This window comes from Manis pentadactyla, chromosome 2 (genome assembly GCF_030020395.1).
Source record: "Manis pentadactyla isolate mManPen7 chromosome 2, mManPen7.hap1, whole genome shotgun sequence".
Lineage (NCBI taxonomy): Eukaryota > Metazoa > Chordata > Mammalia > Pholidota > Manidae > Manis > Manis pentadactyla.
The window spans coordinates 84,707,973-84,780,061 of NC_080020.1; the positions used below are offsets into that span (position 1 = coordinate 84,707,973).

Genomic DNA, 72,089 nt, shown 5'->3' on the forward strand with positions numbered 1-72,089 from the left:
GTACGTATTTGCATCCAGTAAAAAAAAATCCTGGAGATCTCATACACAGTATAGTGATTATAGACAACAAAGCTGTGTTATAAACATTAAACTTACTAAGAGACTAGTTCTTTATTGCTCCCAATACTAGAAGAAATTATAATTATGTGGCACAATAAAGGCGTTAGCTAATGCTACAATGTTGATCATATTGCAATATGAAGGTATCAAATCAATATGGTATACACCTTAAACATACACAATGTTGTATGTCAAATATATCCCAATTAAAAATAAATAAATAAAATGCTTATTTAATGTTTTTGCAATCAGGAGGCACCTTATAATCAATGATTAATAGAGGCAAAAAGTTTTCAAATGAATGGTGTCCTATAATCGATAGCAACCTTGAACAGAGTACATACTAAGTTTCTCCAAATCCTTTAGCTACCCAAGAAGCAAAAATTTTAATTAGTTTCTAAGGTCAATTTCATGGCATTTAATTCTTTCAGTGCTTAAGTTCTTCTTTAGTAGTAAAGAAAAATGTTGGAAGTTGTGTTTTCTCAGGCCATGGCAGAATTTAGTGAACCATTATCTCCACAACTCAAGTCCTGCCCTGCCAGTTTTTCAAGTCCATTCATTATATGACTTTTACTATAAATAGTAAGAGTCTACTATACTCTGTAAATAATATCTATAATTTTTACTGTAAAATTTACTCTTTAAAAATGTTATCTATATATCATATCATATAATATATATTTATTATTTATGATAATATTTATATTTTATACATATATTAACTGTGAAATTTCTATCAAAATCTAGAGTCACTCATTCTATCTTTTTCTTGAAAGATTGAAGAAATTTAACATGTACTCCCTAGCCACCAAATACCACCTCCATTTTTCATACTATGTCAAGATTTTCATACTTGCTGTCAAGATTTTGAGATTTATGTTCTGAAAAACAAATTATTTAAAGTAAATGGTTAATTATATTTGTCAACATATTTTATGTTTTTGGTCTTAGCATATGAGTGGAAACACGCTTAGTCTTTTTGCCTGAAAATCGTTAGTTTTATGCTGTTGTAAATGATAGTTTATTTGGGTATAGAATTGTTGGTTGATAGTTGTTTTCCTTTAAGGCTGTGAACAGATTACTGTGCTGTCCTCTGTCATCCATTGCACATGAGAGTTAGTCTAATTGTCACTTCTTTGCAGACCATCTGTCTTTTCTCTCTGGTATCGTTTAAAATTTTCTTTTATCCTCAATGTTCAATAGTGTCACTATAAAATATTTCTTGGTTAGATTCATTATTAAGTATTCTATTGGGCATTTGGTGTAAACTTTTGTGCAAGTAAAAGGGCGCATGGGACGCATATCATTTTCTCCATTCTTAAAAGTTCTCAGATGGTATCTTTTTGACTGTTGATTCACAAATATTTTACTCTATTCTGTTCTTGAAATCCTATTAGACATATGTTAGAGGCTCTCAGTCCATGTTTCTCAATGGCTATTTCCATCCCCCTTAATTCTTTATGTTGCATTCTGGGTAAATTCCTCCACATCACATTCCAAGTCACTCATTTTCTCTATTGTTATATCCAAGATGGAATTAATCCTACCTATTGAACTTTTAATTAAAGTGCTATGCTTTTCATTAGCAGGATTTGCAATCTGTTGCTTTTCATATCCACCTGTTCTTGTTATTTGATTTGTCTTACAATCATTCTACTGATCATTTTAATGGATATCCTTTATTTTTCTCCTTGAAGATTCAAAAATCCTTATTTTAAATGAACTTTCAGATTCTGCTATTATATTCACATTTAATTTGGAATGAAAGTCTCCAAAATATTGGTTTTGTTGGTTCCCTTTCTTAGTGTTAGTTTTCCTTAAGTGTTTTATAATTTTAATTTTTGTGGTTCCAGAGTGGTATCACACACACTTTCTCTCTTTTTCTCTCATTCTTCCTTTCTCTCCCTGCTTACACCTCCCTGTCTAACAGTATTGCTGCTGCTTAGAGCTTAAGGCTTCAGGCCAGGTCACACCCTGCTGTTGTGCTGGTGGCTCTGGACTCTTATCTAATGATGATATTGGGACACTGCAGATTCAGTCATTGAACCAGCTAGCAGTTTGGTCCAATTCCTGATCATAAGGTCTTGCCTGCTTATTCCTGCTTTTTTAGATTCATATTCATCTAAGCCCTAATCTTGGGAGCAGCTGCAGCCTTTTTTAAGGCAGGAATTCCCTACTCCATTCAGGTTCAAGCAATGGGGCTGGACCTAGGCTTCTACCGTCTAAGGCACCTTGGCTACCACGTTCTGTGGAGGAGTTATCCTGCCATTCTTTGCTTGCCTCCATAGCCTACCAAGCTCATAGCTTTAGTAACTTACTGTGCTATGTTTCTGTTCAATTTCTAGTGCACAGATGTTTACTTCTTCTTTATGTATGTGTGTGCACATGCTTTACTTTCTTCCCATCTTAGTATCTTTTAAATTTATTCTTAAAACATGTTATCTATAATTGCTAAGTGTTTGGGTGGATGGAGTGACTTCAGTGTGTACAATGCCATTTGGATCCTAAGACTCTGACTGTGGGCATGAGAATAGCAGCAGTTCCCTTGAAACCATCTTGGGACATCTACCATTACTGCTACTGCTAGATTGATGTTGCCCTTTGTTTCCCATATAACATGCATTACTCTCCTTATATGGCTCAGTGCCTAGCAAAGCCCATTCAATATAGATGAATTCTCTCTTAAATGACTTTATTAAGCCCATCAATGATTCACTTAGCAAGCACTTTTGTAATACATTTGTAGTATCCTCTAAAGAAATAGATCTGGAGGATAGCCAGACTAATTTAGTAGGGAACATGGTTTAAAAATGAGTTAATCATTCTCAAAAGCACACAGGATAGCTGTAGAAATATATTAATATGTGCCTCCCTTTCCACAGATTAAATTAAGATCCTTTGCAGATAATGAAATAAACAGAAAATTCTTATGATTAAGAATCCCAACCAAGCTTTCAATGAGCTTATTTGCTTTAGCATGGAGACAGGAGTCATGATAAGCTGCTGAATTACATCAGTGAGGAGCCAGAGGTGAGACTGAATTTGTTTCTAGAATCCCCTTAGCAGTGCAATATGTAAATCATGCAGCATCAGAGACACATGAATTATCTAAGAGTATCTTAGGGATTCCCAGAGAAACTTCTATTTCCTTCATTAAAAATGGCTTAGTAAAGCAGTCCAAAAAATAATTCTTGGCAGGTCACTATATTTAAATGAGTTGTTTGGAACTAATCCACATTTTTTTGCAGCATTCCACTTGGTGGTTAGGACCCCTTTTCAGCTTATGAGGGCCCATTTAACCTGTAGCTGTGGAAGAGGACAAATAAACAATTCAGTTTGGTATGATAAGAGCTATGATAAAAATATGCAGGTGAGTGGCCCCTAACATAGACTGTGGGGGTCAGAGGAGACTTCCTAGAGGAGGTAATGCCAGAGCTAAGCTTACAGGGAAAAGCAGGAGTATCAGGCAGAATGGGGTGGTGGTGGTAGTAGGTAGGGTGGGATATAGTATTTCAACTATGAAGAAAAGTGGGGTCATGACATAACAACTGTTACTTTTCAGATGACCAGAATCTGCACCTCGTACTGATTTCTCTTGGCAGATTTCATCCCCCCATACCTCTCCCACACTGTACTATTGGCAGGAGGGAATATACAGGTCCCTTCCCCTTATTGGAGAGTTGACTCTGATCTTATCTGACCTCAGTTCAACCATGGCACCAAGCTAAGCCATATCATTCAGATGCTTTCTACTAGGACTTTGTCTTTGATCCAAGGCCGGACAGAAGACTTGGAGGTAGATTGTTGCAAAGTGACATGTGTACAGGGTTGTTTCCATTAGAAAACTTGTGACTTTCTATTTCCTCCTGAGCATCCGTGGTTCCTATCTCTTCCCAAGCCCCAACCCCTGTATCCTCTCAGTAGGTTCCCTTTTGTTTGAACTGAGGAAATGACTCCACTTCAGGGGACAGCAAGGAGTTCAGCTTGGGCGGGTGGGCACAGTATATGCAGGATGGTAGGGGGTGGTAGTTGACAGGCCAGAGATGGATAGATCAGAAAGTGTCCTACGTGATATACAGAGTCATTTCAACTTTATTCTCTGGGAAGCCACTGAGTGATTTTAAGCATGTGGAGCTTCACATTATTTTATGGCAGCTCCATGGTGAATTATTTGGAAGTGGGTGGGTGAAGGGACACAACTGGAAGCAGGGAGAGAGCATTTGTAGAAGATTGCAGTAATATAAGCAAGAAGGGATGATGGCTTGAGTCTCTGGGACCTGGACAATTCAGATGTGGGAGGTAAGTGGGTGAGGTGCATCCTTACTGTGAGGCGTGGGGACTCAGTGGATAGTGGAGTGTATTAGTCAGGGTTCTTCAGAGAAACACAATCAGTAGAAGATTTATTATGAGGAATTGGCTCACAGATTATAGAGGCTGAGAAGTCCCATGGTCTGTCATCTGCAAGCTGGAGACCTGGGAAAGCTGGTGGTGCAATGTAGTCCAAGCCTGAAGTCCTGAGAACTGGGGAGCCAGCAGTATGCATCCCAGTCCTAGGGCTCGAGAAAAGGAGATGAGATGTCCCAGCTCAGTCACTGAGGCAGGAAAAAAAGAAGGCAAATTCCTCCTTCCTCTGTCTTTTGTTCTATTTAGGCCCTCAGTGGATTGGCTGATGCTCACTATGTTCATCTGTTTGGGCTGCTACAACACGGTACCACAGACTGGGGGGCTCATGACAACACAAATGCATTTCTTGCAGTTCCAGAGATTGGAAGTCTGAGGTCAGGGTGCTGGCATGGTACTGGCATGGTTCGGATCTGTTGAAGGCTTTCTTCTGGCTTTCATATTGCTGACTTTTTACTGTGTCCTCACATGGTGCAAAGGGTGAAGGATCTCCATGGGGTCTTTTATAAAGCTACTAATCCCATTCTTGAGGGCTCTGCCCTCGTGACCTAGTCACCTCCCAAAGTTCTCCCTCCTAACCCATTGCCTTGGGTATCAGGATTTCTAGGGGGACACAACATTCAGACCACAGCACCCACACACATTGGGAAGGCAGTCTACTGAGTCCACAGAGTCAGACACTAATTTCATCTGGAAACACCCTCACAGACACACCCAGAAATGATGTTTAATCTGGGCATCCTTTGGTTAGTGAAGTTGAAATTAACCATCACAGTGGAGCCATCCCAGAGATAAAGAGTCTAGGAGGTGGGAGGGGTAGGTGTGTGGTAGTTAGAGAGCTCAACTCTGGTTTTAAGTGCTAACTTTGGGCTGGAGAATTCTCTCCTGTTGTAGCAGCAAGGAGGAAAACTCCCAGTTACCAACCGCTGTGACCTGGTCTAGGTTGGGGATTCTAGCTGGGAAGGTTGGGTGGAGGTCTGACAGGTAGTCATGGAGCGTCATGGAGAGAGAGGTATGTCATCTGCAAGCTGGAGAAAAGGAGATGAGATGTCCCAGCTCAGTCCCTGGAGAGTTCCAGGGAGATCAGGTGTAAGAAGCCAGTCTCCTACCAAGATCACTGCAGTTTCCTAGGCTCCCTCTTCTATACCCTTCTGGTGGACCTCAAGGTTGGCTCTCTGGTTTCCATTGCCAGCCTACATCTGTTGTCACCTAGGGTTTCTATCAATGACTTTCTGAGAGCTTCCTGTAATGGGAGAGAATGGTTTGGCTTTAGAATTGGCCTGGAACCTACAAAAAATGGATTTGGCTTCCTTGGGTACAGAAGAAATAGGGCAGGGAAGGAGAATTTAGGACATCCTGTTGGTAGTGGAGTGATGGTGCCAGGTTGGTCTTAGGGAACCAGGCTTTGTGCCCATATCTGTATACCTTTATGGAGCTCATACCCTGAGATTTCTTTACACTCTGATAAAATTGTTTTTGTGTCACAAATTTCTGAGTTTTGTAGAAAATGGAATTCCTGAAGCAAAGAGATTACAGTTCCAAGGGCTCAGTCTGTTGAAAAAAAAGAACTCTCCTTTTCTTCTTCTTTATTTCCTTGGAACTAGAAAGAAGTTATTATCTTTATAACCAAAAAACTCAGGGGGACTAATCTCTGAAGTTAACCATGTAAAGCTTTAATCCCAGGAAATTTTTTCATGTCAATTTTGGCTTATGGGTCTAGGAGGAACAGAGGGTGGTTATAGACAGGAAAGGGTAGATCTCAGAGATAATTTTAAAGGAGGGCAATGTGGTTTTCAATGTGGGCTGTGTTTTCTCCAACCTTATTCTTCTTCTGGCTCCCCATCACACAGTTAATAACATATGTGTCACTTTGAATGATATTTGTTCATCATTTGTACCTTTACCTAGATCAAGAGTTTCTATGACCTCAATTTCGTTCATTTTTCTATGTTCAGAGACTGCATTCAGTAAAAGCTCTATCAGTCTTTATAAACTAGATGTGAATTATCTTCAGAAACTCTATTCACGATTTCTCCCCCCGACCCCTGTCCTTTCAGGAGGGCTTTTACCCATCCAGACATACTGATGAAGGAAGGGAAGGAGGGCTTACTCAAGACTCTAGTACATCTAATATTCTGTATTTCTTACCTGCCCCTGATGCCTCCCTGCAAAAAAGAATCTATTATTCAGGAAAGCTTCTGAAACTCATTGAGGATTTAATAGCTGATAATGGGGCACTTGCTTATTAAAACAAATCCTTTTACTGATAATATTGGGCTCTAACTTGATTTTTTCCTTTTCTGGTTCTCCCTGAATTCTCTTTCTTGTAATCATCTCTGCATTCCTTCCCAGTCATTAAGTCCTCAAAAGATTGAGTAATTCCCAGCCCCTCTGGTTATTAGTAAACTCTACTTTAGGAGTTACTTAGAGAGAGAAGCCATATATCTCTCATGTTCTGTATCTACATGAACAAATCCAAGAAGATGGCAAATTCTCTAAAGAAATTCCACTTTTAAATAAAAGAAAGCATTTCATCTTACAAGGGACAAAGGGGAGAAGCCAGGAAGGAAGGAAGGAATCAAGGAATCTAGGCCCCGCCCCCACCTACCCCCCCACCCCCACACGATGTGTGGCTGTATTTTTGTTGTCTTAGAGTCAATAATGTGTACTGTCCCTTGATGTTCACTGAGGGTTTTTTGGTACACGTACTGTTTTCCTTTCTGTTTTCTCGTCAGATACTTAGTAAAATTCTTTTGGAAAATGCAGCATGTGCTGGCTGAATTTAAAGAGGAAGAAAGAAAGGGAGTTCTGTGTACATTGGGAAAACAAGACTCAGAGTGAGAGTCGGCTCTGGGCAATGATTCCTAATTAGAAGGAGGAGCCAGACTCCTTTAAGAATCTCATGAAAACTATGGACCTTTCTTAGAAGAAGGTACATATGCACCACGTTTTACATTTGGTGTCAGGGAGTTCGAAGGTTCTGTAGATCCCAGGGGAAGAATCCCAGCCTCCAAAATCTCCATCATAAGATAAGTTGGTCATGGGGATGGAAGTACAGCATAGAGAATATAGTCGATAGTTCTGTAACATCTTTCTATATCGACAGTAACTATACTAGTTGAGGTGATGACTTAATCATGTATGTAGCTATTGAGCCACTGTGTTGTATACTTGAAACCAATATAATAATTGTATATCAACTATACATCAATTAAAAAAGAAAACCCTAGACATGGAAAAAAAAAAAAGAAAAACAACCAAACATAATCCTTGCCTCTGCAGGGGCTGCAAACTGTGGGAGAAAAGCCTCTGGTGATTGGTGTCCTCATTCCATCCAACCTGAATCAATTCCTCTGTGAGCTCTTTTCTTTTTTTTGTCCCCTGGATTATTTTTTTTCAAGATCACTATGATTAATAGCTTACATTTATTGAATATTTGTTAGCACACAATCTCACTTAATCCTGTCAGCAACCTCAGGAGGTAACTGAATTATTTTCATTTTTTAGATGAGGAATCTGAAGATTTAATCAGGTTTAGCAACCAGCCCTATGCAATTTGCCCAAAGCAAATAATCCAAATCTAGCCCATGCTCTTAATTCGCCCTCTAAGTACCTCTGTATTTTTTGTTTTCTGTTGTAATTGAGTTTGTGATTTCTTTACACATCTCAGTTACCCAGATGTGTGATTACAATATGTACATCTGCATCCATTTCTATGAGCTTCAGGTTCTTTTTGGACAAACTCATTTCTGAACTTCCAATTATCATTCTTATCTATATTCTGGAAAAACGTGTAGGGAATATTTTCCTGAATGTAAACATGAAGAGTTGAGTGATCTTGTCAGTTGTAGAGAATATAATATTGTTCCCTTTAGAGGATAACCAGTCTCCTCCATGTCAGCCACCATTAATTGAGCACCTACTGTGTCATGCACTGTGCTGGTGCCTCGGCTCAACTGTCTGCTTATTGTTCATATAGGGAAACAGATGTTAAATGTTGACCAAAACTCTTGGAGTTTTGGAGTTTTTGAAGACTTGGAGTTTTCCTCCTAAATAAATGAGTGGAGTGATCAGAACTTGAAGAAGGAGAAGTTTGTGCATTGGGATTTAATTCTCATTAAGGAACAGAGAAAAGTGGACTAGAGTAGGGCTTGGGCTTGGACTTCTGGTCACAGCTCTGACACGAACTTCCCATTATGGCTGGAAAACCATCAGCACCTCTGGTAAGGCTGTATGGGACAGGTGCACACCCACTTTAAGATGAGGGTTGTTTGTAAGTGTGAGTCATGCCATTTTATTGATAATTACAGTGTATAATATAGAATTTTTAAAAGTTAAGGGATGAAAGGGTGATATTGAGAATGAGTTGTTATATGGAAGACTTGATCATTTTTTCCCTAAAAAGTATCACCATTTCCTTAATAAGTTTATAATCATTTTATGATGGCAATTTAAGAAGAATACAATTGCAGATGGATTCAAGTACTTATCACTCTGTGAAGCATTACTTTTAATTTAGATCAAATGGCTGTTCTCCTAAAGTTTTACTTCTTATTAATTCCATGGTTTCTTGTATATGTAGAAAGCTGTAAATGTTTTGCCTCCACTAGCTGAGAACCTCAGGTACAGCTGAATGATGCATGATGCATTAGATACTTTGAAAAGCAATGTTTCTTTGGGTGATTATTATTTTCCTGCTGTGGATAGTCTAGAGGACAGAAAAATCCCTGGGGTGCAAGTGGGAGAGGAAAAGATACTAGGAAAACACAAGGAAAAATTAGATTAGTATTCCCAGATACACCTGTCCACACTGATGGGCATTCTTAGTTTCTCCCTGTCTTTACTGTTGCCCTATTATCCTGCCATCTTACCAACTGCTAAATCCTCTCTGTATCCTCTGCAGTTCAACAGTCATCAGTGTGTCTTTGCTCCCTTTGTGTGTACTATTACAGTATCATCCTACATATTCACCGGCTGTAAATAAATGGACAGAATGTCAAACAAACATGACATCAATGCTTAGAACTGTGCCTGACCCATAGTACTTATTGAATAAATATTTGATGAATGAGTAAAAGGGAAAGACAGAATGTTGGGGGAAATTAGATGTAAGGAGGCTATACAGTAAGGATAAAGCACCTTAGAAAGCACAATAATAGAGTAATTAACTTCAGAGCTGGAAGACATGGTAAATCATTGGAGGGAAAATTTGATTTACACATGACACTTTAGGATCACATCTGAAAATGAGGTCCTATTTCCATATTATGAAATCTGAAATATTGCTTATTTAAATAGTATTTGCTTCCTATTGCATCCATTCTCATATATATCTGTATTTCCCTTAGATATTGTTCAGTTGCTCATTCTGTCTTAGTCTATTGGGAGTGCTCCTGCTAAACCTAGGGAAGATGGTCTCCTGACATAGTTCAAGTTTTGTATTTTTAACTTTTTTATTAAGACTTATGCTATAAAAAACATTTTTTAAATTAAGGTATCATTGATACACACTCTTATGAAGGTTTCACATGAAAAAATTTGTGGTTTCTACATTCACCTATCTTACCAAGTACCCCCTGCACCCCATTGCAGTCATTGTTCATCAGCGTAGTAAGATGCAACAGAATCACTTGTCTACTACTTGTCTTTTCTGTGCTACACTGTCTTCCCCATGACCCCCACACACATAATGTGTACCAATCATAATGCCCCTCGATCCCCTTCTCCCTCCCTACCCACCCATCCCCTTTGGTAACGGCTAGTCCCTTCTTGGAGTTTGTGAGTCTGCTGCTATTTTTTTCCTTCAGTTTCGCTTTCTTGTTACACACCACAAATGAGGGAAATCATTTGGTACTTGTCTTTCTTCTCCTGGCTTATTTCACTGAGCATAATATCCTCTGGCTCCATTCATGTTGTTGTAAATGGTAGGATTTGTTTTCTTCTTATGGTTGAATAATGTCCCCTTGTGTGTGTGTGTGTGTGTATATATATATATATATATATATATGTATATATATATGTAGCACATCTTCTTTATCTATTCATCTACTGATGGACACTTAGGTTGCTTCCATTTTTTGGCTATTGTAAATAGTGCTGCGATAAACATAGGGATGCATATATCTTTTTGAATCTGGAATCTTGTTTTCTTTGGATAAATTCCTAGGAGTGGAATACCCAGGTCAAGTGGTATTTCTGTCTTTAGTTTTTTGAGGAACCTCCATATTGCTTTCTACATTGGTTGAACTAATTTACATTCCTACCAGCAGTGTAGGAGGGTTCCCCTTTCTCCACATCTTCACCAGCATTTGTTGTTCCTTGTCTTTTCGATGTTGGCCATCCTAACTGGTGTGAGGTGATATCTCATTGTGGTTTTAATTTGCATTTCCCTGATAATTAGTTATGTGGAGCATCTTTTCATGTGCCTGTTGGCCATCTGAATTTCTTCTTTTGAGAATTATCTGTTCATATCCTCCACCTATTTTTTAATTGGGTTATTTGCTTTTTTGGTGTTGAGACGTGTGAGTCCTTTATATGTTTTGGATGTTAACCCCTTGTTGGATATGTCATTTATGAATATACTCTCCTGTACTGTAGGATGCCTTTTTGTTCTGCTGATGATGTCTGTTGCTGTACAGAAGCTTTTTAGTTTAATGTAGTCCCATTTGTTCATTTTTGCTTTTGTGTGTGTCCCTTCCCCTAGGAGATGTGTTCAGAAAAAAGTTGCTCATGTTTATATTCAGGAGATTTTTGCCTTCTCCTAAGAGTTTTATGGTTTCATGACTTACATTCAGGTCTTTGATCCATTTACTCTTTTTATTTTTGTTTTGCTATCATTAATGTGCAATTACATGAACAACATTATGGTTACTAGACTCCCCCTATTATCAAGTGCCCCCCACATACCCCATTACAGTCACTGTCCATCAGTGTAGTAAGATGCTATAGAGTCACTACTTTTCTTCTCTGTGCTATACTGTTTTCCCCGTGCCCCCCCTCTACATTATGTGTACTTACAGTAATGCCCTTTTTCCCCCTTATCCTTCCCTTCCCACCCATCCTCCCCAGTCCCTTTCCCTTTGGTAACTGTTAGTCCATTCTTGGGCTCTGTGAGTCTGCTGCTGTTTTGTTCCTTCAGTTTTTTCTTTGTTCTTATACTCTGCAGATGAGTGAAATCATTTGATACCTAAGACTTAGGCTTTTTTAAGAGCATTTTTAGGCCCATAGCAGAATTTTGAGGAATGTACAGAGATTTCCCATGTGCCCCTGCCCCTGCACATGTACAGCCTCCTGCATTATGAACATGCCTCATCCAAGAGGCACATTTGTTACAGCTGCTGAACCTGCATAGACCCATCATTATCACCCAGTCAGTAGTACACCTTAGAGCTCACTCTTGCTGGTGTACATTCTTTGATTTTGGACAAATGTATGATGACATGTATCCTTTATTGTAGTATCATACAGGGTATTCTCACTGCCCTAAAAATTCTCTGTAGCGCACCGCTGTCCTCCACCACCTCCTGCTCCCTTTGCCCCCACCCCCTAAACACTGGTGTTTTCACTGTCTCCATAGTTTTGCCTTTGCCTTAATATCATTAAGTTGGGATCATACAGTATATAATCTTTTCAGATTGGCTTCCTTTACTTAGTAATATGCATTTAAGGTTATCCCATGTCTTTTCATGGCTTAATAGCTCATTTCTTTTTAACCCTGAATAATATACCATTGTCAGGATGTGTCACTGTTTATTTATCCACTCACCTATGGAAGGATATCTTGGTTGCTTCTAAATTGTAGCAATTATGAACAAAGCTGCTATAAAATATCCATGTGTAGGTTTTTGTATGGACATAAGTTTTCAACTCCTTTGGGTAAAATCCAAGGAATATGATTGCTGGATCATATAGTAAGAGTATGTTTAGTTTTGTAAGAAACTGCCATCTTGTCTTCCAAAGGGGCTGCGCTATTTGTATTTCCATGAGCAATGAATGAGTGTTCTTGTTGCTCGGCATCCTTGCAAGCACTTGGCAGTGTCAGCTCTCTGAATTTTGGCCATTCTGATAGGCGTGTAGTGGTAGCTTATTGTCATTTTAATATGCCTTTCCCAGATGACATATGATGTATTCATTCACTTGTTTAGGCCAGGAGGTGCCCACCAGATGGGATCTTCCCTCCACCTTCTTTTCTAGATCAAAGTGTGAACTGGTGCCCTCTATAGCATGCCCTCTGGTCTATTAGAATATACTGCATACCCTGGCATGGTGGAGGACAGGCCTGCCTACACTGTTCTTTTAAAACAAGTAATCTTGTAGGAATTGGTGTCACGTAAAATATAAACATGAGTGTTGTCCCAGTGTGTTGAGCCCAGAGAGTTGTTTTAGTTCAACATGTTAATCTGTATTTCCCAGGGAGAACAGAGCTTTTGATACAGGACATTTCCTTTTTCTTTTCATTTGTGCATGTCCCAAAACTAAGCAAAATTATTTCAGTGTTGTTCATCCTCTGACACAAATGCACAAAAGGCAGGAAATTCACTTCTCCCAACTGACATTCATTTCTCCAGTGGTGAGAATCCAGGATGGTGGCCACTTTACCTTTGAACATTCTACCCTGCACAGCCAGGGCTTGGAGACTGTGCTGTTCAAGTAAAGGTCTTGTGCACTTCTGTTAATGCTAGTGGTGGCTCTGGGTACAGTTATTTCCTAACCAGCCCAGCAAAAACCAGGGCAAAGCTTTTCAAAGAGGCTGAGTGGAGCTTTCGGAAATCCAAATCTGTGTATGGGCTTGGGACAGAGGATGGCTTATAATTAATGAACTTTTGTGTATTGGTCATTAAGGGGGTTGACTCAATAGAAAACACATTGCCTCTTTTTTGTCAGTGACAGATACTCTTATCAGAAACAAGGCTCTTATTGTGCTAGTTGCCCTCTGATGGAAGAACCAAGGGCTTGCTATGCCTGATAGAGAGTTGTGGGGGATTCTCCCTAAACACCATTTAAAAACGTGAATTTTATTGGAATAATTATTAAGACACAATTTCACTTAATACTGCAATTTGTGGCCCAATATAAAAGGTAAAAGTGGGTTTAAGGAAAAAATTATTCCTGTCTGTGGTCTTTAGTTTTTAAGGGGTAAACTTGCTAACCTTTTAGAGAGACTGCATGCCCATCACTTACTTTGCAGATGCCAAATTTTTTAGAAATACCAAAAGACACATTTCTTTCCCTGGGCTTTCTGTACTATCCTCTTCTACCTTAAATTTTGTATCCTCCACAAACATTCAAGAAACAAGTCAGAAAACACTAAGGAGGAATTCAGGGACTCAAAAAGAGGCCTTGTCTCAACTAAAATAAAGGCTGATGAGCAAGGTTCTTTCAGGTGGGAATGTGTGTGGTAGGGAGGGGTTCCTGTTTTCCAGGTGCCTTGTGAGCAGCTGCCGCTGGGAAATGCTGTCTTTTACCGGGTGGCTGGTTTTAGGGGAGTCAGAAACCTAAGGGTCTCTGAACAGGTTGCAAAACTGACAGGAATGTTTCACTCTTCTCTAGGATTCAAAGTAATTCTAGAAGGTTCCTTTTACGGAAGGCACAGGAACATTGAAGCTTTCTGAAATGGGTTTAAGTAATTATAAGTGCCCTTGGATGTGCTGAGCAATCCACCACATTTTCACTTATGATCAAACCAGTACGATTTGGCCAAGCTGCTTTCACTTCTGCGTGCCTCTGTGTCCTTATCTGTAAAATGGAGATGCTCGTAGTGTCTACTTCACTGAGCACTGAGGATTAAATGAGTTAGTGGCTATAATGTGCATGGCACATAGAAAGTACACAGTAAACCCTGTGTGTGAGCCTTCATCGTCCTCCTCCTCAGTTTTTCTGCTCCACCTTCTCCACCTCTGGGCAGTTCTTGTCACCAGCCATTGAGAACACAAGTGCTCTGCCAGCCTCAAATATTCTCATAATTTTCCAAAGGAAAAAAATTTCCCTTGAAAACTGAATAGCCAAAAATGACAGAGGAAGAATGGAACGTGTTATGTTTCTCTTTCAGCTTGCTGCCTGCTCTTCTTTAGGCCCTCTGTGCGATCCTGTGAGCCTGCGGATAGTGCTAGTTCACCCTCCTTCTGCCGATGAGGTAAGCCTGGCCCAGGAAGGCTGGTGATGGAGGCCGGAGCTCGGGCCGGGGCCCCTGGCCTGATTCTGGTCTTCACTCTGCCTGAACTCTGTAGTCCTGGCAAGTCATTCCACCTCCCTGGGGTTTGTTCCTCCCTCTGCAAAGGAGAGGTTTGCACTAATTGAACCTTAGGCTTCCTTGCAGCCTGGGGGTTCAAGCCTAATGAGAACCTGGGAAATGCTTGTCTAATCGAAAAACTCCTGACTAGAAACTTCCTCTGGGCTCCAGGTGGGCAGGACAGGGAACCACCCCTTCGGCACTTACCCGTGTCAGAGATTGGGGCTGTCGGCTTAGTTCAGCAGCATTAATGCCTGTGTTTAGGGTGGGAGTTTCTGTCCCGGGCTGTGGCTCTCATTCCCTGCTGGGCACGGAGAGTTTCTGTGGGCTACTGCACTCTTCTGCCCCTCTCCCTGACTTCTTGGAAGTGTCACATACAGGAGTTGCCCTACAGTGAGCAGGGTCACACAGCTCTGAGTGGCAGTCCCCTCTGCTTGGTGGAGCAAGGCTGCTTGTGTTGGGCATTGCTGAGAGAGATGATTCATTAACTCTCTTTCTACCGTGTTAATGATTTTATCATGACTGGGGAGCCAGGTGAGGGTGGGAAGCCTCCCGGGGTCCCCACTGGCTTCAACCCTTCTGACAGGCTCCACGATTCATAAATAGGAAGAGAGCTTGTGACAGGCCACCTGTGGTTCTGGATCAGCTCCAGGAACAACTTCCTGACAGTACATCCAACCTGGGGTATTATCAGCTCCTCCCAAATGGCTCAATGGATTCTGCCGCTCGTGGTGTCCTGGGGGTGGGCAGAGGAGAGGAGAAAGGGATGACCCTGGAACAGGAAGAGCTCTGAGGGCAGGAAATCCACTATGTATACCTGGGTGGGGAGGGGAAGATGTAAGATTGTGTGCAAGGAGTTGATTCAGAGGCAGTTCTACTAAGGCAACTGCTTTCACAGGGGAGTGATGAATGCCCGTAGTCAGGCGAGCCTAGAGCCAGTCTTGTGCTTGGAGATCAGTGGTCTGGAGGAGGGGGGCTGCTCATGTGGCTTCTCTTGCTTTTCCATATTTCTGCCTTCCTGCCCTGGCTCATGATTCCCTCCATCTGCCCTCCAGTCACTCAGATTGTAATGTTAGATTGTAACTTTCCTTAGAAGTTGATTTCATTTCTTCTTATAGGCAAGGATCTGAGGTCTGGAGATGGGAAGAGATGGCCAAGGTCACAAGGCAGTGCAAAGACTAGATCCCATATCTTTGACCTCTAGTTCAATGCCAAAGGAAGAAAAGGCAGAAGGGATTTCAAATTTATTTAGATACTCTGTGCCGGGCACTGTGCTCTAGTTACTTGTACATTGGCTTTTGCATTTCATTTTACTCTGTGATGTAGGAATTGCCTCCTCACTTTACAGATGAAGGAGTTGAAACTTTGGAAAGGTTTACATAGACGTGTTCTAAACTGAGTCTTTTGGACCCTCACACTCAAGTACTTTCCTCTGTACCTTGCAATACAAATGCCAAGCATTCCCACTACTCATATGACTGGTCAACCAAACCAACCTTGAAAATTTCTCTGGCTCTTCTTCTATCAAGACATTGCTGATCTATCCTCCATTCTCTTGCTGTTCTTGGGAGGTCATGAATTTTAACTGAATTATGTGGTTTACACAGGAATAAAGCTAAAAATTTGCTGTGGTCTCTCCCAGGTATTCTAAGCAGGGGTGGCCTCTATTCCCTGTAGATATTTGTCAATATTTTTGCCTGTGCAGTGATTATATGATGGTACTAGAAATTTGTATCCTGGAGCAAAGGGTAATAAACATCTCTGAATACTCTGATAATCCTGAACAGTAAAAAGATGTCCTGCTCAGTATTCCAGTGGCACCTTCTTTTGTAAATATTCTGCTCACTTAAAATGCACGTGCCTTCCCAAAGACTCATGGTTTTCATGCTAGAAATTCCAAATAGGAGCAAGCCCTCCAGAGAATGACTCTTGGCCTGGAGAGCCTTGCTGTATTAGAACATCCTGAGGGATGGCAGTGTAATCTGCATGGAAGTCTGGCCCTGTTACTACTTTCTCCAAGCTTTATTTCCCTTATTGTAAAATGGGGATAATTGTATCACATACCTTATTGGGATGTTGTTTTATTTTAATAGGCCAACTTATATAAAGTGTTTGCAACAGTGTCTGGCACAATTAATTCAATAGATGTTTGCTTTAAATCTGGATGTAATGTAACGAATGCATTGCACAGAAGCATGAGGACTTCTGTAAAATGCTCAACTATGAGCCCTAAAACTTTGGAACATTCCATGGGCCTATTGTTCACCTAAATTTAAAGTAAAAACAAAACAAAACATTTTGATACCCTTAAAATATCCACCTGCTACTGGAGATAGGAATTCTAGTAGAAGTTGAGTTAACACCAAATCAAAAAACAGCTACACACCTGTTAATGCTTCTTCAGGCCTCAGTGGTGCTCCTGGGACTGGGTTGTCTGCTCCCGTCTTGTCACCTTGAGCCTGGGATGGACACTGGTGTTCCTGGGTCACCCACCTGCACTCTCCTCATGTTCTATGGCCAGGAGTAGCCAAGAAACCCTGGAGTGCAGATTCACATGGGGCACTGGGTGGGTACTTACAAGTCCCTCAGCTGGATAGCTAGGTTTACGGCTGGGTGGTTGTCCTTTGAAGAGCCAGGTCATCCTAAAGGAATGTGAGAAGTGCATCTTTGGGGACAGATTAAACGGTGGGAAAGAAGATAAGTGATATGCTATCTTTCAACTAATGGCTAGCTAAAAGTTAGCTTTTCACTAACTGCAGCAGAGAAGCTAATGACCAGGCTATACACACAGCTTTACTTAGGAGAAGAGACAGTGGCAACTGGGGGAAGGTGAATTTATCATCACTGCACAAGCACAACCCTTCATACACACTAGTTGTTGTTTTTTTAAACATGTCCTCCTTTGTCATACTTACAATAGGCACAATCATATTGGAGGGTCAGTGCAATGCCCTTTCTGTGATATTAAGTACTAAATGTCAGTGTGATGACATTTTTCATTACAGTCTGTCTATTGAGGGCCCATTGTATGGTGGAAACTGTATTAAAGCCTATGAGAAATGCAAAGAACACGGAGTGACCCCTGGCCTCAAGGGATTTACAATATATTAAATCACCTAAGACGTTTATAGGAGTGTTTCTGAAAAAGCCCTTCTCAGAATCACAGGTCTGTTACAAAAGAAGGTTCCCAGGATCCAAAGCAGATGGCAACCAGGAATTTGCATTTAAAACAATCCACCCAATCTTATTCCCTGCCCAACCCCAAAATCCCAATATACTCTGAGATTTGAATAGTGTTGTTCTGGTGTAAATGTACATTCTAAGCCTGGGATATAAAAGCTTCAATTCTGTGTCTATACCACCAGTGTAACCATATCTTGCAGAGGAATATCAAGGGATACTGAACGAAGTGTGCAGCCTGTAGGCCTTGAGGTGAGGAATATGTGGCAGGTGTGTTTGAAAAGTGGAGGAATTGGCATTGGGAGATAAGGGCTAGCATGACTTTTATGGCACCTGGAGAAATGAATGAATATAATTGCAATGTTGATGGAATGCCCCATTGAGTTATAATGTATCTATCATCAAGGCTTAGTTCTAATGCTTTTTAGCATGATGTCAAGTCAAGACGGAAATCCAGAGTTTGCTTCTTCACAAACATTTATCCGTGGATGTTTTGGGAATTAAAACATACCAAGAAATAGACTTCATTTAAACATATCTATCTTTGTGTGGGTGGATTGGGTAGATTGGATATCTATTGGATAAAATAGATGCTGACTTCTGGTTGGTTTAGGGTGCTCTTGGTTGGGATGTTGAAGCCTTATTCCTGAAGGAAGAAACCGTGAGAATGTCTGAAAGTTAAAAAAGAGAATCTACAGGAGGACAGTGGGTGGAAAAAGGGATGCATGTGTTGGGAGGAGCAGACAGTTCAGGAAAGCTCACAGGTTGTTCTTTTCTCTAGGCAGTCTCCCTGTGGGAATTTCTGCAGCAGAGTCAGTGCCATGCTGTCCAGCCTGGGCTCAAGAGGCTGAGCAGGAGCTGTGGGAGTGTAAAATGTTGAAGTGGACCTGTGGGTCAGCAGAATGGGCTTTGCTTTCTGTGGCCATGGAAGCATAAAGAGAGCTCAGCTTAGTCCTGGTGTACAAGTAGAAGAGTTTTTCAGAAAGGAGTGTGATCCTCTGGGTGGGGTTGGAACAGGGAGCACATGGAAGGAGGCTAGTTAATGCTGGAAGCCTGAGGCTAGTTAACTAAATTGTGGGGGGCAGTCTTGTAGCTTAGCTACTGATCTTGACCCTGAGATGCCAGTCTACTGCACCAATAAAGGAATGCATTTTCCATGACTGGTAATGGGATGGAGGAGAGATAGAATCCCAGAATGGGAGCATGAAAGACTGGGTTCTTTGGAGAAATCCTTTTATAATCAGGTACTGATGGGCTGGGAGCTGAGGAAAGAACAAGAACCTGGTAGGGGAAGACTTTGGTTCAGGGTCTTTGAACTTCTGCCTTTGGGATTCCATTATCCTGAGATGAAGAACAAATTTGTGTGTGGGGGCTGGGGGTGGGGTGGGGAATCAAAGTTCCCATGGCCAGGATCCTCACCTGACGCTAAAGTACTTGTTAACACAATTGACCTGCTGCTAGGCTACTGCTTCCACACCAGTAGGTGATAAGCTGTTACTGACTGAGTCACTGTATAAAGAGCTCTGCCCAGTTCCCTGGTCAGAGGCAGAGAGAGGTGGATTATGGATCTGCAGACTACTGGATGCAGATGTGACTCTAGCGCTTGACCTACTGAGGGGAGGATAAACCTTTTCACCCCAAGAACGTTCCATTGTCATTTTTTGGTCTCACTGAATCCACAGTGAACTTGCCTGGGGCTGAAACCTTCAGTCAAGACAGTGTGTAAGCACGGTTTATCCTGTGAACTGTTCCGTCCTGGGGACAGTTGTAAGTGAAGTTTCTACCATGGCTGAAAACAAAGGAAACCACTTTTGCCACTTTCCCAACCCTGACCGGGTATTTTGGCTCAAGGTGGAAGAAGCTGTTCTTGCTCAGTAGCTCCTCCAGCATTTTCTTTTTTGCTGTATTAACTAATTGCAGACTGAGAAGTGTGATCTCTACCCTTGATCCACCTTCCACCTGGTTCTGGGTCACCTCATTTTCTCACTGGCCCCCAGTGTGGTGAGGGGATGCTGGGCTCCATCACGCTGGGCTCTCACCATTGTATGGTGAGTAAATAAGCAGAGAAGTACTAGAAGACCCCCTTTGCAGGGACTACCCCACCAGGTTTGAAGAAGGACTGGGACTCCAGAAAGCTGTATCTTAGCTCCACAGTGGCAAGATCTCCTCCAGGGAGCCCTCTGGTCCCTGTAACTCCTCAGCGAAGCATCCTGTGAAACGACACCCCACGGGGACTTCCCTCTGCTAGGAGAGCACTGTTATTCTCAGCACGGAGATGAGGGACCTCATTTAGTTTTCAACGAGCACAACATTCCAGGACATACTCATCCAAGTAAGTGTTCAAAGTATCTTCAAAGCATACTAAAGGTCCTCCTGTCCTCTGGCACTTTCTCTGAATATACTCAGTGGTGGCAAATCTTTCTATTTGGATGGGTAAATTGATTCTCTCAAATCATCTAAAGTCCTTAGGACTCAGGTTCAGTGAATAAAGTAGGTGATCCAACAAGGCTCAATTATAGTATCCTGATATTTTTTTCTTCTTGTAAAATGGCCCTAAAAGCAATTATAACAGGAATTCTAATATTATACCAAGCAATAGCAACCCAGTTGGAATTATCGTCCAGGGTGACTATTTTCATGACAATACTGCACTGGAGGTATAAGGTCCATTAGGTTAAAAAATAGGTAAGTCTCATCGCTACGTCTCTCACATACAGAATTCATACACCTACTGTCATTTACCAGCTCATTCAAAATTTAGAGTTTCCAGTAAGAATTGTTGTTTGTCTAAAACCTCTTTTCCTCTTTATAATGTTCTTTACACACACATAAAGTGATTGGAAAGATTGGCTTTGAGAAAACAAAACAATTATGATTTTACCAGAATTAATGATTTTATCAGCACAGGTTTGGTGGACTCACAGCTCTTCCTCACTACATGCAGATACAGTAAGAAGATTAAGAGCAAACAATCTTCATTAGCTGAGACATAACTTTATTAGTGACAAATACTAGGAGATGGCTCTATATGAACCAGCCCAAACTTAACTTGAAAAATTGTTTCTGTTTAATGGAACTCTTTGTTGCACAAGCAGTTGGTGTTTTGAAAAGATAACCCTTATTCATGTCTAGAACATTCTCAATTTTTTCTCTGGTGTTTGAAAATTTCAAGCCAAAGATGTCTGTTCTTGCTCAAGTTACACACTCTTCAACTTGGGCAGTTCAACAAAATCCAAAAGATAATATTTGAACAGGTCTATCTATTCATGTCATCACACAGAGAAGCTAAATTGCTGGGCTATTTGATGAAAGGACAGCTCAGTTCTCACTAACCCGCAAGTGTTTGGCTATTCTTAACTGGTAACCACTGAGGGCTTCTCATTTCTGAATATCTTGAAAACTGATGAACTGTTTCTTCAATTTACAATGTAGATATATTTTTTAAAATTCTAAGTTTCAGAATTTCAGGACTCCCTTTAAATCTCTGTCTCTTTTGAGAAACCAATTCATAGTATAAATATGAATGTATGAATTAGCCTGGATCATACTAACTGAGGGCTACTGGCAGTCTGGAAAATTGCTTATTAGGTAATAAACAGAGAGAAAACCAAAGTATTAGTTTTTGCTGAGTCAGTAAAGTGAAGGGGAAAATTCTACTAAAAACACATGAGTAATTTCAATTTTCTTTGTTAACTTACCATTTCAAATGGAATTTTATAAATTGAGGGGAAAACATCAGGCAGGTGATATTCAGTAGCTATTTTTAAATAAAAGCAAAAACCAAAACTAAATATGTTGCCTAAAAATCATGTTATAAAATATGTAAAGAACCCTTATGGATAAATCCTTTCTTAGGGAAATAAACAGTTTAGGGTTCATATGTTTCTCTAAGAGTTCAAGTTACTTCATCACATCTCTTAAACTTAAGATAGGCTTTGTAGCTAAAAATACCTCACCTGAATTTTTGGTCAGAAAGGAGTATTTTATAACATATATGGAATGTCAACCTATTTAAAAATAATATATGTTATTGAAAATATTACACAAACAATATTAAAGTTTTGAAACAAGTTACTCATGATATTACTGCTCTAGCATATTTTTTACATTTTTATGTATTATTTTCCAATTACTATCTATGTGTATGCATATTCGTGTTTACTTATAATCATTTATATACTATTTTGTAGTCCATGTTTTCATTTAGCATATCTGTAATGGATGTTACCTATATTATTTTAGAATATTCAAATAATACAAGAAACAAATGTTTGAAACTCATAAGACATGCAAGCTGCCTTTACAATGTAAGTAAGTTAGTAGTTTGAGACAGCAAAACTCAGTGGGTGTGCTCGGCATGCTGATAATGAGGAAGCAAGCAGCTTTGTGCCGGTGAATTCATAAGATATGTTAAATATAGGTAGCAAGTAAATTAATAACCTGTAAGACGTGTTAAAAATAGAACAAAATATATAACAGAATAAACAAGAGTGTCACTTTCAGATAAAGAAGAACTAGAAAGATTAAGTCATAGGTTTGATTACTCCTAGGCTGACAGCTATGTCACCCCTCAATTGGCAGCCACTAGTAATATTCATTAGAATCCCACTATGGACCCACATGTTCTCACCCTATGAAAGGCAGATAAATCCATAGTTGTTCAGCAGGCTATTTGGCAGCTTATAGCTGTTTGCCAGGTGGACTTGCCCCCATGTCTTTGGTAGAACAAGAGTGCATCTTGCTCCTCCTGCTCCCCTTCGTTTAGGTCCTTGTAAGCACAGCAGTGGTAGAGAGGCTCTTATAGGGGAGAGGGAGAGAGGAGAGCTGAGCTGGCGCGGGGAGGAGGGAGGGAGAGAGTGAGAAGGCACGGGAACACTGAAGAGGATTCGGGTAGCGTGGTCCTTTCACCCTCTTACACCTGATCCTGATGTGTTACCCTCCCTCATCTAGTTCACCTTACATCTTGCAATGAGTTAAATGAATTTAATAAATTGCACAACATGAGCATGGTAATTTGGTCTGTGGGTCTTTCTGTTCCATGACCCTGGGACAGCCTGCTTGGTAGTTTACTTGGAGTCTACCATATGACAAGACCAGTAAGATTTTAAAAGTTAATTTTGAAAAGGAAAGGACTGTGACTCTATTTCTCTCCATCAAATGAAGAAAGAGTATTTGTGGACCAGAAGACAAGCTGATTGTGTAGCAAGAAGGTCCTTGAACCAACATAGTGTCTATAAGTATTTAATTAAATATTTGTTGAATGAATGAATGAATGAATATGTGCCAGGAGTTGGCATAATCAAAGAAGCAAGGCAACTTGAAAGGAGAAGAAAGAGGAATAGTTATTAGGGTTGTAAACGGGGCTTAAAGGATGTAAGTTACCCAAGTAACCTGGGACTGTACCCGGTACTTACTTGTAGGCCATTTGTGCCAAAGATCCCTCACTCTGTAAGCCAAGAAGAGCCGTCCAAGTGTTCTCATAGTGGGGAGAACACAGAGGAGGGAAGGAAGGAAGAGCTGTGTGTCCCAAAAAGCAAAATGCTGTGTATTTAAAAAAACAAAATGCCTCTGATGAAGCGTTGTAATTTACTTTAACATACTTCAGAACAGACAGCATAAACTGTGTGTTCTGAATTTGTTGGTTTTAACAAAATCCTAGGGTAGATTATACATCTGAAGTGTTTCAGAAGATTAAACATCTGAATCCCTAATCAAGGATTCATATTCCAGTGATAGTAAGTTAGCATTTGAAAGTCTTAATTGGGAATTCATACCCTGAGATGGTTACTACAGGGAGGCCCACTAGATCTGCCTAGGTGATTCTTTAATTATAAGGAATGCTAGAAATAATTTTTTTTTGGAGAGGTGATTGCCATTTGATTTATGTGCATCGAGTAAAAATATATACAAGTTTGGATGAACAGACTGTAAGAATCTGGTGGGCCCACAGGCCTAATGACTTTTGGGATGACATTCTTGGCCTAGAGACCCAGTCTAGTCCTGTGCCTGCCAGTTGGTGGGGGATTTTGCCACCTGATGCAGGTAAAGTGTTAGCTGAATCTTGCCACTAGAATATCACCACATCTATCTCAGGTAAGCCAGGTACCTGTTGGCATTCCTAAGGGACAGAAGCAGCACCTAACTGCCTTAAAAAAACAGATGATGTGACTCTTTGGGGCCTGCTTACTAACTAATGTTTGTGTGTGTGTTAAAATGTGGGTTGATACTTGCTGTCGTTCTAACATTGTTAAGAACTGTGAGGGGCCTGAGACTTTACCCTGTTTGCAAGCTTCTCATTAGCCTGCCATAGTTTCATGGATGCCCATAGGACACGTAGGAATCTTGAATCAGAGAAGAAGGACAGTTTATCTCTCACAACAAAAGCAGTAGCCAGAGTATCAGCATTTTGCACCAGTTCCTTGAGCTTCAAACCCCACAGGGTGATAAGAAGGTCAGAGGATACCTACACATGGAGTGGGTCGTGTTAGAGGAGAAGACACTTGAGGTTGGGGAAAACAAATCTTTGAACATGAACAGTAGGTTCTGGAGAGAGACACTGTCTCTGTCTTCCAAGACTCTTCACTATATATGCAAATGTGTTTGAACAGGTGGCCCCGAGCATGGGGCAGTCAATGGCTCCCAAACAGGAACATGTAGAATGTGAAAGAACCATGAAGAGCTGTGTCCCAACACATATGCCCTGGGAACAAGGTGTCAGGGGAGTCCTTTCATCTTCACCATTGCGCGTTATTGGAGGCAGCCAGCAGTCACCAAATACATGAAACTGTAAACAGCCACACTGTCCCAGGCCCTCTGGGGTCCTCATGCAAAGCCGGCTGAAGTCTCCCAGTAGACATGGTGGGAAGGGCCTGGCTGGGAACCCTTTTTCTCCCCAGTCCAGTTGGAGCAGCCCCCACCCAATGCAGATGGTTGTGAGAAAGCCCCCAGAGTCAGCTGGCTTTCTGTCACCGGAGGAAGCAGCAGGGCCAGGAGTCGGTAGGCCTCCCTCAAAGCTGCCTGTGGTCCATGAGGTTTATCACTGGGCCAGAAGGTCAGGCACCAGCCGGTAGGCTTCCGCCCTCTGTGAATCACACTTTCTGGATTCTGTTTGCTGGACTCAGATAAAAACATACGATCTTGTCACTGTCACCACAAAAGAGTTTCACTGAAAGGGACAAAAACTGTAAAATGAGTCTTAGTAACTGCAGTGCATAGAAGTGTACAGAGATGGTGGGGTAGATGGAGGAAGGAGGATTCAGAGAAACTAACAAACAAAACAAAAGCCTTCCCCGTCCAATCTTATGAATTCTCATGTCCCTCGAAAAAGTGCTCACAGAACTCTCAGGATAGCAAGCGTTTCGGTAAGCAAGGGTGTTTTTGCATATTGTTTTTTCTTTTTTTTTGGTATCATTAATCTAAAATTACCTGAAGAACATTATGTTTACTAGGCTCCCCCCTTCACCAAGTCCCCCCCACAAACCCCATTACAGTCACTGTCCATCAGCGTAGTAAGATGCTATAGAGTCACTACTTGTCTTCTCTGTGTTGTACAGCCCTCCCCGTGACCCCCCCAACTACACATGCTAATCGTAAGGCCCCCTTTCTTTTTCCCCACCCTTGTCCCTCCCTTCCCACCCATCCTTCTCAGTCCCTTTCCCTTTGGTAACTGTTAGTCCATTCTTGGGTTCTGTGATTGTGCTGCTGTTTTGTTCCTTCAGTTTTACTTTGTTCTTATACTCCACATATGAGTGAAATCATTTGGTACTTGTCTCTCTCTGCCTGGCTTATTTCACTGAGCATAATACCCTCTAGCTCCATCCATGTTGTTGCAAATGGTAGGATTTGTCTTCTTGTGGCTGAATAATATTCCATTGTGTATATGTACCACCTCTTCTTTATCCATTCATCTACTGATGGACACTTAGGTTGCTTCCATTTCTTGGCTATTGTAAATAGTGCTGCAATAAACATAGAGGTGCATCTGTCTTTTTCAAACTGGGCTCCTGCATTCTTAGGGTGAATTCCTAGAAGTGGAATTCCTGAGTCAAATGGTATTTCTATTTTGAGCATTTTGAGGAATCTCCATACTGCTTTCCACAATGGTTGAACTAATTTACATTCCCACCAGCCTATTTTGAGCATTTTGAGGAATCTCCATACTGCTTTCCACAATGGTTGAACTAATTTACATTCCCACCAGCCGTGTAGGAGGGTTCCCCTTTCTCCGCAACCTCACCAACATTTGTTGTTGTTTGTCTTTTGGGTGGTGGTGATCCTTACTGGTGTGAGGTGATATCTCATTGTGGTTTTAATTTGCATTTCTCTGATGATTAGTGATGTGGAGCATCTTTTCATGTGTCTGTTGGCCATCTGAATTTCTTCTTTAGAAAATAGTCTATTCAGCTCCTCTGCCCATTTTTTAATTGGATTATTTGCTTTTTGTTTGTTGAGGTGCATGAGCTCTTTATATATTTTGGATGTCAACCCTTTATCAGATCTGTCATTTATGAATATGTTCTCCCATACTGTAGGGTACCTTTCTGTTCTATTGATGGTGTCCTTTGCTGTACAGAAGCCGTTCAGCTTGATATAGTCCCACTTGTTCATTTTTGCTTTTGTTTCCCTTGCCTGGGGAGATATGTTCATGAAGAAGTCACTCATGTTTATGTCTAAGAGATTTTTGCCTATGTTTTTTTTCTAAGAATATACGGTTTCCTGACATTCAGGTCTTTGATCCATTTCGAATTTACTTTTGTGTATGGGGTCAGACAATGATCCAGTTTCATTCTCTTACATGTAGCTGTCCAGTTTTGCCAGCACCATCTGTTGAAGAGACTGTCATTTCCCCATTGTATGTCCATGGCTCCTTTATCGTATATTAATTGGCCATATATGTTTGGGTTAATGTTTGGAGTCTCTATTCTGTTCCACTGGTCAGTGGCTCTGTTCTTGTGCCAGTACCAAATTGTCTTGATTACTGTGGCTTTGTAGTAGAGCTTGAAGTTGGGGAGCAAGATCCCCCCACTTTATTCTTCCTTCTCAGGATTGCTTTGGCTATTCGGGGTCTTTGGTGTTTCCATATGTATTTTTGAACTATTTGTTCCAGTTCGTTGAAGAATGCTGTTGGTAATTTGATAGGGATTGCATCAAATCTGTATATTGCTTTGGGCAGGATGGCCATTTTGACAATATTAATTGTTCCTAGCCAAGAGCATGGGATGAATTTCCATTTGTTAGTGTCCTCTTTAATTTCTCTTAAAAGTGTCTTTGTTAGGTTCATTCCTAGGTATTTTATTCTTTTTGATGCTATTGTGAATGGAATTATTTTCCTGATTTCTCTTTCTATTAGTTCATTGTTAATGTATAGGAAAGCCACAGATTTCTGTGTGTTAGTTTTGTATCCTGCAACTTTGCTGAATTCTGATATTAGTTCTAGTAGTTTTGGTGTGGAGTCTTTAGGGTTTTTTATGTACAATATCATGTCATCTGCAAATAGTGACAGTTTAACTTCTTCTTTATCAATCTGGATTCCTTGTATTTCTTTGTTTTGTCTAATAGCGCAGCTAGGAACTCCAGTACTATGTTGAATAACAGTGGGGAGAGTGGGCATCCCTGTCTTGTTCCCTATCTCAGAGGAAAAGCTTTCAGCTTCTCACTGTTCAGTATGATGTTGGCTGTGGGTTTATCATATATGGCCTTTATTATGTTGAGGCCCTTGCCCTCTCTACCCATTGTGTTGAGAGTTTTTATCATGAATGGATGTTGAATTTTGTTGAATGCTTTTTCAGCATCTATGGAGATGATCATGTGGTTTTTGTCCTTCTTTTTGTTGATGTGGTGGATGATGTTGATGGATTTTCGAATGTTGTACCATCCTTGCATCCCTGGGATGAATCCCACTTGCTCATGGTGTATGATCCTTTTGATGTATTTTTGAATTCGGTTTGCTAATATTTTGTTGAGTATTTTTGCATCTACGTTCATCAGGGATATTGGTCTGTAGTTTTCTTTTTTGGTGGGGTCTTTGCCTGGTTTTGGTATTAGGGTGATGTTGGCTTCATAGAATGACTTTGGGAGTATTCCCTCCTCTTCTATTTTTTGGAAAACTTTAAGGAGAATAGTATTATGTCTTCTCTGTATGTCTGATAAAATTCAGTGGTGAATCCATCTGGCTGGGGAGTTTTGTTCTTTTGTAGTTTTTTAATTACTGCTTCAATTTCATTGCTGGTAATTGGTCTGTTTAGATTTTCTGTTTCTTCCTTGGTCAGTCTTGGAAGGTTGTATTTTTCTAGGAAGTTGTCCATTTCTTCTAGGTTTTCCAGCTTGTTAGCATATAGGTTTTCATAGTAGTCTCTAATAATTCTTTGTACTTCTGTGGGGTCCATCATGATTTTTCCTTTCTCATTTCTGATGCTGTTGATGTGTGTTGACTCTCTTTTTCTCTTAATAAGTCTGGCTGGGGGCTTATCTGTTTTGTTTATTTTCTCAAAGATCCAGCTCTTGGTTTCATTGATTTTTCTATTGTTTTATTCTTCTCAATTTTATTTATTTCTTCTCTGATCTTTATTATGTCCCTCCTTCTGCTGACTTCAGGTCTCATTTGTTCTTCTTTTTCCAATTTCGATAATTGTGATGTTAGACTATTCATTTGGGATTGTTCTTCCTTCTTTAAATATGCCTGGATTGCTATATATTTTCCTCTTAAGACTGCTTTTGCTGCGTCCCACAGAAGTTGGGGCTTTGTGTTGTTGTTGTCATTTGTTTCCATATATTGCTTGATCTTTATTTTGATTTGGTCGTTGATCCATTGATTATTTAGGAGCATGCTGTTAAGCCTCCTTGTGTTTGTGAGCCTTTTTGCTTTCTTTGTACAATTTATTTCTAGTTTTATACCTTTGTGGTCTGAAAAGTTGGTTGGTAGAATTTCACTCTTTTTGAATTTATTGAGGCCCTTTTTGTGGCCTAGTATGTTGTCTATTCTGGGGAATGTTCCATGTGCACTTGAGAAGACTGTGTATCCTGTTGCTTTTGGATGTAGAGTTCTATAGATGTCTATTAGGTCCATCTGTTCTAGTGTGCTGTTCAGTGCCTCCGTGTCCTTACTTATTTTCTGTTTTGTGGGTCTGTCCTTTGGAGTGAGTGGTGTGTTGAATTTTCCCAAAGTAAATGCATTGCATTCTATTTCCTCCTTTAGTTCTGTTAGTATTTGTTTCACATATGCTGGTGCTCCAGTATTGGGTGCATATATATTTATAATGGTTATATTCTCTTGTTGGACTGATCCCTTTATCATTATCTCTTGTTACTTTCTTTGTTTTGAAGTCTATTTTGTCTGATACTAGTACTGCAACACGTGCTTTATCTCCCTGTTGTTTGCATGAAATATCTTTTTCCATGCCTTGACTTTTACTGTGTGCATGTCTTTGGGTTTGAGGTGAGTCACTTGTAAGCAGCATATAGATGGGTCTTGCTTTTTTTATCCACTCCATTACTCTGTATCTTTCGATTGGTGCATTCAGTCCATTTACATTTAGGGTGATTATTGAAAGATATGTACTTATTGCCATTGCAGGCTTTAGGTTCGTGGTTACCAAAGGTTCAAGGTTATCTTCTTTCGTATCTTACTGTCTAACTTAACTCATTTATTGAGCTATTATAAACACTGTCTGGTGATTCTTTATTTCTTTCCCTTCTTATTCCTCCTCCTCCATTCTTTATATGTTGTTTTTTTTGTTCTGTGCTCTTTTGTGGTTCCTTTGACTGCTTTTGTGGATAGCTTATTTTATTTTTTGTCTTTAGTTAGTATTTGGTTGGTGTTCTTTCTTTGCTGTGATTTTATTTTCTCTGGTGACATCTATTTAGCCTTAGGAGTGCTCCCATCTAGAGCAGTCCCTCTAAAAGACCCTGTAGAGGTGGTTTGTGGGAGGCAAATTCCCTCAACTTTTGCTTGTCTGGGAATTGTTTAATCCCTCCTTCATATTTAAATGATAATCATGCTGGATACAGTATTCTTGGTTCAAGGCCCTTCTGTTTCATTGTATTAAATATATCATGCCATTCTCTTCTGGCCTGTAAGGTTTCTGTTGAGAAGTCTGATGATGGCCTGATGGGTTTTCCTTTGTAGGTGACCTTTTTCCTCTCTCTAGCTGCCTTTAATACTCTGTCCTTGTCCTTGATCTTTGCCATTTTAATTATTATGTGTCTTGGTGTTGTCCTCTTTGGGTCCCTTCTGTTGGGAGTTCTGTGTCCTTCCATGATCTGAGCAACTATTTCCTCCCCCAGTTTGGGGAAGTTTTCAGCAATTATTTCTTCAAAGACACTTTCTATCCCTTTTCCTCTCTCTTCTTCTTCTGGTACCCCTATAATGCGAATATTGTTCCATTTGTATTGGTCACACAATCCTGTTAATATTCTTTCATCTCTGGAGATCCTTTTCTCTCTCTCTGTGTCAGCTTCTCTGTGTTCCTGTTCTCTGATTTGTATTCCATTAATGGCCTCTTGCACTTCATCCAGTCTGCTCTTAAGTCCTTCCAGAGATTGTTTCATTTCTGTAATCTCCCTCTGGACTTCATCCCTTAGCTCTTGCATATTTCTCTGAAGATCCATCAGCATTGTTATGACCTTTATTTTGAATTCTTTTTCGGGGAGATTGTCTGGGTCTATCTCCCCCGGCCCTCTCTCAGGAGTTGTATGGACTAGTTTGGACTGGACTAAATTCTTCTGCCTTTTCATGGTGGTAGAGGTAACTGTAGGCTGGTAGCATGTGTGTCACCTGGGAGAACAAAGTTCTTTCCTGCTTGCTGCTTGCCTTGCCCTTCTCCACTGCCTGTGTCAGTTACCTGCACTCCTGGAGCAGCTTCCGGGTTAATCCCCTAAGCTGGTGTGTGCGGGGTCTCCGTCAGAGTAGTGCAGAGCCCTGTGGGGAGTGGCAGGTGCACTGGGTGTGCTCTTCTGTGAAAGTGGCACCCCTGCCGAGCAGCTGTATGCCAACAGTGGCCTTTGGGTCTGGCCTGGGCAGCTGTGCGCTGGGCTGAGTGCCTGCTGGGGGCGCAGCTGTTCCTGGGCTGCTCCGCCGCTGCTGCCGGCTCCCGCAGGCTGCTCCTGGGCCTCTCTGGTGCTGCCGCGGGCTCACGCAGGCCACTCCCAGCCCCCTCCAGTGCCACCGCCGCGGGCTTGTGTGGGCCGCTCTGTCGCCGCCACTGCTGGCCCATGCGGGCTGGTCCCCGTCTGCTCAGGTGCCACCGCCGCGGGCTCGCGTGGGCCACTCTGTCACCACTGCTGCCACCGGCCCATGTGGGCCAGTCCTGGGCCACTCGGCCACTGCTGCCGTGGGCTCGCACAGGCCGGTCCCAGGCCCCTCTGGCGCCGTGTCCCCGGCCCGCGCTGCCACTCTCCCACTACTGGACCAGTGTGTCGGGGTCCGCGCCAGTTGGGGGAACGACTGGCAGGCTGCTTATCGCCTTGAGGGGCTTCAGAGCTGCACTGCTGTCCAGGGGGTTAGGTCACCTAGAGTTCCCCGGATTCCCAGGTGCTGGGGTGCATGTGTCAGGACGACTTCATCCAGCTGTGAGGTCCCTGTCCCTTTAAGACTTGCAAAAAGCACTTGCTTTTCTTTTGTCTCAGGAGTGCCGATTGCGGAGACCTGCTTGCAGGTTTTGCTTTTCTTTTTCTCTAATATCCAGCACCCTGTGCACTGTGTGTCTGCGCTCCTGGTGCGAATTTCTAGAGCTGGTTGTTTAGCAGTCCTGGGCTTTCACTCCCTCCCCGCTCAACTCCTTTCTTCCCACTGGGAGCTGGGGTGAGGGGTGCTCGGGTCCCGCCAGGCCACGGTTTATATCTTACCCCCTTCATGTGATGCTGAGTTCTTGTAGATGTAGATGTAGCCTGGCTGTTGTACTGTATCTACTGGTGTCTCTTTTAGAAATAGTTGTATTTGTTGTATTTTCAAAAATATATATTTTTGGGAGGAGATTTTCGCTGAACTACTCACGCCGTCATCTTGGCTTCTCTCTAGAGTATAGTGTTTTAAGCTTACTTCAGATATTTACCTCTTTAAGGACTGGATCCTTGGAAGACACGAGGTGGGCATTTGCTGAAGTTATTGGTTTCTAGATATTCAATACCTGGCCTTGATAGAAGCACGTTGGAGGGGAGCATTCCATCAGAGCAACACTGAGATTAAGACATAGAGGCCTGATGGAGTAACAGGTCAGTGTTAACACATCCAGCCAAGGGGAAACAAACAGCTTCTCTACCTGCCCCATTAACCGCCAGTCCTCGGGCCAACCCAGGGACAAATGACAGCAGGGAGAGCCTCCCCAGAACAACATTAGGCAGCTGCAAATTGAATCATTAATCTCTGTGATGGCCTCAGAAGAAAACCAGTTTTCTAGCTGATGAAAATGCTGATGGGCTCCGCACTAGGAAAGTTTTTCCAGTTAGAAGGGTGGAGGTTTCTGAGGGAGCTCCAGGGATTGGTTTGGGGGATGGCAAGTCCCTTGGCAGTGCAGGAGCATTCTATTATAATCATAAAAGGGATGAATGGCCCCCTCTTTGCAACACTCCCCTGGAATCTGCAAATAGTTTCAGCCTCAGCGATCTGATAGTTTTTCTCAGAAGCGCCAGATGAGAAGGGACCCACTTCTGCGTGAGCATTTTCTTAGTGTTGGACCCCAGGGAAGGTGTTGGGAGTCCTGTCACAGGAAATGTGGGTTCTCACACAGTCTGCAGGCTGCTGCTCGGACCACAGTCTGCCTGGGTGATAAGGCAGATAGATCCTCTCCCCTTCAGAGCTAAGACCATGGAGCACTCTGGGAGGGGCTGCCCAACATGGCGCCCAGGCGTGGGGAGACGAGAGAACTTACTGGGTCCCAGGTCTGCTTCATATGTACTTGATCCATAATAATATCTAACAATTATCACCCACTATGTCCTAGGTGCTGTTCCAAGTGCTTTATCTGTATTAGATCATTTAAATCTTTAAAACCTCCCATTTTACTCCTGGACATCGAGGCTGAGAGTTTCAGTTACTTGCTCAAGTAACCCAGCTAGTAAAGGTTGACTCAGCCTTTGAACCAGGCAGTGAGCTCTGCACCTATGGAATGCACCACTTCTCACGGTGCGTGCTCAGTCGGCAGTGACTGTCAGGCTGCTGATGACAGTGACCCCTGTCTCTGCAGAGATCACCCGGCCACAGCTGGCCTAACCATGCTTGGATTCCTGTACAGTGCCTGTTTGTAGCCTCCTCAGGGCAGAGCTCTGCTTATCGGTCTGGACTCCCTGTTGCCCTGTCCAGCTCCTTTACTGGAAAGTTTCGATTGCCACAGCCTCTAGCCTTGTGTTCCGTTTTCAGGGCTGGACTCCTCCCGCAGTGGGAAGGGAGGACAAATTATGAACTCCTGTGCTCCCTGGGCAGTGCTTCCCTTACAGTGAGCTGTGTCTGCAGCTCAGCCACTGAACCTGCCTCTGGCTCCATAAGTGTCAGAACTGTAGTGTGGTGGATGGGGAAGAAGCTCTGGGACCTGCTGAAGTGGGTGTGAGCCCCATCTTCACCATGCAGCAGCTGTGTGACCTTTAGACTGGGGCTTACCTTGCAAGAAAAGATAGCCAGCCTCTGTGAAAGCATAGACTGAGCACACAGTAGGCTGTCACCTAACCTCTGCTCCCTTTTCCTGCCCTTTCTACATGAAATATAGCTGCTCAGAATAAGAAGTGCCTATTTTAGCCACAGGCCCTTGGATTTTCGTGTGTTTGCTTAGTCCCCTGAGGAGGAGCTGTGGGTGTCTGTGGATTAGATGTGTGAGTGGGTAGGACCATGCGGCATATACACCAGACCATCAATAACTATGTGGCTCGTAGGTTTGAGCCAAGGATATTTTCATGCAAAACCTGAGTATGTTGTTATAGCTCCACAAACCACTTATCACTTCAGCAGGACTGTTTTAGTGCCAGTTTTAGAATTTTGGTGTTTTCTCTTTTCTCCTAAAAAAGTGATTTACATTGCAAAGCAGTTTCTGGCTGTGGCATGCTTGGACATTTTTCTTGAACAGTTTGTTAGGGTTGGAGGATCCAGCTTGGAGAGATCCTAAATCCTATGAATTTTGTTTAAAAATTCAGCTTCAACTACTTTTTAAGTATAATTTGAAAACAATTGCTTTTCAGATATGTAAGTAAATTTACTTGTTGGGATCCCTGCTGAGTCCTGGGGGATTGTGGGAATGTGGGGACCTGGAGGATCCTGGGAAGGCTGGGATGAGGAGTTTCTGGTGCTATCCAGGTGGGGGCTAGTCCAGGTGGGAGTCTAGGACTTGTTGGCTCAGGGGATTCCAGGAAGTGAAGGCTCTGGAAGTCTTTGGCTGTCTAGAAAAGAGTAAATTTCATTCACTTTTATAACTAACTTCTATCTGAACATGAGCACACCACGGGAGAAAATTATTCCTTTATGGATTTTTCTTTTTTACCAGTCATTTGAATTCTATCCAGTTCAGTTATAATGAAAACTGCCCTCCTTAACTGGATGAAGGGTATATTTAATATACTCACCACTTGCAGAACCAGGAGCTGCCAAATTTGAGTCATATTACTGTGATCTTGGTCACTATTAATGCGCCATTTTTCAGATGAAGAAACAGAAAAATATTTCGAACACTGCCTAGAGCTATCTACAAAGAAGAGGCTGATCTGGGACTTAGAGCTTTTTCCCTCTTGACGGTTTGTTAGTTTATTCATTTATTTCACTACTTTCCTCTCTCTGGCCCATTTGCTGCTTATTTGGACACAGAAGCTAGTGACTTCACCACTGATAGCCAGCAGTTCCAGCTTCATGGGTATGTGACGTGCACTTAGAAGGGCCCGATTCTTGTTTATGCTCTGTTGTAGCTGTCTTGAAATTCTTCACGCTTTTTGGAAAAGGGGACTTTGTTGTGCTCTGCAGATTATGTCGTCAGTCCCAATGGCCAGACTTAAGCCTGTTCCTTTGCCTGGTGAAGGTGGTGGCCCCCTTCCTCCCTGCTTTCTTTTCCTTCCGTGTCACCCTGGTGCCCCTCTGGTGGTGAAGGGGGCTCTCTCAATTCCCATGGCCTCTGTGGGTCACCTCGGAGCTTGTGGGCCGTGACTGTGCGATCCCTATTTGACCTGATGGCAGAATGCTCTGATTCTTGGCCTCCAGGAACACAAGGAACCTCTAGAGGGGACCCGTGTGCCCTTCAGAGTGAGCACTAAAAGTGACAGTGTCTCCCACAGCCATGGGATTTGTGTGGCCACTTGGGAATGTGGGGGTGTTCTGGGGGTCTTTTGGAAATAAAAAGAAATATGGCTGGATGTGAAGTTGATGAGGGCCCAAAGCTTTATAGTGAGTAAGGATCTGTGTTTACTAAGTTGCATGTGCAGAAAGGGGACATGAAAACTGGCATTTCCCCTTACTTGCCCATTTTGGCATACCCTTTGTTTATTCAGTGAAGCCCTTTCTGGTATTCCTGCATATGGAAACACAAAATTGCTCTGTTTCTTGATACAACTGTCTGAGGAGCCTTCTTTAGACAGTATTTTTGAGTGAAATGTCATAGTACCAAGGATCAAATTCCTGGTCAGTATGTGAAGATTGAGGACCCTGGTCACACAATCACACACAAGTGCAAATGAGCACAAATGCCAAACTGGACACACTAGAAATCTGGATCCCAGAAAGATGGAGAGGCAGGAGTAAGTGTAGGACTGGGTTTGTGGTGCTTGGCAGGGGTGAGAGGGGCAGGATCTGGCAGGCCTGTGTCTGCCCCAAGGCATTGACTTTTTAAAATTCACACAAAAGAAAGGAATGGGGTACCTCATCATCCTCACACTGAGTCCTCATCTTGGATTCCACCAGAGATTTTCTTAAATGAAAAAATTACTTTTTCTAATTTTAAAGGTAAAAGTTGGTCTTTGTATAAAAACCTGGAAAATATGAAAAAGAACAAAGAAAAATTATTCATAATCCTATAACTCAGTGATGATGGCTGCCCTCTTTTTTAAAAGCATTGTTTCCTTGTGAAGGAGTGAAGTCCTCTGTTGCATTTAAAGGATGATCTTATATACAAATAACATGCGCTCAGTAGTTACCGGTGTACGTGAACAGTGCTTAGAGGGTGAATGTCTTTCTGAGGGGCTCCTTGTAAAAACTATTTTGAGTCTCTTACAACTAGATTGTTAGAGTTGCTCCTGCAATTTCCTTTTTATTTTCTTCATTGTGGTGGAAGAGATGTTTATGCGTTAGATTTGGCTTAATTCAAATTGAGGACTGACTTATCTTAAAATCCACTATCCTCTTTTTAGGAGAGAATTTACTACTCATGCATTCAAATGAAGTTTTAACTGCATCACCAGAACCTCTTAAGCTGGTAACCTTCCTGTGTTTGTCGAACTTAAATTAGTCTGGATTGTTAAGAGTTTCCTCTGCTGCTCTGATGAATGGGTCCTGTGGATAAAGACCTCACAGACCTATCTTTGAGTGGCCGGAGTATTGGTGTTGGTGGGAAGTGATTTTCTTTTTTTTATTTTTAAAACTTACATTTTTTTTTAGATAATTATTTTTTATTGAAGGGTAGTTGACACAGTATTACATTACATTAGTTTCAGGTGTACAACACAGTGATTCAACATTTATATACATGATAATTCTAGATACCAGCTATCACCATACCAAGTTGTTACCATATTTTGATATATTCCTTATGCTATACATTACATCCCGGTTACTTATTTATTTTACAATTGTAAGTGTGTACTTTTTTGTTGTTCTTGTTGTGAGGGCATCTCTCATATTTATTGATCAAATGGTTGTTAACAACAATAAAATTCTGTATAGGGGAGTCAATGCTCAATGCACAATCATTAATCCACCCCAAGCCTAATTTTCGTCAGTCTCCAATCTTCTGAAGCATAACGAACAAGTTCTTACATGGAGAACAAATTCTTACATATTGAATAAGTTACATGGTGAACAGTACAAGGGCAGTCATCACAGAAACTTTTGGTTTTGCTCATGCATTATGAACTATAAACAGTCAGTTCAAATATGAATACTCATTTGATTTTTATAGTTGATTTATATGTGGATACCACATTTCTCTCTTTATTATTATTATTTTTAATAAAATGCTGAAGTGGTAGGTAGATACAAGATAAAGGTAGAAAACATAGTTTAGTGTTGTAAGAGAGCAAATGTAGATGATCAGGTGTGTGCCTGTAGACTATGTGTTAATCCAAGCTAGACAAGGGCAATAAAACATCCACGTGTGCAGAAGATTTCTCTCAGAACAGGGGGGGATGAGGTTCTAAGCCTCACCTCTGTTGATCCCCAATTTCTCACCTGATGACCCCCCTGTGACTGTGCCTGTCTTAGGTTGTTCCTCCCTTGAGGAATCTTACCCGTCTCTGGCTAACCAGTAATCTTCAGGGGCCATACAGGGAAATGTAAAGTTGGTAAGTGAGAGAGAAGCCTTATTGTTTGAAATGGTTAGCTTTTTATTTCTTTGCATATTTATGCCCTGTGGCTTCTATGCCCAGCATTTGTCTTGAGGTATCTTTACCACTTGGAAGAATTATGATACTCGGTAAATTTGATATGAGGCACAAATTCTATGTAAGGGTTGTAATTAGGAAGGAAGAAGAAAAGCTATAGAAGTAGCAGGCGGCAGAAAACATGGGAAGATTGATTATTTCTTTGACATATCTTCTTGTAGAGTAACTTCAGCATGTATAGGTTTTAAACTACTACTTAAATTGCGCACACACATTAACATAATAGGAGTATAGTTACATAACCAAAGCATACCTGTAATTACCAGCCATCTCCAGTGAAACCAAGAAAACCAGTTAGGCACCTTAGGCATTTGTGAAAACTTATCTATGATATGGTGGATATTGTCCAACTGAACTTGAACAGTCTGAGAGAAATCAGACAAATTAAAACAACCCATTCCTGGGGACTGTTCACATCCCATATGTTCTTTTAACAGTAAATAGTCTATAGTTGTAAGATTTGGAGGGCTACAATTTACACTTCTCCTAATTCTTGATTGAGTTCCAACAGTATAGATCCAGTCAAATTTGTTGTTTTACTGTATGCACAGGCCAGCTTAGATATCTCCTTCTTCATTCCCATGGCAAGTCCAGGAACTGGTGGGATAAGTGCATCTACAGCTGTAGCAGTGCGTGGATCTTTGTTGGGGTTTTTTGATGATCATCTTCTGGCATGAGTCTTCCAGAGAGTGCTGATGTTGGAAGTTCTCTTTCATATCGTTTCTTAGTTCATTTTCGGGGTAGCCCAATTAGGCTTTGATCCTCTGTATAAACACAAACAGACCCTTTGCCTACACTTTTATATGCCCTTTATACCCTTGTGTAGAACTCATGGAGGTTACCACACAGGAACTGCCTTTTTTTTTTTTTTTTGGTGTCATTAATCTACACTTACATGATGAATATTATGTTTGCTAGGCTCTCCCCTATACCAGGTCCCCCCTATAAACCCCTTTACAGTCACTGTCCATTAGCATAGCAAATGTTGTAGAATCACTACTTGCCTTCTCTGTGTTGTACAGCCCTCCCCTTTCTCCCACACCCCCCCATGCATGCTAATCTTAATACCCCCCTTCTCCTCCCCCCCCTTATCCCTCCCTACCTACCCATCCTCCCCAGTCCCTTTACCTTTGGTACCTGTTAGTCCATTCTTGAGTTCTCTGATTCTGCTGCTGTTTTGTTCCTTCAGTTTTTCCTTTGTTCTTATATTCCACAGATGAGTGAAATCATTTGATATTTCTCTTTCTCCGCTTGGCTTGTTTCACTGAGCATAATACCCTCCAGCTGCATCCATGTTGCTTCAAATGGTAGGATTTGCCCTTTTCTTATGGCTGAGTAGTATTCCATTGTGTATATGTACCACATCTTCTTTATCCATTCATCTATCAATGGACATTTAGGTTGCTTCCAATTCTTGGCTATTGTAAATAGTGCTGCGATAAACATAGGGGTGCACTGGTCTTTCTCATACTTGATTGCTGCATTCTTAGGGTCAGTTCCTAGGAGTGCAATTCCTGGGTCAAATGGTAAGTCTGTTTTGAGCATTTTGATGTACCTCCATACTGCTTTCCACAATGGTTGAACTAATTTACATTCCCACCAGCAGTGTAGGAGGGTTCCCCTTTCTCCACAACCTCGCCAACATTTGTTGTTGTTTGTCTTTTGAATGGCAGCCATCCTTACTGGTGTGAGGTGATACCTCATTGTAGTTTTAATTTGCATTTCTCTGATAATTAGCGATGTGGAGCATCTTTTCATGTGTCTGTTGGCCATCTGTATTTCTGTTTTGGAGAACTGTCTGTTCAGTTCCTCTGCCTATTTTTTAATTGGGTTATTTGTTTTTTGTTTGTTGAGGCATGTGAGCTCTTTATATATTCTGGATGTCAAGCCTTTATCGGATCTGTCATTTTCAAAGATATTCTCCCATACTGTAGGGTTCCTTTTTGTTCTATTGATGGTGTCTTTTGCTGTACAGAAGCTTTTCAGCTTAATATAGTCCCACTTGTTCATTTTTGCTGTTGTTTTCCTTGCCTGGGGAGATATATTCAAGAAGAAGTCACTCATGTTTATGTCTAAGAGGTTTTTGCCTATGTTTTCTTCCAAGGGTTTAATGGTTTCATGACTTACATTCAGGTCTTTGATCCATTTTGAGTTTACTTTTGTATATGGGGTTAGACAATGGTCCAGTTTCATTCTCCTACATGTAGCTGTCCAGTTTTGCCAGCACCACCTGTTGAAGAGACTGTCATTTTGCCATTGTATGTCCATGGCTCCTTTATCAAATATTAATTGACCATATATGTCTGGATTAATGTCTAGATTCTCTAGTCTGTTCCATTGGTCTGTGGCTCTGTTCTTGTGCCAGTACCAAATTGTCTTGATTACTATGCCTTTATAGTAGAGCTTGAAGTTGGGGATGAGATCCCCCCTACTTTATTCTTCTTTCTCAGGATTGCTTTGGCTATTCGGGGTCTTTGGTGTTTCCATATGAATTTTTGAATTATTTGTTCCAGTTCATTGAAGAATGTTGCTGGTAGTTTCATAGGGATTGCATCAAATCTGTATATTGCTTTGGGCAGGATGGCCATTTTGACGATATTAATTCTTCCTAGCCTTGGGCATGGGATGAGTTTCCATCTGTTAGTGTCCCCTTTAATTTCTCTTAAGAGTGACTTGTAGTTTTCAGAGTATAAGTCTTTCACTTCTTTGGTTAGGTTTATTCCTAGGTATTTTATTTTTTTTGATGCAATTGTGAATGGAGTTGTTTTCCTGATTTCTCTTTCTATTGGTTCATTGTTAGTGTATAGGAAAGCTACAGATTTCTGTGCGTTAATTTTGTATCCTGCAACTTTGCTGTATTCCGATATCAGTTCTAGTAGTTTTGGTGTGGAGTCTTTTGGGTTTTTTATGTACAGTATCATGTCATCTGCAAATAGTGACAGTTTAACAACTTCTTTACCAATCTGGATTCCTTGTATTTTTTTGTTTTGTCTGATTGCCGTGGCTAGGACCTCCAGTATTATGTTAAATAACAGTGGGGAGAGTGGGCATCCCTGTCTAGTTCCCGATCTCAGAGGAAATGCTTTCAGCTTCTCGATGTTCAGTATAATGTTGGCTGTGGGTTTATCATAGATGGCCTTTATTATGTTGAGGTACTTGCGCTCTATTCCCATTTTGCTGAGAGTTTTTATCATGAATGGATGTTGAACTTTGTCGAATGCTTTTTCAGCATCTATGGAGATGATCATGTGGTTTTTGTCTTTCTTTTTGTTGATGTGGTGGATGATGTTGATGGACTTTCGAATGTTGTACCATCCTTGCATCCCTGGGATGAATCCCACTTAGTCATGGTGTATGATCCTTTTGATGTACTTTTGAATTTGGTTTGCTAATATTTTGTTGAGTATTTTTGCATCTACGTTCATCAGGGATATTGGTCTGTAGTTTTCTTTTTTGGTGGGGTCTTTGCCTGGTTTTGGTATTAGGGTGATGTTAGCTTCATAGAATGAGTTTGGGAGTATCCCTCCTCCTCCATTTTTTGGAAAACTTCAAGGAGAATGGGTATTATGTCTTCCATGTATGTCTGATAAAATTCCGAAGTAAATCCATCTGGCCCAGGGGTTTTGTTCTTTTGTAGTTTTTTGATTACCGCTTCAATTTCGTTGCTGGTAATTGGTCTGTTTAGATTTTCTGTTTCTTTCTGGGTCAGTCGTGGAAGGTTGTATTTTTCTAGGAAGTTGTCCATTTCCCCTAGGTTTCCCAGCTTGTTAGCATATAGGTTTTCATAGTATTCTCTAATAATTCTTTGTATTTCTGTGGGGTCCGTCGTGATTTTTCCTTTCTCGTTTCTGATACTGTTGATTTGTGTTGACTCTCTTTTCCTCTTAATAAGTCTGGCTAGAGGCTTATCTAGTTTGTTTATTTTCTCGAAGAACCAGCTCTTGGTTTCATTTGATTTTTGCTATTGTTTTATTCTTCTCAATTTTATTTATTTCTTCTCAGATCTTTATTATGTCCCTCCTTCTGCTGACCTTAGGCCTCATTTGTTCTTCTTTTTCCAATTTTCATGATTGTGACATTAGGCCATTCATTTGGGATTGTTCTTCCTTTTTTAAATATGCTTGGATTGCTATATACTTTCGTCCTAAGACTGCTTTTGCTGTGTCCCACAGAAGTTGGGGCTTAGTGTTGTTATTGTCATTTGTTTCCATATATTGCTGGATCTCCATTTTGATTTGGTCATTGATCCATTGATTATTTAGGAGCGTGTTGTTAAGCCTCCATGTGTTTGTGAGCCTTTTTGCTTTCTTTGTACGGTTTATTTCTAGTTTTATGCCTTTGTGGTCTGAAAAGTTGGTTGGTAGGATTTCAATTTTTTGGACTTTACTGAGGCTCTTTTTGTGGCCTAGTATGTGGTCTATTCTGGAGAATGTTCCATGTGCACTTGAGAAGAATGTGTATCCAGTTCCTTTTGGATGTAGAGTTCTATAGATGTCTATTAGGTTCATCTGCTCTACTGTGTTGTTCAGTACTTCTGTGTCCTTACTTATTTTCTGCCCGGTGGATCTATCCTTTGGGGAGAGTGGTGTGTTGAAGTCTCATAGAATGAATGCATTGCAGTCTATTTCCCCCTCTAGTTCTGTTAGTATTTGTTTCAGATATGCTGGTGCTCCTGTGTTGGGTGCATATATATTTAGAATGGTTATATCCTCTTGTTGGACTGAGCCCTTTATCATTATGTAGTGTCCTTCTTTATCTCTTGTTACTTTCTTTGTTTTGAAGTCTATTTTGTCTGATATTAGTACTGCAACCCCTGCTTTCTTCTCGCTGTTGTTTGCCTGAAATATGTTTTTCCATCCTTTGACTTTTACTGTGTGCATGTCTTTGGGTTTGAGGTGAGTTTCTTGTAAGCAGCATATAGATGGGTCTTGCTTTTTTATCCATTCTATTACTCTGTGTCTTTTGATTGGTGCATTCAGTCCTTTAATATTTAGGGTGACTATTGAAAGATATGTGCTTATTGCCATTGCAGGCTTTAAATTCGTGGTTACCAAAGGTTCAAGGTTAGCCTCTTTAGTATCTTACTTCCTAACTTAGCTCGCTTATTGAGCTGTTATATACACTGTCTGGAGATTCTTTTCTTCTCTTCCCTCTTATTACTCCTCCTCGATTCTTCATATGTTGGGTGTTTTGTGCTGTGCTCTTTCTAGGAGTGCTCCCATCTAGAGCAGTCCCTGTAAGATGTTCTGTAGAGGTGGTTTGTGGGAAGCAAATTCCCTCAGCTTTTGTTTGTCTGGGAATTGTTTAATCCCACCATCATATTTGAATGATAGTCGTGCTGGATACAGTATCCTTGGTTCAAGGCCCTTCTGTTTCATTGCATTTAATATATCATGCCATTCTCTTCTGGCCTGTAAGGTTTCTGTCGAGAAGTCTGATGTTAGCCTGATGGGTTTTCCTTTATAGGTAACCTTTTTCTCTCTAGCTGCCTTTAAAACTCTTTCCTTGTCCTTGATCTTTGCCATTTTAATTATTATGTGTCTTGGTGTTGTCCTCCTTGGATCCTTTCTGTTGGGGGTTCTGTGTATTTCCGTGGTCTGTTCGATTATTTCCTCCCCCAGTGTGGGGATGTTTTCAGCAATTATTTCTTCCAAGACACTTTCCATCCCTTTTCCTCTCTCTTCTTCTTCTGGTACCCCTATAATATGGAGATTGTCCCTTTTGGATGGATCACACAGTTCTCTTAATATTGTTTCATTCCTGTAGATCCTTTTGTCACTCTCTCTGTCATCTTCTATGTGTTCCTGTTCTCTGCTTTCAATTCCATCAATGGCCTCTTGCATCCTATCCATTCTGCTTATAACCCTTCCAGAGTTTGTTTCATTTCTGCGATCTCCTTTCTGGCATCTGTGATCTCCCTCCGGACTTCATCCCATTTCTCTCGCGTATTTCTCTGCATCTCTGTCAGCATGTTTATGATTCTTATTTTGAATTCTTTGTCAGGAAGACTGGTTAGGTCTGTCTCCTTCTCTGGTGTTGTCTCTGTGATCTTTGTCAGCCTGTAGTTTTGCCTTTTCATGGTGATAGGAATAGTTTGCAGAGCTGGGACGAGTGACGGCTGGAAGAACTTCCCTTCTTGTTGGTTTGTGGCCCTCCTCTCCTGGGAGAACAGCGACCTCTAGTGGCTTGTGCTGAGTAGCTGCACGCAGACAGGGCTTCTACTTCCTGCCCGGCTGCTATGGAGTTAATCTCCGCTATTGCTGTGGGCGTGGCCTGGCTCAGGTAGCTGCTCCAAAATGGTAGAGTTCCGTTGGAGGGGGAGCAGCCTGGAGGCTATTTATCTCTGTAAGGGGCCTCTGAGCTCCCTGCAGCCCAGGGGATTAGGGTGCCCAGAGATCCCCGGATTCTCTACCTCTGGATTAAGTGTCCCGCCCTGCCCCTTTAAGACTTCCAAAAAGCACTCGCCAAAACAAAACAGCAAAAAAAAAAAAAAAAAATGGCCGCTCGCTTTTCTTATGTCCTCCGGCGCCAGGCCTCCGGTACCCACTCACTGTTCTTGCTTCCCTATTTCTCTAGTAACCAGGGCCTCCCGCGCACGCACTGTGTCTGCGGTCTGGTCCAGATGCCTGGGGCTGGGTGTTCAGCCATCCTGTGCTCCGTCTCCCTCCTGCTCTGCCTGCTCTTCTCCCGCCGGGAGCTGGGGGGAGGGGCGCTCGGCTCCCGCGGGGCCGGGGCTTGTATCTTACCCCCTTTACGAGGCACTGGGTTCTCGCAGGTGCGAATGTGGTCTGGATGGTGTCCTGTGTCCTCTGGTCTTTATTCTAGGAAGAGTTGTCTTTGTTATATTTTCATAGATATATGTGGTTTTGGGAGGAGATTTCCGCTGCTCTACTCACACCGCCATCTTGGCTCCAGCCCCATGATTTTCATATATTGTGTGTTTTCTCGCCATAGTTAAAAAATAATCATTCAATTGCTTTGTGTTTGTACAATTTGAAAGACAAGGGGACTTATAGTTAACTTGAGAGTTAAATTATAACTTAGTGCCTTCTGTGTAAAGACTTCATTAAAAAGAAAAAGAATCAATGTTCAGATGGCAGGGGAGGCCCCACCTCATGCATCTGCTCTTTCTGTCTTCTGATATCCCCTTCAACCTTTCAAGAAAATGATTCATGCATGAGCTTGGACAAAAATGGCTCTTTGCTTTGTTTTGGAGTTTTAAAAGCTCCACTGAATTTATTCAATTTAATTCAACCGGCATTTCAACATTATAGGTCCCCACTGAGTGGGGTTCGAGGAAGGGAGAGGAAGAGTAAAAACAAAAGCAGAAGGCACTGGTGTGTACCCTAACTAGCTGGTAAGTGGAATCTTACTCCTGTGTGGAAAAGACACATTGATTTCTCTGACCACAGAACCAATATACATTTCCATGGCACAGGTAATAATGGTACTAAGGTATTTGACTTGACCAGCAGTTTTCTCCAAGGGCTGAAGCTGAACCAGAGGACCCTGTTAATTAGCTTGGGTGTATTATGGCATCACCCCAGGTTCGTTGGGGCAGAACCATTAGGTCCTCTTTGTCGTTTGGGCTTTCAGAAGCCATCCCAAGGTCATCCCTTGGTCAGGATGGGCCCCAGGAACATCTAGGTTGGCCTACTCCTTCTCACACTTTCCCTGAACTTTCTCTAGAACTAAGAGAGTACTTGCAGGCCTGTGGTTGTCGTTGACCCCTCTGGGTTTATATGGGTCCCTAGTTCCAGCCTGTGGTTGCAGATAGAACACAGTGAACTGGCTGGGGCCTAATCTTCTACTGGGCAACTTGAGACTTCCGCACAGAAGGGCCAGAATGCCCTGGTTGTGGTTCTAGGTTTTGGGTGTCTTTGACCCTTTTGTGGTTTCTTTGTCTGATGAATGACCACTAAGTTGTCATAGTACAGGAGCTAGATCTCCATGAAAATGCTATTTTGTGTTGTGTAACATCCCTTGTGTAAATGCTTTCAATTCTAGGCAGAAGTGACACAGATTAGATAATTTGCCCTTATTTAGATAATGTGGAATGTTCTTTGGATTTGGTGCTTAGGCATCTCTGGTTAGAGACCGTCCCCTTCGGCCCTGGAGCTTTCAGTGGCTCTCTTAACTCAGAGGTCTTCCTTCACATAATCATTTAGAAATGTTGCAGGAGAGAACTGATTTTTGTCCAAAGCAATTTTATTTTTATAGGCAATGGAGGTGACTTTTTAAAAAAAGAATCAAGTCACATGTTATTTCCTAAAGAAAGCTGTGAGTCTCTATTCATTTTATCTTCTAGATTAAGACTTTTAAAGTCAAGAAGCTATATATTTGTTAAAAATGAGGCTAATAATTATCCATAAAAATAACTGCACATCTGCTAATTATGTGTCTTTCTAAAATCAATCTTGAAGAATTCTTTTAAATGCCACATTGCATCTGGAAAAGAAGATATTATTAATATGCATTTTGGGGGGTTCTCTGCTTTTTTGGTAGACTATTTTTTTTGATGGTAGCACTTGGCTCTCATGTTTCATTTTCACATGTTAATCATTAGTCATTTCTCATGACCTCTCCAAGCAGCAGCCCAGAAAATAGTTCTTAAGGGCTGCCCACTTGAACAATGGTGAGGAGGGGCTCTGAGTGTTGCAGATGACCTGGGGTCATGTCCTGGATCACAAAAAGATGAAAGGTTAGTCTAGTGGTCGGCTGCAGGTCCTGGGAAAGGTGGGCCTCTTCAGGCCGTGGAAACTGAGAAGGAAGAACGTCCATGTGCAGAGCTGGCTGTGCTCAGAAAGAGGCCTTGCAGGTTCCCAGAAACCCCTTTGATTTGCTGCCCATTCCACATGATGTTTAGTAATAAACAGAGTTCCATGACCAGTCTAGACAAACAAATCATGGCCTGGCAAACTTTGTGTTCTGATAACATGTCATGTCTTTGCAATGCAGGGAGGAAGGAGCCAGCTTTGAAACTCTAATGCAGTGCCACTGTGAGCAAACAGTAGGTAGAGAGGCTGAGATGGGATGCAGACAAACAGACCCCACTCTGGCCGAATTAGAGGGTGTTCCCTGCTTTGTGGCTTGTGAATTTCCTCCTCGGTCTTCCTCCAGGCGTTAGGAAGCTGCCTTGAACTTGAGTGAAATGCAAGAGGTTTAAATATTAATATTGCTGAAGCCCTGAGGGTAGATTGAACCACCTGCTTCTCCTGTAGCAGCTGTACTAAAGTTGGCACTAGAGAGACACCATTTTTCTCTTTAAACAAAGTATTTCATCCAAGTTGGATTTTGATTGAGCCAGGAAGCCTTCCAGGATATTTCATGTTCACTGGCTAGCTTTATCTGTCGTTTGGAGATAAATCTGAAGAGAAATCTCAGAACTTCCTCATGCCCTTGCTCTTTCCTCCTCCACCTTATCAATAAAAGCACAGGAGGAAACTTGGCCAGTTGAGTGTTATCAGCATGCAGGACAAACAGTAAAATTCTATTTCTGCTGAGACTTAAAACAGAAAAAAATGCCAAGAAAGGTTCTGAGTTCACTGAATTCTCTGTAAAATAATCTGTGAGTGAAAACAGCAGCTTTTTTTTTCTTTGGGACTTGTGCTTCTTATAAATACAGTTCAGGATGACAAACTGTGTATACAACAAAGAATGCTTAGAAAATATGGTTGGTAGTATTCTTCTGTGAATGTATTTGGGCTGTTTTCATTTTGAAATAATTCGTTTTCAGCATTTATCAAGGGAGGTTCTTTTACAGTTACTTCAGTACATTTTTCTTCACCGGTATTGAATTATTTACTCAATGTTAATGGTTCCTTGCAAATATTTACTGAATCTCTCTGTAAACTGTCCTCTAAATTAGACCAGAAGGTTCAAAACTAACTCTCCTTTTGGTATCCAGCCTTTTAAGGTAATCTCTCTGCTGGTATCTGTGCAATTAACTGAGAGCATTTTAATAATAGGGGATAATAATTACTGTTTGCTTATTATTGAGAGACATTTCCCCCCTGTGCATTTATTTTTAGGGAAACTAGATCGTTATGTAGCACACAGTGATGCTGATAAAGAATTTAATTACTGTGTGAGAACTTTTGGTGGGTGGGGAACAAGAATTTGCAGTATTTTTACTCATGTTTTGTGGAGAATTGAGTCTTAAATTCCTGCAACTACTGAAAATATGGGAACTGCTGGAGTGCAAGGTGTTTATACAGAGAGCCATAAATCTATAAAAATATTTATGTCTGCGTAAAAATGTGCAGAGATGAGCAAATGATCACAGGAAAAAAACCAAAAGCCTATATTTTTGCTATTCTTTTCAGGGGAAAGGTTTTGTCATGAGCATAAATTATTCCCTCTACAGACCAATCTGGGAAAAACAAAAGGTGTGTTTATTTGTATTACCCTACTTTAGTAAAAGGTTATTTCTGTGTGTATTTTCTAAGAAACAAAAATGAGCAGTTCCATATATCTTTATTGCAACATGAAGGAATTATACCTTAGTCTAACATTTACCCCCATTCTAAATTAAAACTTTCAAGTTTCTAATAACTTAATGCCTGTGTTAATGAGATTTCAGGGATCAAGAACTGTATCAGATAAGCTCAATTAATATATATGTATCAATGTGCATAACTGCAATTAGTAGAATGGAAATATTAAACCATTTCTCAGTTACTGCAAAGATTCATCAGCTCAAACTCAAATTCAAGGGGTTCTTTGTTATCCTTCCTCTAGGAAAGAAAAATGTGACTCAGATTGCTCCAGAATTTCAAAGCCAGAATGAGACTTAGGGTTCACCAGTCTCATCACATTAATTCATTCATTTTTGCATTCATTCAACAAATGGGAGCAACTATGTGTCAGTCTTCCAGCTATGTGCTGGGATTACAGTCATCCCCCTCTCCGCTGCCCCCAAAGTATAGTGTTCTTATGAAAACTTTGGTAAGCCAAAATGGCATAAAGAGAAGAAACAGTTACCATTAATTTACATGGAAAAATTCTTGAGCATTCGCACACCCAAAATACAACCTCTCTTAGGCTTTCTAATACTTTAGGACTCATCTTGCTAACGGATGCACAAAATAAATCGATGTAAGGCACAGATTCTCCCAGATTCAGCTCAGAGCTACCACCGCTCGTACTGAGATGTTGCGTGCAGTTCCCGGGGAAGGAGCTTGGCGGCGCCACTCTCTCTGCTTGGGGTGCGCAGGTGCCTCTACTTGGGCTCCATGCAAGACAAACGCTGAACGCTGTTTTTGCTTTTAACCTTTTATCATAAAAGTGAAAATCCTCTTTGGATTTCTTTTCATTTTCTTTTTAGTTAGCGAAAACAGATACTAATGTAGGTCTTTCATCAAAGCAAAGTGGTGTAATGTGAAGTTGGGAAAAAGGAATATTTATACAGTGTTGAGCAATAAAACAGGCCGCCTCCCTCTTTCATGAGGTGGATAATGGGCAGAACTGACCCGGTCAGATTTGCATTTTTAAATGCTCAGCCTCACTAATTTTGAAATTTTAATGGTAATTATAATATTCAAGTAAACTCCTGGAATAGCACCTTATAATGTTTTTTTAATAAAAATGAAAAAGGTGACATATATTCAAGGATGGGACTTAAATTTCCTAGAACTTTCTAATACTGCTATGGTTTATATTATTTTTGTTGTTGAAGTTAAAGAAAAATGATACCATAGATTTACCCTCAATTCTTTTTCTGGTTTTATTTATTGCTCTGGCTATCGCTAAAATTTTTGCTGGCTTAATTAATAGTTATCTAATGGATAATTACTCTGAATAGCACTGCTTTGGTTAACGCTATGTGATATGTAATAATAATAATAATAATTATTATTATATATACAGTTAGGAAATAGCTGTATCACTGGTAGTGGGGTGGGGAGCTGCTCTGTGCCCCTGGGGCCTTGCCCTTTCGCCCTCTGCTCCCACTCCTCCTGGCCATACGACCATCTTCTTCAAGGGAGAACCCCAACAGCAGGAAGAGCTCCTGTGCTGTGCAGCTTCCAGGTGGTGGATCCAATTTTCATTAGACTTTGATGAACCAACAGAACAACCTATGGGGAGGAACGAAATGGCCTCTTGTGTCTTTGAGACTCCTGAGGAAAACCCTACCCCGTGGGCCAAGTCCGGAGGTGGCTGCGAAGATGCTGAGTCAGCTGGACTCCAGAGAAGGAACTCTTCTGAAGAAAAAACTGTGGAGACTTATTAGATCCGACATGCATGAAAATGCGGACTCGGACTTGAGGCCAGCCTGCAGCCGGGTGAGAAGGCTGTGCCCGCTGCCCCTGCGCCCAGCCTGGGGGCACCTGCCCCAGTGCTGTCCTTATGAAATCTCCCTGGTGACAAGTCCAGCCATGCCCTGGGTCAACTCTGTCCTGAACTCTGTCATGTTGTTTTCTCCGTGCTTGTGAACTATACAACTGAGACATGACTGTACATCTTTCGGATTTGTTTCATTACAAAGAAACAACTTAAAAAAAATTACAAGCAGTTTTACTTAATCTCTACCTCCACATCTTACTCCCCTTGGGAGCTGAAAATGTAATCTTGCCTATTTAAGGGAAATAGTCCAGTTAGCAAAGGCCCAGTCATTTTCCACCCAAATCCAGTCGTTTGCATGGTTCTGCCCCCTCCCTTGTCCTGGGGGGTGGCACCTTAGTTCACTGACGCAGAGTGCCTGGCAGCAGTTGGGGGAATCCCCCTGCCTCTGGCCCGGTTGGCCCTCGGTCTTTAAGGGCTATGTCCTCATGGCTTCTCCCTATGAGCCCCCTCACCCCCACCCCACTGCGTCCTCCCTGTTTTAACCAGGAGACCCCTACAGGTCTGCTGGCTCCTTCTCTGCCCTTCCTTGCCCTGGCTGTGGGGGTGGGACTCTCCACAGACACCTTACTAGCTCTTTCAGCTTTACCCTCTTGAGCACACGCGGAAGACTGGCCTGGGATTTCAAGCACATGATCCTCTGCCCTGGGATCCCCTTCACAGAATTTAACTGAGGCAGGGTGTGGGGCAGGACGGGGGCGGGGCATGGGGCAGGTGTGCACGGGTGTGGGTGGGGCCATGAGGCCGGGGGTAGAGCAGGTGTGTGCGGGTGCGGGTGCTGCCGCAGGGACCGGGTCGGGGCAGAGCAGAGCAGAGCAGACCCTCAGTGGAGACTTGCTTTACTCTCAGTTCTCAACACTTCACTCCCACCTAGAAAGATTTTTAGTCTCTCTTCCCCCTTGGAGAGAAAATGTACTTTTTTTCCAAACCATTATTTATGGATACGCTTTTAAGAGATTACTTAAGGTTTTGGCTCTTGATATTCAAAACCAAGCTTTTGGACCTCAGGAAATCTTTGTTAAACAGGCTGGCTTTTGCAAATCAGAAGGGTCTTGGTTTTCAAGACTATGGTCTCTATGGTTTAAAAAATTGTTATTGAGAAATGTAGTTGCTTTATTTGTTCTTACTGTATTTTACCCTCTCCTTAGGCATCAGCCTCAGCCTCAAATTCAGTTTTAATGGGAGAATAATGGGGGGGCAGGTAGGGAAGGATGTAAGGGATGGAAAGTGAAAGGGGTAGTGATTAGAAGTATTTACTAACAATAAAAACCTATCAAGAAATGTTTAAAAAATACCCTTAGTGTGCTCAGAATTGGCACTACCTGATAGAATCTCAGGGCTGCTTATTGAGGGCATGGCATACTGTTCAAAACCTCTGTGATGCACAACTGTCTTTCGTTTACAACTTTCTTAGCAAGATCTTTATTGAGGCCAGTTCTATATCTGACCAAATTTAATGACATAATTTGCCCTGAAAATATTTTCTGCTTTCTATGCCTCCAAGGTGGTGTTTAAATTCGCCAAGTGTGAAATCTCACCCCAAAGTCTTTTCTTGAAAGTGATTCTGAACATCGAGGAGTGAATGATTTAAGCCACTTCAAATATTGTTACACAAAGCATAGTATGAAATGAGACATGAACTGCAAGTCATGAGTGGAAGACCACAATGTCGGGATGTATTTTTAAAAATGAGATTTTGTTGATTCAAATGATATTACTATTCCTGGATTACACTGGTGGTGGGTGGGGGGTAGGGGGGTCAAGTAACCTGTTCTCTACTACTGTCTTTCAAGCTGGAGGCTCCACTCAGCTATCTCATAATTTCATCATAAAGAAAAACTGAATAGCAACATTAGTCAGGAATGTGCCTGGCACGTAGTGGGTGTTCAAAAGTATATATCGAATGTCTGGCTTCTCACAGGCCATGAAGCATAGCCTGAGAGACAAGCAGAGCTGCCAGATCATCCAACCACCTTGTTTGTCTGGAAGAAACTGGGAGGCGAGTTGACTCTTCAGCATAAGGAAGGAGGTGGGCGTTTGTTCTTGTTCCGTGAGCCTGGGTGTGAATTGAGCCCTGGAGCCTACACAGTTTTTGGTTGACTTTTGAAGTCTTGCTCACCCCATCACGTGGGACAAAATTTACCTGAAATCTCAAAGGACACTGCAGGGCCCTTTACCGTTTAGATCAAGCAGGTGGGGAAGAATGACAAAATTCAAAACCAGGTAAGGTTTGGGCCTGCCACACCTGCTGCCTCTTTCATCGAGAAACAGTGTGGTAATGAAGAGTCCCTGAGTTCAAATCCTACCTCTGGTATTTCCTTCCTGTTTGACCCATGAGAAATAACCTCTTCGAACTTTAGTAACCTTACCTGTGAAATCATAGGGTTGTTGTGAAGATAAGAAGAGATTGACATATCAAGTACCTAGGAATTGAAGCTTAAGTTTGTGTTTTAAATAATAGGTTTTATTTTTACATTTTCTAAATAGGTAAAATTACATATCATACTGAATATGTTCTTTCAGATTACAATCTCCATCCCCACCCCACTCCATACATTTGTGAGTTGCCCCCTCCCACTGAGTCTCACTGAGTTTAAATTGATCCCTGTGTTCATCTTCTGGAGTTGGAGCATATATTGCTGAATATTATAACATAATCAGTCTGAATGTCATTACCATTCATTATCCTTAAAAGCATTTATGAGACAGCTATATGCTTGGGGCACTGTCTAGATGGATCCACAGCCTTTGATTTCTGTCATCTTGTCAGCCAAGATGGTTGTGCAATAGTCAAGTATGCAGACTTAAAGACTGAAGGACTAGCAAAATGAGGTCTCAGTTAAGGCATTTCCTGCACGTAAGTGGAGGGAAGGAATCCTTAGGATCATATGGAACCTAGTGAGTAACGCAAGGAATGAGAATTGGGTGTGGAGATGGGAAGAGGTTATTTAGTCTGGAAAATTTCAAAGATTGGAGGTGCCATGGAGAGCTTCTGATCCTACCAGTGAATGAAATAGTCTGCAGCCATTGTATCCTAGCCTAGGACCACAAGCGAATAAGACAGTCCCTGCCTTCCAGGATCTACCACTTCAGTGCGTGCCCAGTGGGTCAGGGCAAACACGGTACAGTGTGTCGTTGAGTGTTCTGGGGGAAGTGACTGGTTCAGTGGGGGAGGCACAGGTGCTTGGGGAAAGCTCCACAGAGGAAGTGGTATTCTGCAGACAAGGAAACTGAGGCCCAGAGAGGCAAAATAAATTGTTCAAGAACACACAAGAGAGAAGTAACAGCTGAGGTTATAACCCAAGCCTTCTGCCCTTGAGCTGTGACTCCTTCAGGGCATTGTCCATACCTGTTGTCTGCCTGAGGAACTTGAGGAATCATGTGGGGAATGAGAGACTCTTGGGACAGAAAGGGAGCCGGTCTGGGGCTTCCCATGAAAAATGTTGAGACTGGGGCTTGGTTTAGTATGCAAAAAACCCTTCTCCCGGGCAACCCTGAGGTGAAGCTGAGAATGGAGCCCACACATCAGAAAGTCAAGAGTTGAAATGCTGAAGACATCATTTGAACTCAGAAGTCAGTTCTACTCATGGGCTTTTGCTTCATCTGGCTTGAGTTATGACATGCTACCCAAGAGTCTTCACTGGTGCAATTAAGCCACTGCTTTGACAGTGGTTCTTCCAGGTCTTTTTCGTAGTCTTACTGAAAGGACATAGTGGTAAGTAGCAGAACCCCTAGTAAGACTGTGGACATAGAGATGGGAAAGGGTGGGTGGCAGGATGCTGAGGAGTATAAGGTGGGAGAATTTGATGGATAACTGGGTGATAGATTGAAGGATGAATCTTCTATCACCATAAGGCTCTCAGTTGTACAGTTGCTGGTGAGGTGATACTGTCCAGTGTAATGGGGATATCAGCCAGCATTTTGGGGAGACTAGAGAGGCCTTATAATTTCCCACCTAAGCTCTCTCTTCTCAACCATGTTTAATTTGAATGTCTCTATCTGAAGCCTTAAGTGATGAAAATCTTGGAATGCTCAAAGTGGTAAGGACAACAGCAGTCATTTGAATGTGGTTTTTGAAGACTTTCTGGCTGGGTAGCCTCAAAGTCTGCTGGCAGAATGCACTTCAGGGAAACTTGAATATGTCACCGCAGAAGTAGGAATTGCCTACTCTGTGGTTTAGGGCTTGATGTTCAAATTGTGTGATAGCTAAAGATTCGGAGAATGAATTAGCTGGAGTTAGGCTGCCCATAAATGCTATTCATGTAATTAGATGATGAGAAGAGAATTCTAAAAGCTTCTAACTCAATTTCCTTCATTTAGGGTATTTTCATTTAATTAGCCATGACCCTATGGGAGTAGCCTGAGACAGTGTTGAATGTATGGGGGAATAAAAGGAAACAGGAAAATCTGAGACTGATTGTAGTTAACCTAATACATGCACTTTGGGATTCTCGTCAAAGAGATTCGCAGCTCATTGGGTCCCCTCACACATTTCCTCGGTACACTAATATAATCTGATTTCCTAGTTTCAGAATGGGAAATCCAGTGAAATGTAAGAAACACATATATTTAGAGCAATAGTAATATGTCTGAATGTAAGCTGATGAGTCGGACTGCAAACCATTGCTTCAGAAGGTGGCCTCGTGAGATGTCATGAGAGGAAGTAATTTGCTCTGCTGATTCTCTCTGAAAGACCCAAGAGGCTTTATTTGTTTAGTATAACAGATGCTTTTAATTAATTTCAGTAGTTTTATTATCTCATTTCCTGGGTGACCTAACAGCAGAGTGTTAGTAAGCAGAACAGGATGCCATTTCTAAGAAAAGTGTTATTCATATTGTTGGAGAGGTGAGCTTTACGGAAAGGAATGCCTGGAACCACTTACTTGAGACCATAATCCTAATCAGTTGGAGAAAGAAGTCACCAAGTCTCTAAATCAGGGGACTTCTCATCTTTACTCTGAGAGAAACTTATTTTCCAGTTCTGCCAGTATGCTAATGACATGGGAGAGGAAGAGTCTGTAATCTCAGCACCAGTGAGCTTCTTTGGATCTAAGTAGGGAATCCCATTATATTGGTGAGCTTTGAAGCAAGAGATTCCCTAAATAATTATTAACTTGGTTCTCTCCTCTGCTATTATGTTGAGGTATATGGAAGTACAGATAGGCGAGGAAAGGCAAACGGTCAGTAACTGAAAAGATGTCAGCCTCAGGAATGAACAGGGAAATACAAATTAAAACAGCAGTGAGGTGCCATTTCACATCCACCAGATGGGCGGACATCAAAAGGCCTGCTAATACCAAGTGTTCTTGAGGATCTAAGAAAATAGAAACTCATATTCCTTGGCGGAGGGCAGACTTAGTACCATTACTTCGTAGAGCAAGTTCGCAGTTTCCTGTAAAGTTGGAGATGCATCTCTTCTATGAATCAGTTATTTCACTTTGAAGTATTTACTCTAAGACTTTCTGACAGATGATCAAGGAGCACTGTTTGTAGTATCAAAAAAGTGGATATGACCCAGCCTCTATGAACTAGAGTGGGGGCTTATTAACTGCTGGGTGAAATCCAGCTCACTCTATTTCTGCAAAGCTTGTAAATAGTTTTGACATTTTTAAGTGCTTTAAAATATCAAAGACAAATAATGTTTTCTAATGTGTAAAAATTACATGAAATTCAGATGTTCGTGTCCATAGTAAAGTTTCATTGGGTTGCTCCTCTCTGAGGTTGCCTGCACTCCCATCTGAGTGTATACTGAGTTATCAAATAAGCTTCTTGTTGCATGAGCCTATTGAAAAAGAAAAAAAAGCTTCATTGGAACACAGCCATGCTCATTCATTAAAGTTTTGTATTGTGAGGCCTTCCACGTGATTCTGATGTATGCTAAGGTTTGAGGAACTAATCAATGGTGATTGGTTAGCGGAATGGTGGTTAGATTGTGATAGACTCAGACAATGGAATAGTATATAAGAGTTAAAAATTAATGACTTAGATCTCTCCCTGTTAACATGGTAAAACGATAAAGTTAAAAAAATTGTGAAAGTATGATACTGCTCTGCATTAAAAGAAAGTAAATGTAGTTTATATATATATACATACATATGTAGCGTAAGCTCTAAAACATGCATATGAATAATACTAATTATAGAATAGTGGTTACCTCTAAAAATGGGGGGCCATTAAGGAAGAGTTAGATTTTAGTATTATTTATGTTTTATTCCTTAAAAATAGAGAGACTTAAATATGACAAATGTTAGTCTATCTAATATAAGTAGTGAGTATGTGATTGTGATAGTTTTTATATACTTGAAAATGTATAGCCATATCTTCTCATTAAAACAAAATTAGGAATATAAGGAACAATATTAAGTAATTGAATATCAAAAGAGATCATCTACCACCTGAAGATAATTACTTAATAGTATTTGGGGATTTTTCCTTCTAGTCTTTTTTTTTCTATGCATGGTAAAGTACTTTTAATTGCATATTACAGTTTTGTGTTCATTTACTTTTTATTTAATTTTGGTTCTTAGGAATTTTCCATGTACTTATCCTAACTTTTATAATAACTGTATTTGCTCCATATATGTATAACACTTTTTCTGATTTTTAACATAGTATATGTTTGCTATAAAAATTTGGAAAATAAAGTATAATGAAAATCAAAACTATCTGTTATTGCAGCATTTTGATGCAATAATATTTTTTGTGTATCTTTCCAGTCTTGATTGTTTTTTATCTTTAATTTTTTCACGTAACCATACATCATGAGACTTTCACCATGATATTAGTGTTCTAAAACATGATTTTAAATGGTTCCATGTTATTCTATCATATGTGGATTAAGAAATGCAAATGCTTACTTAAGCCGTCTTTCTTTCTTACTCTGTCCACATTTGTTAGTATGAGACTCTGAATCATCTATTGTTGATTTTGTGTGGGACAGGGAGGGAGAAGCAAGGGCAGGGGGTATTGAAGAAAAGACCCCTGAGCTCTGAGGAGTGGACAGGAGAGGGGTTGTGCATGATCCTGATCCCAAATGGGCCCTACATGAGTTGAAAGATCTTTCATCCCCACTTTCTTCTGGACTGTAGGTGTGTGGCTGGCTGACTGGTAGGACAAACTTTCTTGGGGACAACGTACTGTACTGTCTGGTTCTCACCTTCCATATTGAGGAGATAAGTGGTAACTGTTGGGTGGCAAATATAAAACCATTAAATCACAACTTATTTACAAGCAGTACTTTAGAGGTCATTTCACTCTAATGTCTTTGTTTTATGTAATCAAGTAGCCCAAGATCATGTTTTATTTTTCTTCGTCTTTTGTTGTAAACTTTCTTTTTACAATTTGGAAATGTGTGTTTGTCCACATTTTAACATCCCTAAAACTGGGATGGGTCTCACAGTCCCTGGTGTTTTGTTGTGCCTTTCAACTGTTGTTCCCATTTTAATGTCTCTGACATCAGGATGTGACTGACAATCAGGGACTTCCTAGGTTCAATAAAATACAATATTTTAAAGCTGTGGTTTTCAATCCTGGCTGCACATTGGAATTGTCTGGAGTACTTTAAAGCTGTATTTAAGATGCTTGCTTGGTCCTCACTCCAGAGATTCTATTAAACTGGTTGGGGTGGAGACCTAACCAACTGTTTTAAAAAAGCTCCCCAGGGTTGGGAACATTGTCATAGACTTTAGTGGAAGGAAATATATCATCATAGCAATCAAAGACCAAGTAGGGTGACTCTTAATAAAGTTACTGGAAGACTTGGCTTCCAACTTTGAGAAGTTTAATTGGATGTCCTAGTGCTAGAAGAACAAGCACTTGGCTTGGAATCAAAAGATCTATCCTGGCTCTAGCAATTTCTAGTTTTATGGCAGGTGGTTTTGCCTCTCCCAGTCCTGGTTTCTTCCTTTGTGAAACAGCAACAAATCTACCTCACAGGGTTGCTGTAAGGATTAGACAAGACAATGCAGGAAAATGCCTATCCCATTTTAGGACACATTGTAGGTACCTATAAACAGAGATTTCTTGCCAGGCTTAATTTAAATTGAAAGTAGGTTTCTTGAGCCTAGATGAAAAAAAATGGAGCTCAGTGTGGTTTATTTAAACTTTTTGAATAAATTCCTAGTGTTAAGTTCTCCAACTCACTTAATATGGTAAAAATAGATGGCAACAAAATGTGACGGTCAGCGTCAGCTTATTTTCTTATTTCTCATAAAATGAAGGAAAGGACTTACACCAACTTGCTTAAATTTATATATCCAAAACGTTTCTAAATCCACCCAGCTGCATTTGTAGAAAAAGGGACCAGTTTTCACTATAGCAAGTAATCACAAAAGATAATGTGAAATGTGGGTAATTCATGTGATAGATACCAATGTGGAGTTTATTTCCTGTTTTGGGTTTGGTGAATTGTGTGCTTTACATTGCATTAAAGCCAATTTCTATATGTATCATAATGGTTTCCTGTGTTTGCTGAAGAGATACATAACAGTGTGAGCTTTTTCCACTATGAGAAAAAATATTTTCCAGCTGCATTGCATTTCTGGAAATGGAATCACCCGTAACCACTGGCACCAACTATTTAGCAGTCTGGACGCTGGTGGAGAGAAGGGAGGAGTTTGCACTGTTCTCAAATCGCTTTTGCCACAGGGTTGATATTATAATGTGATATTTCTGTGCTCTGAATAGCTGAGCTTGTGGGGAAAGCCAGGATTGCCTGTGCTCAGTGTCAAACCACAACCTGGAATTATCACGCCCAGAAGGGCCTTGATCTTGGATGGGTTGGGGGAGATCTTTTCCATGTATTGCCAATGCTTGATTATCTGCTTGTGTAGATTACCCACTTTATGGACTATTCACAACATTTTTAGGCCAAGCTTGGATCTTTTCCTGCCAACTGTCTTGCCACCCACTATGAGTCTCTAAACTGACTCCTCTATTCAGTTGATGTGTGCTGAGGAAATCATTATAATGCCTCCATGCTAGCATTTATTAAATACCTAGCATGTGCCAAACTTTTTATTAGATCAAATCTTTATGACTTTTTGCAGTGTAAGTGGTAACATCTTATTTTCCAGAGGAAGGGGGCTGTGGGGGGCAAGGATTTAGAGTTCAAGAGAATTGTCTAAGGTCACAAACACATTTCAAAGCTGAGTATAATGACTTATAGGTTAACCACTGTTCTGATAATTTGAGCCATAGAAATTTCTCAGTGAGTGTGAGGAACCTGAAGTGATTTTTTACCAGTTTAGCATGGCAAATTTTAAACCAATCTCCTTTTATACAAGAAAATCTAAAGGTTTTAGCACTTGAGAGGGCAAGCAAGTAAATAAAATTCAAGCTGTGTAACATATACTCTGTGATTATTATTTAGGTTTTAAAAACAAAATTGGTTGAACACAGGTGGTTCCAGTGTCTTTATTGCTAGATAATTATTCTTTTAGGGCAGATTGTAATGAATTTTTTTTCAATATATTTTGCCTGATGGAGAGCAATTTTCTTGTTCTTTCCAGATGATTCCTTTGTTAATATTACTGTTTAAAGCATGTTACCTTTGTTCCTTGTCTTACTATACATCATTATTTCCATAGCAACAAGACAATGAGGAAGGGGTAGCAACTGGCTCTTGGGAGAAAGAAAAAGCAATGGAAAGTTCCACCTGAAATAACAACATGCAAATCATGTCAGCGTATGATAAACAACAAAGAAAGTGATGCTTTTTTTTTAGGAGCGAGCTTATTTGGTTTTTGGAATGTGTTCATTTTGCTGACAGCTTCTCTTTCTTGTGCTATTTTTCTTGCCTTTTTTTTTTTTGAGACAAAAATAAAATCATTAAAGAACAAAAATTCAACCTGACATCACATGTGACTTGATGGCAGATGTAGTGATTTGTGCTTCCAGAGATAGTTCTTGAGCAGAACTTTTATAAAGGCTTTTAATTGCAAAATGAATTCAACTTGTGATTAAGCTAACTTCAGTTGCCAGGATATAGCTGAAGAGTGACATATTCCTCTGAAGTGAGATTGGGGAAATGCCTCTATCATTTATTTCACTTTGAGGCCAGGTAAAGTTATTCTTCACAGTTGCTTTTTGCTATTATTTATGGGTATTCTTCTCAGGCATTATTTTCCCTAGTTTTGAATTTTCAAGTAATCAAGGATCATTGAGTACATTTAAAAAATTCTCTAAGAGTCATGATTAAGCACTGTAACACCTTTGCATCCACAGAGTATAGCTATCACATGTCAGCTGAATTCTCTCAAGTCACACCCTTCTTTTCAAGTATCTTCACGCACAGCTTCCCCTGGGATTACGCCTGCATTTGGGAGTGGACTCCCATTCATAAAGCCCAGTGCCTTCATTTTGAAGCCTTTCACTGAATGTTTTATTCTATTAATGAGTCAGTGGCCAAAAGATCTCAAGGTAAGGTCTCTGGCCACCTGCTTCAGAATGACCTGGGGTACCTGTTAAAAGTGCTAAGCCCCAAATCCAGACTAATTGAGCCATTTCTGAGTGTGAGATGTATAATAACAATTTTGAAGAGGCTCCCAGTTACTTTTATTGTTAAATGCTCAATAAAACCCCAGCTAAGGAAGGCTGAGTGTGGGGGGCTATGTCTGGTGCTAAAAATTCAGGTCCTCATGCGTCAGCAGTCCTGATACCACTCATCTCTTGGTCACTGCATCAGCCCTCCTGAGTCCCTGAACCTGACCCCATCATTGGCTTCATCACCAGGCCTTAAATCTTTGGATTGTTCCTTGTAACTTTTTTTTCCCCTTAAAGTCTTTTGAGAAAGGATCTGATTTGTAAAACGTGGATTAGACATGGGTATGTGTATGTAGGGTGGGGAGGGCTGAAGTGAGGGACTTGGAGAGTTTTGTACTTTTTTCTGAAAAGCTCTGCCCTCATAGATGACCTTGGTTACACTTATTCTTCCTGGGAGCTGGGCGAGCGGGGGAGGGCAGGAGAGCAGTAGCCGCAGCTGCTCCACACAGGGCCTGTTATGCAAATACTTCCACTGAGTGAGATATGATTTAATTTTTTATTTTGATATGTTTTGATTTCTCTCTTAATAGTTTGTTCAGGACCATATAAATCTAAGTTTGGATTTCCTGAGAATAAACAGAATTGTGGCTGAGGGAAAGTGATCCAGAGGTACTGATGGATATATGGAGAATTCTGTTTGGGTTGTAAAAAATATGCATTTATAATCCACACGTGGATAATTTTGAGCTAGCTTAAAAGAGTCTTTGATTCCAATTTAGCCAACTAATCTGAGGTAATGTGAGAGGAGTAGAGGGAATAACAATCCATCTGGCACTTGTAGGAAGTTCCAAGTGAGGTCCATCACTTAGAATCACAGGTGAGACTATCATCTATAGAGCCTCTTGTGGTTTTGAGATGTAGAGAAGTCACATGAGTTCGGGATATGGATGTATGCTAACCATCTTTATTTCCTCCAGGACTGGCTGGCCCTGGGTTTCGTAGGCCGGAGGCCCAGAATGATACTGAGTCTCTATGCCTTCCACTGGGTTTGAAAGCTGACAAAAGTTGTATCTTTACTCCTGTGAGTTCCTAGCCATCCTGTGCCAATATTGAAATTGCTCTGGAAAACTCAGGGTCTCTAGTGAGCGCTCAGTGAGGGGGCACTTTCTTAGGATAGCACAGGAAGGAACAGGTTCTCAGTTTTCACTGTTCCTGTGGGAGGGGAAATCAACCGGGAAATAATCCTGGGATGCAGGTGACAGGGAAGGTGCAGGGTGTAGGGTTGGCAACAATCCTGTCTGGCTAGGAGCAGGGTTGATGGGAGGGCATGGTCTCTCTGAGTGGGGAAGGGCATAGGGGAAATGTGGGAAGTAAAGTAGGGTGTGAAATGATCTCAGTAGTCACTCTGTCATTTGCAGATGATTTATAGGTTTCACAGTCATGAGCTCTTTTGATCCTTCCAAGAACACTCAGAATGTAGGGGTGGTTGTTATCCCCATATCACAGATGAACATACAGAGTCACAGGGAGGTAGTGATTTGCTCAAGCTAGGGCTAGGACACAGGTCTTTTGTCTCTTGTTCCATTCTTCTGCCTGTGCTTCCTGATCTACACTACTGACTAACAGATTGAGTGTAACTCCATACTGACTCTACTTGCTTCATGATTTTGCTCAGGGTCATTGGCCTGAGCAGGGAATAAGTGATCAGAGAAGGAGGCACATCTAGGAGACTGGACTTTTCCCTAAGGTTAACTTGTACTAAATGGATGTCCATGACCAATGGTGTTTCATTAGGCTAAACTGCATAATGGGTCTTTAATGTGAGTAAGACAAGACCACCCAACTCAATTTTAACTGATGAAGCTGAAACCAGATCTGTAGAGGTGAAACACTTGTGCATTTAGCCCTGGGATAGTAGATTTCCAGATGGCTGGAATCAGACCTCTGTCTCTGCCCTTGGCTAGTGCTATTGACCAATAAACTGCTTTATGTCAATAGATCATGAGATATGGTGCAAGTGAATGCTACATGTAGATAACAGCCTTTATTCATGGTCTTTCATAAAACCATTTAATACACAATCTTAAGACTCTCAGAGGAGAAATGTTTTGAGAAACCTCTTAAGGAAGAAAGATTTCCACATGGTACATCTTTTTGAAGAGTAACATATACTAAAATTAAGCAAGGTGTCCTTGTAAAAGAAATAAGGTGAAGGCACTTGTGAATGGCTTGAACAGCATTCAAATGTTTGAACATTTGAACTTGGAACAAATAGTAGGCCTTCCTAAGGGTCCTCTCCACAGATGTAATTGTACAAGCAGTGGTAAGTGTGATACACAGAAAGACTATCCTAGCTGCAACTTTTATTTTTCTCATGGGGAAACACAGTTATTTCTCACTGTACTTTTATGTAAATGTAAATGTGTTTCTCTGAGAAGGTTATTCTTCCCTGTGAATTAACGTAGTCCATCTGAAAAGGCCGGTGAGTGGGCTACATGTAAATTATGACTTCCCTGGACAGGATGTTTCTTTGACATTCAATCTAGGGAGATTGATCTGGGAGGCTGGTCATTGTGCCGCTTGCCATGTGGGCTGTGCACATTTGCATGGGGAGAAATGAATGCAAAGGCATAGCTGGAGTGCCCCCAGTATTGGGTATGGGCAGGTGACCTCTTTCAGTGATTGTTTTTTAAGAGTTGCTCTGAGTGGTCTGGGGAGTAAGTTGTTCAAAAATTATTGGTGGATTTTAGACTCTAAATTTAATGTCTTCTTCACATTCAGAATATGGAATGCTTTTGTGAGAAAGAAAACCCTGAGGTGAAGACAATGCTCTCAGGAAGAAGCCAGCTGGGCTGAATGGTGATGCAAATAGCCATGGAGGCAGGAAAATGAAAAGTGTGCCCCAGATATTTGTGTTGGTGTTAGGGAGGTTGCAGAGATGTAAGAGATTTTGTACCTAAGTCTGCAGCAAGGAAATGTGAGAAATTAAACACAGTGCTTAGGTTTCTCAGAAAGATATAGAGTGACAAAATGGTGTATCTCTTTCAGCTCAGTATTTGCCATGCTGCTCTGAAGAATAACATAATTGGTCTAAAATTCAGGCAAATGAAAGGCTTCCGTATGTGTGGTTCTTGGTCTCATAGTTTCTCCTCTTTCACAGATTGCAGCTAGAACCACACACGATGAAGGGTTTTCTTATACGAATAAATGCTGTTAATAACTTTGCCTACTCTCTTTTAATTTTGTCCTCAATATAATTTAGACACAGTTAAGTTTATGTTGTTATGGATGTTCTCTTAACTTCTCATTTTATATTTCTATTTAAGAAATGGACAAAGTATTCATTTTTTCAACTTAACAAATAGTCGTTCAATTGCTTACTGTGTGCCATGCTCTGTCTGAGCACTTTGCATGGCTTATCTCCTTCAATCCCCACAAGCCCACGAGCTGGGGCTTTAGGTCGGATTCTCTAGGAATCAGACTCGGAGACGGAGAGATGTGTGCAGGAAGTTTATGGGGTGGAGGTAGTTGTGAGATCAACACCTTGTGGAGTGAAGGCAGCTGGGCTGGGAGGACAGAGAGAGAGGAAAGGTTTTTTGTTTTTATTTTTTTACCACTGCAAAGCTCTGGGAGCCCTGAAACTGAGAAGGCCCTTCAGAGTTGTCCCATTTTGAGGGGCTGTGACCCTGGGCGAGGCCATCTCTCAGCACCTCGGACCCATCAGCTGTACATGGCTAGCAGCTGGGGAGGGCTGGGAGGGAGGCATCTGTGCAGAAGTGGGGCTCTCAGGGTAGCCAGCCCATCAGAGCATTCAGTACAGGTGTTATCCCCATTTTTACACAAGAAAATGGAGTTTTCTCCAAGAATTTAACAACTTGCCCAAGGTCACAAAGCTAAGTGGAGGGCCAGGATGAACCCCATGCAGTCTAGTCCAGCAGCCATACTCCATTTGTCTTCTTAATGAAGACAGTGAACATTGAGAAGACAATCCGGGTATTCCCTGCTTTATGAAAGTTTGCATCACGCCACCTGTATTTTACCAAAACCCTCATTAGTACCTGTTTTTGTTAACCAAAAGAAATCTGAAGAAGATCTTTCACTTTTACAAAAAAAGGCCAAAGCAAAAATAGTGTTCAGAGAGTTTGTTTTGCATTGGCCCATTAAGAGGCAGCATGCACCTGGAGCAGCGAGAGTGGCGCTGCCAAGCTCCTTCCCGGGAACTGCGCTCAGCATCTCATCACCCAGCCTCCACGGTTTGGAAAAGCGTTTGGAAGCATCTGTGCTTTGTCTTGATTTATTTTGTGCATCCATTAGCAAGACATGTCCTAAGCATCAGAAAAGCCTCAGAGAGGTTATTTTTTGGGTCTGGGAACACTCAAAAAATTTTCCATATAATTCTTCACTCTAGCCATTTTCAGCTTATGAAAGGTTTCATAGGAGCACTCACTTTCAGACAATGGGAAAAACCTGGGTCACCTATGTGGCCAAACAGTGAAGGCTTTAAGTGTTTACTACCTAGGTGTGTGGAGACATCTGTAGTTTAATTCTTTGATTACCCTGGACAACATTTTCTGAGCTGTTTGATAGGTATTACTATGAGCTTTGAAACCTGAGTGTTCTGTGTTCAAATAAGTTTGGGAAATTCTGGTGCATTCGTCTGCTCAGGTTGCCATACTAGAACACCACAGATTGGATGACTTAAACAACATTAATAGTAATATTAATATTAAGTTAATTTTCCCACAGTTCTGAAAGTCCAAGGTCCAAGTGCTCGCAGGGTGGTTTCTAAGTGAGGTTTCTTTTCCTGCTTATAGATGGCCACCTGCCTGCCATGTCCTCACATGGCCTCCCCTCTCTTCATCTTCTAAGGATACCAGTCCTTCTGGATGAGGGCCTCACCCTTATGATCTCCTGTAATCTTAAAGCCCCATCTCCAAATACTGTCTCTTTGGGGGCCAGGGCTTCAGCATAGGAACTTCAGGGGAACACAATTCCATCCATAACAAGTATGAAACAGGTTCATTGACTTTATTTTCCTAAAGAGATCCTCCAAGAAGACATATATAGTGTTTCCAAACTTATCCTATGAGATTCCGTTCTAATTTTTAAGAGATCACTTATTAAGGATTTGGGGAAAACTATTCAGAATAAACTCTTGTGCCAATTTGTGTGTGCACTGGTGTGAATGCAGAGAAAGCTGGGGTGAGTAGGACAGTTGGTTTTTATATTAAATATCCTAGTTCTCACCTTTTCTTAACTGGTTTTGATACTGGTTTTTATAACCAGCCCCACCCAGACCAGTAAGATGGCCCTTTTCTTTGCAACAGTGAGCTTGTTGGTCTCAGTATGCTTCTGTTATATCAGCTATTCTGGTTGCTACTCATGTCCAGGTCCCTTTCACAGTTTCCCTGGAAAGCTGAGGATGTACGACACCTAAATATTAATAAGTGGTATGTCATTGTGTTTAGAAAGCAGTTCTCTTTCTCCTTGAAAAAAATGGTAATACTAAAGTATTATGCTCTTGGATTGACATTGCTGTAATGTGACATGCTCATTTGTATTCGTGCAGAGGTTCAAAACAAGTATACTAGATTTTTCTAATTAAATAGCTGGAAAAACCATCTACTATTATTATCTCATTTGAATTTTCTGTAATTGCTTGTTTCCTCTTTTTCTTTTTAATGTATAAATAAAGCCTTCAGATTTTAATTTTCTTGAGACCTTTTTTAAGTCATAAAAGCTACCGTTCTTGACAATTTTTCCCTTAATTCATTTAAAATAAAAATTCATTACATTATCTTCCTGATGCAATGTTAAAAGGCAAATTGCTGTAATTTCACAATATAAGGAATCATTATTAACAAATGTGTTTCATTACTGCAAAACATTAAGCATATAATTTTCTTCTCTTTGTTACCTCATTATTTAACAAATGTGAAGCTCCAATATTATTTGGTGATTGTATTTAGAAAGAAAATTCTCTCGAAGGCAAGGTGGTTTTGTGGAAATGTGGCCTTTGGTCATAGAAGCATAGTCGTTGGGCCTCATTTTCTAAATTTGTAAAGTTAGGTTATCTTTTTTTTAGGTCTATGTGGTTGCCAGGATGCTAGGAAAGAGTATAAAGCCTTAATGTGATTTATTCCCACTAGGATGTTTAAACATTTTAACAGTAAGGTATTAACAAAGGGCCACGCGGTGGAAGCTGCTCAGGCTGAGAGTGGGGGTGGGGGAATTGATAAGGGCCTGGCAATAGCTGTTTGAGTTTTTTAAACCTACCAATAATATTAAGACAAATGTAAAGGAAAGATATAACGGGCTTAGGGGACGTCCGGGAAAGAATGTGAACTCTGTAGTACTCAGCCAATGAGGAACCAGGGGAGGGCCTTGCGTACTAGGAGATAAATTATCCCCAGGTGTGCCTGCCCACCAGACACCCGATCTTGCAAGCCCGTCATTAAAGCCTCGCTCGGCTGTTCTCTTTGTCTCCATGTCCACTTATTCAATTTGGACCAGTGAGTGTGCTTCTCACAAAGGATGATAAACCCATTTAAGGGAGCCGAAAAAATGGGAAATTTTCTCTAAGAAAATATTTATTAATTGATGATTGATTAAAAAATGTTGAGCACCCAATGAATATAACTCCAGCAGGCATGCACATACACATACACACACTTAAGCACACCCACTTACACATCCATATTTACTGCTGTTTTTAACTTTATTTAACCATTCCTCTAGATTGGGTGCTTAAATTGTTTCCAACTTTTACAATTATAAATAATATTGGAAAGAATTTTTTGTACCTAAAGCCTCCCAATTCTGTGATTATTTCATTAGAGATTCCTGGAAATAAATTAACTGAATTGAAGTGTATGTATTTAGAGGTTTGATACATGTATTTCAAAGTTGCTTTCCTGAAAGGTAACCCAATTTACCTTCCTAACTAGGAGTTTATGAAAGCAGCTCTCTGTCCACACTCCTACCAGTACTTAGCAGTGGTGTCTTATTGTTGTCTCAATTTGCATACCTAAGGTTATTAATAATTAGTAACTAGTAAGGCTAAGCATTTTCTACTGTGTTCATTAATGAATTTTATTTTCCTGAGTTGTCAACTGCACATGCCTATCTTCATGTTACTTAACAGTTTTTCTTATTAATTTACAGCGACTCTTTATGTATTAAAATATTAAACTGTTATTGTTTGCAAATGCATGTTCCTATTTACCATTTGATTTAAATATTTTATGCCATTTTCTGGAGAACTGATGTTTAAATTGTTTTATGTAGGCAAATACAAGTTTCTATTTATTAAAAATGGGTGGTGGTTATGTGGGTGTTTAGTACATAATTTTTGTCTATTTTAAAATGATTCATAGGTAAAATAAATTTATAGCTGTGCCTACTTAAAGATTTCTTCCATTTTACTTATACTTAGAAAGCCCTTACTATTTTTCTTAGCACTACTGCATGAAAAATTCATTTCTTCCCCTTAAGTTTGCTTCATATAGTGCTATTATTGTTAACATGTCTATTTTTCTACTAGACTGTGAACTAGAACCTTGTATCTCTGAGCCCACAATGTCTGGCAGGTCTCAGTTCATATTTATTGACTAAAGGAAGAAGAGTCTCTGGGGGAGAGAGGACCACAGTGAGGAGGATATGTGAGGTGCAGACTGGGTGGGGGCTACATTGTCATCGTGAGGCTGGCGGGATGATTCGTCTTCAAAATAGCAAGTTCTCAGCAGACATGGCTTGACTCAGATTTCATGGTGTCAGTCAGAATATATGAGATCACACCATGAATCCATGTCATCTTCCTCCCACAAACACACTGTGGAAGGGACATACCACACGGACACTCCCACCGCCAAACTCCTACAGTAAGAACAGGAGCTAAATTCTGTGGTGGACGTACTACCTCGCATCAATAGAGGCTTGGGAATTAGTCTTGTCTTCTGAAGAGAAGGCACACTTCTTAAGGGACCCGGCCATGTTACTTGTACCTCATTTCCTACAGTGCCCAGAGAATTACTGAATGTACAGTAGATGCTCAGTACAGCAGTAGATCATAATTTTCTTATTTTTTCAGATTGTTATTATTTGCATTTTATGTTCTGCAGGAGGACTTTATATATTATTATTTGGTCTTCCAGGGTTTTTGTTTTTAACCAAGTGATTATTTTATATTCAGGGCTGAGAATAAGTATTCTAAATATAACACTAAATCGCAATTGAATACACAGGCTGGTTTTCAAAGCCTCCTTCTGGATCCTTGTTTCAGCTCAGGGTTGCCTTGTTACTGTGTGTCACTTGCAGATAGGAGCTCTCTGGAAGATTCTTCTCTCATCTAATTGCAGCCCTGTTTACCTCTTAAATCTGTGAAGCGGTTTGTTGGAGAAGTGTGCCTCTGGCTATCACTTTCTGCTCCAGGCTGGAGGCAGATAGTAGAGTATCCGTAACTGGAAAAAACTAGGCAATACAGTGTGAGAAAGGCAATTTGATAAAGAGAAGTAAATCAAAGGGAAGCGCCAGAGTCTGACCCTGTTGAGTCGTGGTCTGTAAAAGGTCTGAAGTAGATGAATCCAAGTTCCAGGCAGCACAATGTCATTGTTGGAAAAGCAGCGTTTCTTGGGAAATCAACACCCGGCTGTGTTGGATCTTATATGAAAAGAAGAAAGAGAGAAAGTCATATGTGAGAACCCAAGGTCCCAGTGGAGACCTCTGAGATACTATTACTTTTTCGCATTCTGTTTTCATCCGCAGTTATAACTTTTCATGATTTTGCTGGCGTTCTTTTTCCAACTTTTAAAAACTGCAGTAAAATACACATAACATGAAACTTACCATCTTAACAATTTTTAAGTGTCCAGTTCAGGGGTATTAATTACATTCATGTCTTTGTTGGGTTTTTGACAATAAAGGGTCCTTCTCAAGATTTCCTTCCCCAGGCCCGTGAGGCAAATGGAGGGCAAGCAGACTGGCACTTGGCATTCTATGAATTAGCCTGAAAATTTTATTTGTGTCTTAAAAATTCAAACTTGATTTGGGTGTAATTTTTAAAGGGTGTTATTGTTGTTGGTGGTGATAGTGGTGGTGGTGGTTAAATGTGAGACTGAAAACAGAAGCCAGCTTTGCTGTCAAATATGACATTAAGGGCAGTTCACTGGTGTGATAACTCAGATATAAAACTCTCTGGAACCTCAGGAATCAAATACTCATCTCATACTGGAGTTAGTTTTCCAAACTGATGTTCACTCCTGTGCTGGGTTCAAACGTCAGCTCATCTGAACTGTCTCCTAAAGGCTCTGAGTGAAATTATATTGTCCTTGCATGCCTTCTGTGGTGGACCTGAGGACCAGTCATAGGATTTTAGGGAAGTTACTTTTTGGTTCCATATGATGGTCTGTCCTGCAGATAAAGCCAGCATTTTTGCACATTACTGAAGAGCTAAAAGAAAATGAGATCTGTGTGACTAGCACAGTAGGGTCATGCTGTCTTTGGTAGTATTGTCATATGAGCTAGCTCCTTTGTGCTTACAAAGCATCTCGTGCACCAGGAGTTAGCAATCTTGTCTGGATGGAGTGTGTGTGCATGTGCATGTGTGTGTGTGTGTGTGTGTGTGTGTAGGAGGTCACTGTGAATGTATGTCGCTGCTTTAATTAGCAATTTCCCCACTATTTACATGACTCTTAACACCAACACAGGTAGTAAAACAAATGAGGCTCACATTCATCACTACTCAGTTGGCAACAATTCTGCCTTTCCCCATATGCAGGGTTATTTGCAAATTGAGGATTAAAAAGAATATACAGCTAAAGGCCTGGACAGAGTTGTATATTGTTTCAATGAAATATTTTAGAAAGTGTAGTTTTCTAGTGCCTTCCTCCCATTCTGGTTGCTTTTCTTTTCTCTCTTTTCTTTCTCCTTTCTTTCTCTGAGGTAGAACGTACTGCCCAGTCAATGTTGTCTTCCTTTGGTAAATATCAATTTACTTTTTGATCACACCAATGACACACATAACTATTTCTTTGCAGCTGCATTTATGATAAGATTTGGAGATGGCATCTCTGAAGTTGCTCTGTTTATTGTATTTGATGTACTATAGCTAGGAAATGGAATTCTGGGTTTTGCATTTTTTAATATCGCAGTTTGTACTTCATAATATCCTGCACTTAAAGAACATGATTACTGCTGATTATCATTTAGAAAATTGTTTTTTGGCTTGATTAGAGATTTTAGCTATGTGTACTCAAATCTTGTGGGTCTTCATTATGTGTGTTACTTTCTACTCTATACTGGCTTAAATATTAATATATGGAAATTTAGCTTCATCTGCCATGCTTTTTGATGTCAGAAGATAATCAGTGTAATTGGCTTAGATTGTTTTTCCTTCTGTTTGTATTTCATATTATCTAATGTCATTAGTGAGTTGACTACTGAGTGAGTAATCTGCATTTCAGAACTGCTTCTTGAGCATATTATTACCACTGATTTTGATTATTTCAGTTCCATTCACCCCAGGAAGGCCCTCAAGCTGTGCCATATAATTCAAAGAACTGCTTTCTTCCATTCAGTGAGCAAGTCTTTGTTTCCAAAAGCCCATCAACATTCTGAGAATGCTTATATTTTTACTTGGTCTGGGGAGCCAACTTGGTTTTTGTAGCATATGGGTGAGGGTAGATAGCTCAAGATCTGTGTGTCTTCATTCTGAGTGACAGTTAGCATGGTAGGCTCTGGTGCCCAGAGGGAAGCTGGGCACCTGGTCTGCTCCACTTTCAGAGTCTAAGCTGGGTAATGGACCATTTTCTCCAAGCCTGAGCCAGGGCTGCTCATCCGTAGGACTCCTGCACAGCTTCCTGTTGGTACCAGCCCCCACACCTTGCCTTGCTCTCCCCAAGGCTTGCAGGTTTGTCTTTTGTCCTTAGTAAAGGATTGCTGGGCTGACTGCAAAGGGCTTGGAATGCAACGTCCTTGTGGTTTTTGAGTGTATTCCAAAACTAACTGTAAAAGGAATCCCACATTAAGATCCAAGTTTGGCTATGGTCAGCCACAGATTCTGCTAGCCCTCTGGCTGGGACACATGTGCTCTGTTTAGCTGCTGGTGGTTATTAAGTCATTTGTAGTTGCACTTTGGATGTTAAGGCTGTAAGGAAAATAACCAGAGTCAGTATCTGCTTCTGCCTTTTTATAGGCAAGAAAACAAAGGCCTGGAGAGGTAAATGACTGGCTGGAAGTCACACAGCTACTGAATGGCAGAGCTGAGTGGTAGAGCCCCCTTTCTCTAGACAGTGCTCTTTACTCCTTCATGCTATCTTGTTATTGGGTGATCTGGTGGAGAGCGTATTGCCTACACCTGATGAGCACCACGGGCAATGTGGGTCATTGGCAACTACATATGTGTACATGTAGTTCAGTGTGTTTTGGAGAAGGCAGAGGTTTTCATAAGGGAAATGAGAATGCAAAAGGAATGTAACTAAAAGGAAGTATGTATGTGTCTACACACATGTATGTGGTAAAGAGTCTAACAGGGTGATTCTGCATGAATGTGACCTAAAGTCAGCTTGGATTAGTCTGCCTCCCCTTCTCCCATTCGGGTAAGCTCTTTCTTCCTGTAGCGCTGGGAGATACAGGAGTTTGGTGTGCTAAAAGTTCTGTGCTCTGTGGAAGGCACTGCCTGAGTGAGACCCTGGTTAGCACGTTCTTCGCTAGCACCTTGGTTTGAACCAAGGGTCTGGGAGTGGAGGCAGCTTTCTTGGGGTGACTGGGGGTTGGGAAATCATGGGGGACTCTCCTGTTGAAAGTTTCTACAATAATTAGGTTGACCTACCAAGATATAATT

General features: G+C 41.1%; 1 pseudogene; it reads left to right on the forward strand.

Moving 5' to 3' along the window:
* Positions 1 to 5,451: 5,451 nt before the first annotated feature.
* On the forward strand, positions 5,452 to 49,924 carry LOC118912682 (uncharacterized; annotated as a pseudogene).
* Positions 49,925 to 72,089: the final 22,165 nt, after the last annotated feature.